Below are 68,370 nucleotides of genomic sequence, written 5' to 3' on the forward strand. Positions count from 1 at the left end.
CTGGCTTACTTGGCTTCCGCTAAAATAAAATTTAAGAAAAGCTCGAATAAAACGTAGGAAATACTGAATTATGACGTGTACCCATTGCTACTATTGAATCCAAAACGCGTTTCTTCAAGTATCTCAAAACCTCATTTCTGTAGATACTGCCATTTACCTGATCACGGTAGCATTATGTGTGGCATCGTGTTGTAACGTAGAAAAAAATAAATGAAAAAAAAAATCTTTCATTTGTATTCAATGCTTTTAATTCCATTTCAAGGTCAAATTTTAAGTATTTCTGTACAGCTACTAGATAAAACAATCTCAAAATTCGTGCAATATTTAATCAGATTTTGTTTTTATTTTAAAAACTGTCACAGAGTTAAAAATTTCGTATCTGCGGAGCGTGACGTGATCGTTGATGATATGTAATGATTTTTTGCTGAATACAGATACGCTAAACATTTTTAATAACAATTTCAGAATATTTATGGTTTTCAGAAATTTTGTGGATTGTAAGGAGACAAAAGTTAATAAAATATATTATTTCCTTTTTCTCTGCACATACGTTTTCAATTATCTGATATTTGTAAAACGAAAATAAAAAAAAATATGTGTCTATAGCTAATGAAAAAAATGCTGTTACCAGGGTCTGATTTAGGGAGGTGAATCTGGTATTTGCGTCGGAGCCCCCAATTAAAACAGGGACAACTTTTAATCAAGCAATCCAAGCATTTTAAGTTATTTTCAATGTTTTAAAATTGTGCAATCATTTCTTTGATTACGCATTTAATTTGTTCCTATAGTTTGTTTTTTAATGAATTAGATGAATTAATTAATGTTTTCTAATAAAATGAAGACAAAATCTACATTATTTTAATTTTGTCCATTATAAATTACAAAATAGACAAGTAATTTCTAAGCATTTTGTTTTTACATTAAATTTGATACTATGCAATAGTTTTTACCATGTAGTTATCGCAACGAAAACTAATATTTTTATTCATGCTGATCGAATGGTCATTTTGTACTGAAAGGAGTCATTACAGTTTGTACATTACGTATTTTATTGCTAACTGGAAAATAATAATCTAGAAGAAGTCATGCCCACTAGTAGCTAAAACAAAATGGCATGGCCTGGCCTAGTCGACCTTCAAAAATTGAATAACAACAATTTTACTTTTGATTTAAAAATTTTGATATCTTTTAGGCAGCTGCCCCAGTTGCTGTTTGTGCCAGAGCTCTCACTATTTTAAATTAGTCCCTATCTGAAAGTGAAGAATGTTTAGTTTCGTATTTTTCGGCGATTAAAGTACATTGACACCAATACTTATTCATTATATAACATTCATTATTGCACATTTTAAATAATCCTGTCTTTTTTCCCCGTCAGGGTTTTATTTTTATTTATTTATTTATTTATTTATTTTTTCAGTTTTTTCATCACTGAACAAAGGTAACATCTCTTGACAATCATGCAGATGGTATCATGTTCGTCAAAATCTATTTTTAATAGCTCTCTAAATGGAATATTCAATGTTCGCACAATCACTGTCTTTCTTAAAGCATATTTTTATTCCCGATTTACTGTTGTATCTTTCAAATCATCATCTTTCTAAAGCAAAAATGGTGCTTGAATCTGATACAAAAGCATATTTTCACGCCATTAAATTATTATTTTTTCGCTGAAATAATCTTTCCGGGGAAAACTTAGCACGAAATCTACAAGCAAGCGATTATAGCTGGAGGCTGTCCACAAATGATATGGCACTTTTTCAACACATTTGACCCCCTTCTCTCTTTATCACAAAGTATCCCACTTCATCATAACCCTCCATCATCCCCTTGTCACATTTCATGCTATGTTACGTATCCATATTGTTGTAAAAATGCTTTTGTTTCAACCAAAATGAATGTCACTTTTCTTCTTACCACCTGCCCCCTCATCCTGTTACAAACTACCATAATTTCTCGAACCACCCTTAAAGTGCAAAATCATTTGTGGAGGACCCCTGATTTCGTTTCACACAAATGCATAAGAACAGACTTGACTCAGTTATATTTTTTTCTACGGAACTTATAATAACTTTGAGACTCCTGATCGGACAGCTGATGCAAATGCGTCAGTCACCCTCATAAAAGGGCCAAGCATAGGTGCAACTAGGTATGAGTTTTTAGTAGCCTCCCTCCCCTATTTCGTATCTTGGAAATCGCTTGAAATCACAGTCCTCCTCTCCCCCTAAAAAACATGTTGACTATTTTTGTTCAGATGCGGGAAGAAAAAGCGCTTGTGTGGCTCTCCCCCGGAAATTTCTGAAAATATCAATTTCAAACTATCTTTGGTGACATTCGGAACGAGCGTAGGAGTCCGAGGTTCTCTTTTAGGGAGGAAAATCTGCCCCTTTGTAACCTCCTCTAGGCTACGCCCATGCATCAAACGCAAGCTCACAAATTTCGTTTCTGAGAAGTTTTTAACTCGAGTTTTGAATTTTAACCCTCCCATCCCCCAAATAGTGACTCGAAGGCATTGTTTCGAACTAAAGCAACTGTTAGAGTATCCAAATCAAAAGTTGTAAAAGAGATCGATGACGTTTTTACGTGGTAGCCAATCAGCAGTCCCCAAAAATGGTACAAATGTCTTTCACTTTTGCTGAACTTCTAAGTGAACGGAGGAGACCGTTTTTGTTATCAAGTAAACTAAAGACTTGATTCAAGTGGAGTAAAGTTAATAAATAGGCCTAAGTGAAGTGAGATTAGGACAAAATATATTATTTCTGACCGTGCTCCATTTTTTCGAGTTGTTAAAAACATCAGCTTAATTTAAGACGTGTACATATACGGGTTCCACATCATATTTTTCACATTTGGTTTCAGTACAGTTTAGTCATATTGGTATTTGAAAAAATATTGTAGTACGCAGAGCGTATGTAATAAATGCGCTATATGTAAAAAAAAAAATAATTGAATCGTTAATCTCAAAAATCAGTCCAAACGGCAAATTTTTTAAATTTTATAAGTGATCATATCTGTGGTTGTTTGCCAAAAGTTAATATGTCACATTTGATATGGCAAAATATGTTATGTAAAGTTATCAACTTTTGGTGAAGAATTATTTGAAAATTTTTACTGTATCATGTTTGGTAGTTCATTTTTTTCCGCTTGAATTTCTCTATAGACATATCAAACTTTGCCTTAGAAAAATGCCACTCTAAACAAATATCGTGAGAGGTAAAGTAGAAAATGCTCAAATTTGACAGATCAACTATTGGCAAATAACCAGATTTATGTCATCTCATTAAACTATTCAATCTCGATTAAAGTACTTTTTACTGAAAGAAATATGTCTAAATATGTATGCATTTCAGTTCAGAATATTGTAATCCTTATCAAAACATTAAGGGTGTAAAAGCTTTTTTAAAATTTTAAAACTTGTCGCTTGACGGGTTTTTGAAATAAACGGTTAAATTTCAAGAACTCAAAAATTCCAGCGTAAATCATCCATAATATATTAAAGAAGAAATCAAGCACAATAGAACTCATACAAATCAAATCTTGGTAGTACACGAAAAGATATTGACCATTCTTTTATTCGTTTCAATAATAATTGTTGTACTTTATTACAAGACATATCAAGTAGACGTCTCGACTTGCCTGTGGTAACATTAAAGAGTGCTATGGTTAGAAATTGGTACAGTTTCAAAATCAGTCATTTTTTACGTTTGTTAAGGAGCTGCACTGCCCTTAAGGAGGATTCGACTATTTTTTAAAAAATGTTGTTTGCAGGATTAGCAAATTTTAAGGCTGTTCTAGGCTTAAAGAGAAGAAAAAAATTATTTGTTTTCTTTTTGAATACTGATGATGATTTCATCGTTCTCAAGAAACCGCAAATTCAGAAAAGTAACATAGCCTAAAAGAAATCACTATAAAATGAGCACATGCCAAAAAAAAAAAAAAAAAAAATACAGATAGCTTTAAAAAAAATTAAAATCCTGTCTAGCGTCCAAAACAATCTAAGTCAATGTAGAAAACATCGCTTCGATTCAACACTTTGATTTTCTTCATGAAATAACAGGTGCGTGAACTTCTATTGAAATCAGGTTTTGTGTTTCCGTCTGAGTTTTTCTTTCTCCGTCTTCTTCTTTCTTTTTCATTTTGTGCTTTAGAAAAACGTGTTAAATTTTAATCATTTTTGTAGTCCAAGTCACCCGATATTTAGCCGACTGAATCATAAAGAATTGCAGTCAACGTTATAAATTTTGCCTTCTATAAAGACTGAATTAGCTTTGGAATCGAAATTTGATCAAAAGTGTTCAGTAAGGCAATTCCCCCTTTCGTTAATGTCGTTAGAAGAGAAAGGAAAACTATTGTAAGGAAGATTCAAATATTGCTGCGTTTCCCGCTATTTCCACGGGCAACGTAGGAAAAAACGTTTGCTCGTCCTGCGCTTTCCACGTGCATGGCATAATTTAAAAACCTCATTCAGCTATTTCATCGCTTAAACCTTCAGTGCAAGATTTTTCAAACACCCTTTAAAATATGTTCTATGGCTTTAAACTTCTGTTCAAATCAAATACTTTAAAAAATCATGCTTTAATTTAGGTATGGTTAATGGTTAAACAGCCACTGGATAACATCGGGCTTGAACTGAGAAACAGCAAATATTTTATCAAATGTCCCAAAACAATAATAAAAATTGCAAAAATGCCTTACTATTTAAGTAGTAGTAAAACTTTATTCGCCATAGAACTAAAAGAAGCAGGCATTTTTTGCGCAATAAACTATAAAAAAAGTCCTACATTTGTAAATGACGAAAAAAGAAATCTGTTTTTGTTTCCCAGCCAGCAGATTAGTGCATTTACAAGTTTAAAATTGATTTAGTGGCATCATCAGTGAGCATTTTCTTGTTTTTCGGCAACTACAGAGCTTCAATGCGTTCTAATAGTATTTTAGAAGATAAAATTGGGTATGTTGTCAAATGAAAACAGCATGCATTTTAGGGTTAAATGCCAGTACTGCATTTTCTGAAGCATTTTCACTTGACCTCCGTTATCCAAGCGACATACATCTTGACTTGGTTGATGCAGCATAGCCTTTTAAGGCTCTTGTGGTAAAAAACACAACAGGAACCAACCAACCAAGTCTCAACCTCCAAATTTAATACAGGAAGGGTTCGCGCGAAAAGGTATTGCTTTTGCTCGCAAAATCAGGGAAAAAATCATAATGAAATTCAAATTTGGGGCAACAAATGTGAAGTAGAACTTTTCCTTGAATCTTCTTATAATATTTATCATACTAAACGTAATTTCTTTAATTTGGGTAAACTTAGTAGGGGAGACCGGGGCAGGTTTTCGCACTTTTTTTTAATTAGCTTTTTATTTTTTATTTATTTACCTAAGTTTGAAAAAACTGTACTACACCATTCAGAGAAACCTTTGCTACAACGTGGAATTACTTACATCAATTAATTAAGCTTTGTTTTACAGAAAAATAGTTTTAAGTGTCGTTATGTCACGTGTGAAAATGTGCCCCGTGACCGGGTCAAGTTTTCGGATACCTTATTAATAGACAGGGGCAAGTTTTCGCATGCACTTATATCAATATAAATTAGGAAATCAAACAAAATATTTTCAAGGTAGGTTATTTATTGATTTTCAGTAAATATACATTTAAAAAAACTCATCACCAACTTGGCTACTTAATAATTTTAATACATGTAGTACTGTTAAAAACACTAAACGTCATCGTCACTTTCACAATTAATGCATACAAAGAACATAGGGTTTCCTTTGATGCAAGACTCGTGGGTCCATCTTTTGCAACGAGTGCACTTTCCCCATATCTCTTTAGCCTTTTACTGTAAAATTCTAAGCAGTAAATGCAAGCAGTCTTCCTCCTCTGCATCACTTGATTCTTCATTTTCTTCGGGCTTGTTAGGTTTTCCAATTTGTCTCTTAAATAAACTCTTTTTTACATTTTTCTTATTTTTCTTTTCATTCTCATTTTTCATTTGTTTTCTCTGCCTAGCTTCTTGCTGCTCTAGTATAAGTTGCTCTTTGACCGGAATGTCGGTCAAAATGGCCGACTTTCTCTTCTTTCTTCCTTTGCTGATCTGTTTTCTCGGACCCGCTTTTTCCAGAGGTCTCACTTCTTCGTACTTGATGGTCCAGGAGTCGCACTTAATGAGGCAGGAGCACAGAACTGTCTGGGAGTTTCAGTTACCTTTTCAGAGGTTAACTTTCTACAATAGTTTGCTAAAGTCCTGACGCACAATCCGAACTCTGCCGCTACACTTTTCATACTTCTTCCTTCTTCTACTTTGTTGACAGCTTCTGCCATAGTCTCTATGGTGTACTTGCCTCTCTCAGACTTTTGTAGTGTCGTACCATGACAAATCTGGAAACCCAACACACAGTTTAATATCAAGTCATAATAATCAAGTCATTCTGTGAACGTATCAGTTTAATGCTATTTTTATAAACACTTAGGCCTATTTTGTTTTAACATGCATCTCTCATGAATGATTGAAATTGCAGTTTATTTTTTGTCTGTTTTTTGTTTAAAAATATAAGTTGTCAAATAAGAAGCTTACCTTTTCATGTGTATTTAACTATTTATGCTTCATTTAAGAGTAAATAATATAATAAACATCGATAAATAATAGCGATCGAAGGGGGCGGGGCATATTTTCGATGCGACAGGGCACGTTTTCGATGCGAAAATATGCCCCGCTTGGTGTTCGAAAACATGCCCCGTCGCCATATTTTTCCTTTAACTTCACGCATACGGTCAAAAAAAGAATTTTATGGATAAACTATCACATCACTGGTAGCTCCTAAATATGCTCTTTCGAAATACTACAAGAGACAAAAACTTAACTTAAGATGTATATGTTTGTTTTTAGTTTAAATGAGGTCATAAAATTTACTTACCTGTATAAAAACAAGTGAAACTGACGTTACGCAGCGATGTGAACAGCCATCCAACTGAAACTCTCGTAGTTGTCGTCTAGTGGCGCTGCCTTTCAAATTGTCTGGTCGGTGCTTCGCTCTACCGGATCGCTACTGAGTTAAAGGCAAATCAAAAACGTGCCCCGGTCTCCCCTATATATGTTTTATGTTGATTTTTTAAACATAAAAAATCATGCAAATTTATAAGCGAATTTGTTAAGAAAATCAAGCGGTTAGGCTAAGAGACGGCTCCAAAACCAATCAGGTTTCAGCATTTCCTGAGTAGAATCGGAGAAATGTATGGGCCTCCAAGAGAGACTCGTTACAAATATTATTTAGATATTTTTGCGCTTAAAAAGAGTTCAAGAAATCCAACTCCCAAACAGTGAATGGTTTACAAATAATCATGGTTTCGAAAAATTTAAACTTTTGGTCTGTGTTGTTTGTGACTACTTTTAAATTTCTTGTTCCTTCACAGAAGAAAGTTGTGTTTCCAAACTTAGTGAGCGGAATTATATGCTCAGCATAACTGGTCCGCTTTTCCCCAAAATGCTTAGAAATATTCTTGTAATTCAGTAATATCTGACCCTTTTTTAACCGAGGGCCTTACCTCATGTTGAGATGATTCTCGAGGGTCAGAACACATACTGAAGAGTTTTAATTTAAAAAAAAATCCAGATAGCAAAGAAGAACATGGAAAATGATACACAGTAAAACACTGAAAATTCTTGTTATTACTTGATACAATGTGAAGTTTGCTATCTGTTTTCCTGGAACCAATTACTGAACCTTTGGCTCTAAATTTTAAGCATTGCAACTATTTATGGGTTTCGTATTGCAACATTGAACAAAGCAGCGTGGCATTGATCAGCATAGCAGGGCGCATGCGGCCCGTGAGTCTCAGTTCGGGCACCACTGAAGCAATATAATGAATTTTTTATCAGTTTAACAGTCATTTAATACTCTCAGGAATAGTTAGTTATTCAGAATATCTTTGAGACAATCTGGATAACTTTGCTCCACGACATAATCTTAGGTTTATTTATTTATTTATTTATTTTTTAACTTAGAAAAAATAAAACTAGAAGTCCCAGTAATGCATTCTTCTGGCGAGGTCATAAAATAAGATTTATGATCTTTGTCACTTATAAATGTGCTATACTTTTAAAAAGGAGCTGATGTAATTGACTTACGCCAATTTAATGATAATACAGTAAAACCTGTAAAGTTGACTACCCTTGTAAGTTGAACTTGTCTAAGTTGACCTCTATTTTCAGGCACTAAATTATATCTTATCATATAATTCAACCTCTATAAGTTGACCACTTGCTTAAGTTGACCATTAAAGTAGTGCACCGCAAGTGGTCAACTTACACAGGTTTCACTGTAGTGCCTTGGAGAAAACAAGGAAACACTTTATATATTTTCACCCCTAGTTTGTCGCGAACCAAAACAAAAAAGCGTTTTAGAGATTAATTTTCCCAATATCGACAATTTTAGCGTAATTCAATGATTAACTCCCTAAATATCGCCAATAACACCAAATTAAAACCAAATTAAAGAAAAATAAAACTAAATTAAAATGGCCAACATGGCGTCAAATTTGTCGCCATGTTGGTGACAAAACTTTTCCACCAAAGATGTCCGCCAAATTGTAACATCACTTGAGTTTACCTTGAAATTAACACTGATTTCCGCCAAACAGGTCTAAAAGACACCTTTTGGAACATCCAAATACAACCAAAAGAAAAGGTGCACAACTAGACTCCACTAGGAATATACATACCAAATTTCAACTTTCTACCATATACCGTTATTGAGCTATGCGAGATACATACGCACATACATACATAGTTACAGACGGACGTCACGAGAAAACTGGTTGTAATTAACTCGGGGACCGTCAAAATGAATATTTCGGGCGTCCATACGTTCTTTTTTATATATACACGTGTGTCAGGTCGAAAAAACAACTCGACATTCATTCGGGGGTAAGCAAAATAGAACTAAGGCCGATATTTGAATGAAAAAAATTCCGCGAATACAATACTTCCTTTACTTTGTGAATGGCAGTAAAACTATGAAGTGGGGCAAAGCTACTCAAACTGTCTCAAAGATACCTAGAATGACTTCACGCACTGTTGAAATTGCCGGTTGCATATGTCACTTTTTAATAGCACCAGCGTTACACCCTTTTGAGTGCCATTTAGCACCCCATGGCCTCCCGCTAGAGCACTGAAAGCTGCCAATTGGTTCCTTATGGCACCCTATGACACTGCTAAGGGTATCATTTGGCTCTCTTTGGCCACCTATGGTACCCTTAAGGTTACCAATGTGGTTAAAGGTGGCAAAATGGCACACTTAAGGTTGCCATTAAGTAACCGCTAGGTAGGTCCTAAGGGTGTCCATAAGTCCCTCTGGTGCTACAACGTTTCACCCTAAAATTAGCCCTTTGCAACCCGCAGTTTTAACAGTGTACGAAACGCAGTTCGGCTAGCATATCAATTGATAAATGTATCAAAAAGCCATTTCAGAACTTTTTTGCTGTGATTCAAAAAACTATCATTTAAAAAACGTGATTAACTTCGTTATTCGTAATAAACTGGGTGGTGTCTAGACAATTGGTTTCAAAAAAACGAACAGATAGCTTATTCTGGATCCTGTAATAAGGAAATTTCGATGGCCTGCATGATTAAACACCAAGTGGGGAATGATTACGGCCGGGCGATAGCATCTCGCTCGACCATATCTGCGCGGGCAAGTGTTTCGTGGTTGACCTTAATTGTCTTCTGAAAAGTGCAAGCTTATGCAACTGAGCGATCTACAGGAAAACAGAAACTGAGAGTGTTTCCGTTTCGATGGGTAGACGACTGTGGAAGTATTCTGATAGGCAAAGTGATCGATTGAATCACCTTTTTCCCCCCCGAGATGTAGGAACATTTGAGAAATGTATTTGAATAATTAAATAAGGAAAATTATTTGCACTTTCAGAGATAAAGGTTTTATTTTCAAAGATAGGGTGATCTATTTATGCAAGCAACTGTACTTTTTTTCTTCTATTATTTTTTTTAATTGTTTATTTATTTTTATTTTTAATTTTTTTTTTACCTATTTATTAATTTATTGTTAACTTATTTTTGTTCGTATATTTATTAAAAAGACAAAAAAAAATCTTTTAAACTCCTGTTGTTCTTGAGAGATATAAGTTATACAGGGTATTCGAAAAGGCCTTTTACACATTTTAAAAATTAATAGAAACGCAGCAAATTGTTTTATGCATATGCGGTTTGCGCCATAACACATCGCAGGCTCAAGAATTTTTTTATCACATCGTAAAAACAAAATGAAATGAAATTAAAGTCAAAGGAATAAAAGAAAAAGTTTACTACTGTGACAGTTGCATAATCACAGTAAAAAATCCAAACGTAATGTGAGAAGTTGAATCAGTTTATTAAACAGAAAGCAATACCTTTTATTACTAGAGTCAACGTCTGTTGTTCGGACAACGCCTAAACGCTACTCAGATTCATCCCATGTCCTCAAATGGTACACTTAGGGATTGCAATGTCGGACGAAAAATGAAGTACCCGGGATTCTGTGTCTTTTAAATGAGATACCGGAATACTAGTATTAACACCGGTATTAGGAATCTCTCAAAAAAATTATCAGAAACATATTGTTTCGTTGCGATGTTTCATTATTTTGTGCAAAATGTGCGGGTACTTATGAAAACTTACTTTGAACAGACTTTACTAAAAATAAAGCTGAAAGTCTGTGTCTCTGAATATCGGGATGTCTGGATGTCTGTTACGCGCGTAGCGCTTAGACCGTTCGAACGATTTTCATGAAATTTGGCGCAGAATTAGTTCGTAGCATAGGGGTGAGCATCTCAAAGCGATTTTTCGAAAATTCGATTTTGTTCTTTTTCTATTCCAATTTTAAGAACATTTTACCGAGCGAATTATCATAACGTGGACGAATAAATTACCAAATCATCATAACGTGGAACCCGTAACATAGGGAACCGGGCGAGCAGCAAATAGCAAATTGGCGAGAAATTCGACATCCATTATTTGTAAATATACGCGTGAATCAAATGACGTTTTAATTTTCTATTCCGGGCAAAGCCGTGCGGGTACTTCTAGCATAAAATAAAGGAACAAATGTCATAAAAGAAACAAAAATCAATAATAGTAAGAAACATAATACCTCGATTTCATTGTCACTAAGCCTAGAGCTATAGTGCTTAATTTCCCTTTAGTTGAAAATACTCTTTCTGAATTCCCGCAGGTCTGTGATACTGTTAATAATACGTGATACACCTCCTCTAGTTGCCTCGAAGTCCTTCATCTTTAAAATAATTCGTTTCTCTTCGAGAGACATTTCTTCCCCCTGTAATAACATCATATTCAACGATTTCCTCTTAATAAGTAAGGTATGTTGTATGTTTGCTTTTTTATTAGCGCTTAGGTTCGAAATCGATGAGCTCAACTAAATTTGATTATTATTATATTTTTTTTCCCTTTTTCTTTCCAAAATTGCTTACAATTATGTAAATATCTGAAAATATGTTCCAGTTGATTATGCCTTTCCTCTATGATAATTTTCAAGGTATATATAATTGCTTAGTTTTATCCCTTCAAGTATACAGCTATACAGCGAGACAGGAGAGCACACCAATACCGGTGACAACAAATTATTATTTGTTATACTAACAAAAAAGATTTTTCTCAAAATTAAATACAGTTAAGGCAAATATTTAAAAAAATATATGTATCAGAGAGTAATGTTGCAACTAGCTGCGTCGCTCAGCTTTGCAAGGTCTACCTCGAAAATAAAAGTTATGTCAAGTGACGCGTGTTCAACAATCACCGCTTGAACAGAAAAAAAAATCAGTAAAATTTTGTGGCAGATTCCGGAAAAATAACCAAGAAGGAAACAATTTAAAATCTCTCGATTACAGTAAAAGCCTCGAAACAAAAACTCAAAATTTTATTTGTTCATATTCGAGAAAAAAATGGCAACATATCTTTTGTTTAATGATTTTCTTCACGCTACAAATTTCAATAAAGCATTGTTACGGAAAGTTGAGATGTAGCACTGAATAATAATTTGAATAGAGAAAAGCCTTCGAAAAAATAAGGATTTTTATGTCGGAATCGAAGTGTCATCTTATCTTACTACTGTTATATATGCGAAAGTTTGTCTGTATGGATGTATGGATGTATGGATGTTTGTTACTCTTTCACGCAAAAACTACTGAACGGATTTTGATGAAACTTTACGATAATATAGCTTATGCATCAGAATAACACATAGGGTAGTTTTCGTCCCGTTATGGGGGGCAAAACCCCTTAGGGGAGCAATAAAATACAATTTTCGTATAAATTCTCTAATATAGGGATGAAAAAATACTTGCACATATTCACATTATATGTCCATCGAAAGCTCTGATTTTTTCTGCTGAAGATGGCACCCATTCGAAATTTCTAAGTAGAATAAAAAACGAGTTATGAGCTTTTTTAGTTCCATGTTCGAAGGCTCTCCTAAACTCAATACAGTATTTAGTGTATCATCTCAACTCCCTGTCGATAGCGACAATTGTTGTATTGTTGACTATCTTTGCTTTTCGTGACTGTTCAAGGCTTTTCTCAAGTCAAATCTTGAAGTAAGATTTTTGCACAAGATTGGCAAATTATACATGATTTGGCTGATCATTTTCCATTTAAACGGAACTTTAATGTAATTAATGGTTTTTTATTATAATTTATGCTGATTGAACACTTACTCATTATCCAATCAACCAGCAGATCGTCAAAATTTTTGCAGAAAAATTTCCGTAGCTGATGCATTTGGCAGTTTTTTTTCAACGTCGCTGTTTTTGAAGCTGAAGACTACGTCATAATGTTTCTCAGCTTTCACCATGTAAACAAAATATCGCCAATCAAAGAATCTTTAAAAAACTTTTTTTACTGTGTTAAATAATCCAGCAACTAAATTAGGCAAATCCATAAACAGCACAAAAACTTCCATTAATTTTCCTTTTTGCACAATTTCAAAACAATCGCCAAATTTTACTACTTATTTTGGAAACATTTCGAATGAAACTCTTTAGCGCCAATTTATGGTGATCAAAAGTATCTCAGCACCTGGCGATAACATCTTTGTATCGAAAATTAATATCATATCGTTTTACAAAGTAAGGAAAGAAGGAGGGAGCATCATCGAAGGTATCCCAAAACGATTCCCGCAAATTCGGTAAAATCGCACCAAGAGCCCACAATGATTGAAATTTCCCCAAAATAACTAAAGCAAGCATAAGGGGATTACGAGCAACTTCAATAGCAATACAGAGAAGGGTTTTAGACTCCATGTTAAAAAAAAGTATCAACAGATTAATCTTTTTAAACATGCGAAGAATAATTTCATGTTTTGGAAATTTGTATATGCTTAAATATAGTGCTTTCGTTTCAAAATCAATACTATTTTGTTCTTTATACTACTGCTATTTTACTTTTATGGGTAAGGAAGAAACTTCGATTTTTAATCACGTCAAAAAGATGTGTTTTAAATTCTTTCACTTAAACTAGAAAACAAAAGCAAGTAACGATTTTTTCTCATAATTATTACTGACCCAGGCAACACCGGGTATTTTTGCTAGTAATTAATAGTTTTGAATTGATAGCTCTGATAATTATTATCTGATTATTACGTTAAGCAGCCTAACATAAAGACGAGAAAATTACGAATCCATCGATACCTGGTTTGATGATCAGTTCATTGGCGTTCGGAAGAAGTAACTTGAACATACATACAAATATTGATAGATACATACGCTCAGTTTTTAATTTTTAAGATTGATGGTTGGAACAAATTATTCATAGCACAATTGCATTCGTAATTACACTTCAAATTAACTTTTTACAAAGGGCAAATGTGTTATCAAGGAAACAACAAAAACATGGTGCACATAAACGCACGAAAACGTGATTCATCACACCCATCTGGTGATGAAAATATCCCTTTGCAATCTTTCCGCTACCTAAATTCATTGACATTATATTAATTCGTGGTTTTATAGCCAAAGTTTTACATCAATAGATTGAGTTTGATGCTGTCTCATCGAAAAAGAAATGCACATTCAAAAAGACTGTCGGTATCTAATTAATTGGATTGAAAATTTATCAAGTACTAGTGGCACCCGCACGGCTTCGCCCGTAATAGAAAAATTAAAGGTCTTTTGGTTCGCTTGTATATTTACAAATAATGTATGGTGAATTTTCTCGCCAATTGGCTTGCACCGACGTTACAGTTCCACGTTATGATAATTTCGTATCTCGCCAACTGGCTTGTGCCCATGTTACGGTTCCACGTTACGATAATTTCGTAATTTATGATACTTTTTTTCTTAAAATTGGAATAAAAAAAGAACCACATCGAATTTTCGAAAAATCGCGTCGAGGTGCACACCCCCCATGCTACATACTAACTTTGTGCCAAATTTCTCATGAAATTCGGCCGAACGGTTTAAGCGCTATGCGCGTCACAGACATCCTACGGACATCCTACAGACATCCTACAGACATCCTCCGGACAGAGAGACTTTCTGCTTTATTATTAGTAAAGAAAAGCTATTTATTTTATTTCCGCTAATACCGAAAATACCGGTATTTTACTTCAGCAAATACCGGTATTACGAAGTTGCAAAATAGTTCGAAATACCGGTATTCGGTTTACCGGTATACCGGTATTGCAAGCACTAGGTACACACATTAACTTTTGGTAATGAAAGGTGCTGCTTTCTGTTTGATAAAATGACTGAACACCTCACATTACGTTTGGTTTCCTTCTTATGACGACACAACCACCACAGTAAGTTATTTAAAATTACACTTTTTTATCCCCCCCCCCTTTTTTCCATTTTTTCAGACACCCTGTATATTTCTAAAGAACAATGATCTTCCTATGTAAGCTACTGATTTTTTCTTTCCTTTTCTTTTTACTGATTTTTTCTTTCCTTTTCTTTTTTACTTATTTTTTTTTTTGCCTTTGAAAGTGCAAGCTTATGTAACTGTGTATCTACGGTAAAACAGAAACTGAAAGTATTTTCCGTTTCATTGGGGAGAAATGGCTATGAAAGTAATCTAATTTCAACACATTGATAGGATCACTCCTTCTTTCATGAAAATAATTATTTGCATGAATAAATAAGGACAATTACTATGCGAGATAAAAGTTTTATTTTTAAGGAAAAGTATCCATTTATGTAATCAACTGTGTTTTTGTTTACTTATTTAGCTTTTAAATACAGGGGTGCAGCCGAAACACTTTCGATTTCGATGGGGATATGCACAGTTATCAACCATGGGTGATAATTGTGCTTAGGAAATGTATACTTTTTTTTTTCTTTTATTTCTTTATTTTTTTTTATTAACCAGACCTCTTTCAATTCTCTGGGCATTCCATTATATATTCAGCAACAACTTGTAAACAGTTTCTAAAGTGGAAAACAAATCACTCGTAATGAACAACAAAAAAGTCCAATTATCCTTTTCATCTCCATCTACGGGGTTAATAAGGTCCCTGATGGTAATGAATTGGACACAATTTTTAAATCAAGAAAAATGTCTAGAAATAGTTATTTTTATTGATATGATGGCTATTGACCGAAGAGAATTGTGTTGGTAGCTTAATGAGACAAAAACTAAAAACACCATTATATACAAAACTTGTAAAAATTATCAAAAGTTTTTACTTTCTCTGATATTCAACTACTTTGAACTGTAAATAAATATAATTGGACATCTACAATCAAGAACTAAAAAATGTATTTTTTATCAAGCAGTAAGTTACCCCCCCCCCCTTACACCAGGGCTAAGGCAGAACTGCAAGCAATATACTGATAGCCTGGTTATTAACTATTCCAGACTGATGAGTCCATGACAACCCCGAAACTGCAATCTGTGGGTGTCATAACCGGGCAGTCAAAATATATTGCATGTAAACTAGTGTTTAGCTGTGCTTAACCCTCCTACTGCCGAAATTATATTTACCGCAGATTTTCTTTTTATATATATGCACAGAACATTAAGGAGTAATGTATTTAACATATCATTGCCTCAAAGTAACAGTAGGATATCTTAGTGTTGTTACTGAGATTATATATCTTACAGTTGCTCTGAGGTGACAATATACAGGGTGGACTTCTTTATCTTTACTAATAATAAAGCTGAAAGTCTCTCTGTCCGAAGGATATCTGGATGTCTGCGACGCGCATAGCGCCTAGATCGTTCGGCCGATTTTCATGAAATTCGGCACAAAGTTAGTTTGCAGCATGGGGGTGTGCACCCCGAAACGATTTTTTGAAAATCCGATGTGGTTCTTTTTCTATTCCAATTTTAAGAACAAAAATATCATAAGATGGACGAGTAAATTAAAAAACTATCATAACGTGGAACCGTAACATGGGCGCAAGCCAATTGGCGAGATACGAAATTATCATAACGTTGAACCGTAACATGGGTACAAGCTAATATGCGAGAAAATTCGCCATACATTATTTGTAAATATACAGGCAAAGCAAAAGACCTTTTAATTTTTCTATTACGGACAAAGCCGTGCGGGTACCACTAGTTAGTTTATAAAATAATTCCTGTTTTAAAAATAGGTTTGTGACTCTGAGGCAACGGCGAGCAGTTTATGTTGAAATTTGTATGACAATTATATTGAATGAATAAGATAATTTCTTTGTGCATCATTAGAATTTCACATTTATTTAAAAGAAAAAAAAACAACATGATTTTATTAAACATTTTCGGGAAAATAGTCACTTTTTTCGCTTGATAAGGCACATCAATTTTTCAGTTAATTTTTTGCTCCATGGCAATCATACTTTTGAAAGTTCAGACATTTTCAGCACATTTCTTATTTTTTCGAAATGTCTGTTTAGGAAGAACCCAACGACAATCACCAAGCACAGCTCAGAAGCATTGGATTTCTTATCAACCAATTAAGTTTTTTTGAAGAAAGAAAAATCTTAGGCCAATTTTGAGTAATGTGAAGTGATTGAATCAAATTAGAAGGGACCGGAACATTTGTGCTTTTGTGAGATAGCAAGTAATCATTCTGCAGGCACTCGCTGATAAACACATTTATTGTGCCCACATGGAAGAAAAGCTTTATTTTATCGCTAAATTGACAAATTCCTGCCAGACAAGAAATTTTGCCACAGAATGAATCAACAAGATTTTTTTTTCATAATAGTCATTCATATTCTCAGTACTGTAAACTGAAGCTCAGCAATTGTGTAAAAATCACCTATGCTATCTGTAAAAATTTTTTTGCCGAAGCGCCCTCCCACCTGTGCGCCCTCAAGCCTCAACAGCTTTTTTTATTTAAAAAAAAAAGTTATTTTAATTAATTTATTTTTTGGTGCAAATTTCTTTTTTTTTTTCAGCTCACAAACTTGTGCGACTTTACCTCGCTTTCTTTTTCTTTTCTTAAAACTCGTAACCCTGTGAACTATCGGGGGTTTTTTCCTTCTCTTTTTCTTTCCTTTTCTTTCCCTTTTTTTTCATTGCACCCTTTTTTTTCTTTTTTTCACACTTCTTTTTTTTTTTGCACCCTTTAGAGGCCAAGGTTGGCGCCCTCTTATGGGACCCAGTCCGCCCCTGCATCCATACACATACAATTTAAAATTTAATAACAAATACAACTCAACAACCTTGCAGAATGTTCTGGGAAAGCTTTATCTGTTTCATAGAAATTATTGAGCAGTTTTTTGCTAGTTTTATTTTATGGGAATGCGTTCCGATTTTTTGACGTTTACCATTTTCGGAACTCTGCTGTATTTCGCGAGGAATGTTACGAAATACCTATTGTATTGCTTTGTGAACATCAGTCAACTACCCGTGGAATTGCCCTTCACTAAAACAAATGTCGCGAGTCTACTTAGGTGGGTCGCTCTGTAGCGTCACTCTGGTCAGGCACGCGAAAAATATTCTTGGTTTCATCGTAAGTAAACCCCTTGACTGGGGTGTGATTTCGGCTCTGTAGCCGGGATCCTGCCTGCGAAACTAGAATTGGTAGAAACTAACCCTCACCAGTATATCGGACAAGCAGCTCCCATTACAGTGCCGGGTGGCGTGTTAGGAGTGTCACTAAAACAAAATTATTTCCTCAAAACTTCCAATTTTTCGAATTCAGTTTCAGTTAAATCATGTGAAACTTTAGCAAAAACATTTGTATGAAATTGAAAAACTGACACGAATTTAGTATATTTCAAATGAATCAATACAAATTATATCTCTAAGTACTATAACTATTTTCATTAGACGTTTTATGTCAGTTGTCATGAGAAAAGAGTTCAGCAAAGAGATCGCTGAATATGCAATTGATTCGTTGATAGCAAAAGGGATGTAGGTCATTTTTTTTTATAATTTGTAATAACACCAACATAAATTATACTTCATTCTACTTCCAGTGGCGCTCCGAACTTAAAGTTCTGGGAGGGCAAAAATTCTTAATTTGCCGAATGGAACTCCAAATTTCGCCAAATAATGACAATTTTGCCGAAAGGAGCTCTAAATATCGCTGAATGATGATAATTGTTTCGAATAGAACTCCGAATTTTGTTGACTGATTGCCGAATCGTCAGACAAAATTTGCTGAATAAGGAAATTTTGGGAGGCCACAGTGACCTCCCATCGGGGCGCCTCTTTCTACTTCATGCGAAAGTGTTGTACTGCCGTGCTAAGCACAAAAGTAGTGTCTGCACTTTTGTCAAAATTGAGTTATCGTCACCAGGTGGTTCATTGTCACATATTTTACCCAAATACAATGTTTCATGGTCATTTGTCGATGGGGAATATCTTTTAAAAAATTCTGAAAAAGTTTCATCTGAATCAAATGCACGGGGCTACACATCTTTAAACGGGAATGTATTTTTTTGAACGCAGATGCAGATACCACTTTTACGCTTAGCACGTCAGTGTATATCTAGGTTTCACCATTTGCGATAGACAGTAATCGTGAAACAGAAAAGCTTGGTGAGAAAAAGTGGTGAAAATCTTGTTTTATTGACTTACTCCACTTTTACTCTTAACAACTCAGTTGTAATTTTTTTTCCATTCACTCATATGAGTCAAAGGCTCAATTCTAAACATGTTACTTCACAAGTTTTAGGATTTAAAAGACGAAACAATTCACACCAGACCAGTTAAACCGACCTGTTTTCCAAAAGCGTAGAAACAATCTTTCAGACCATTTTTTTCTCAAAAGAACGGATGAGCTGTTGGGGATAAGTTCGTTGGGGTCATGACGATGACTTTGTGTCACAATGCGTTTCCACGGCCTTTTGTGCGGTATGACGGATATCGCCGACAAGTTACGCCAACGCTTCAGCAAGAAAAGCTGTGATGGCGGTCGTATTGATGCGTATGATTAAAAAGGATAAATATACATTTCAGCAGCTTTTGCTTTCTATCCATTGTCTGTGAAATTAAATTCAGGATTGCATGCAAGTGATTGGGAAAACCTTTCCGTACTACGCAAAGAAAAAAGAAAAACAAGGCATTTAATTACCAAGTTCATTACATTTTCAATAACTGGACGATTTCTGTAGGCGTTTTAATTCACATTTTTCAATACTTATTCAAATAATGTTGTTCAAAATGTTTATAATATTATTTTTCAGAAACGTTCGATGCGAGAACTTTTTTTTTTCATAGAAAGATATCATGGTTAACTGATTCCCAGTTCTTGAATATATTTTTGCATGAACATTTTTCCGTTTTTTGGAACAGTTCTAAGTATTAATAGTAATAATAATAATAATAATTACCAGTTTTATTAGAGCTTAGATTAATTTTTAAGATAAAATTTTTGTTTGAGATAAGATTTTGTTTGTAATTTAAATACATTATATGTTATTTAAAGTGATTTTATGTTGCTTTTTGGATGAGTAAAATATTTAAAAAAAAAAGATAACAGGACAAACTAATTCGCAATTTTTGAATACATTTTTATGCGAACAAAGTTACGTAAACTTCGAACACAGTTCGTAATAATAATAATAATAATAATATATGTCTGAAATAAATTTAAAAAACTCAATGAATTTCTCAAAAAACGTAGTAAATTCAATAGAGTACATGGTAATAATAATAGTATAGTAACTGTGATGCAATCCTATATAGACTACACGTATTCCCTAATGAAGGAAAAATACTCGGAGCCACGCTGGACTAGAATATACGCGCACGGCTCCCAAAAGAATGACTGGTGTAGGTGTCGAATAGTAAATTGTTTTCTTTGCAGGCACCTGTAGGACATTTTATGACCAATTTCGATGTTTTCTTTGCAGGCACCTGTAGGACATTTTATGACCAATTTCGATGCTGAAATATACGCCATACACTTGGCATAGAAAACCTTATATTAAAAATAAATAGTCACTATGTTTCAAGGGTGGTTAAATTTGTTGATTCTATTGTAGCTATCCAAGCCATCTCCAACTGCCACCACACTGAACCACAAATAATAGCACAAATAAAGAGGAATATAAACATATTAGGAGATAAAAATGTTTTAATTGTATTTCAATGGATATCTCTCATGTGGACGAGAAAGTGGACCTACTAGCAACAAGTGTCCGCCAATTTATAACACCTCTTGAGTTTGCATCGAAACTAACAATGATTCCCCCTCCCAAAGGGGCAAAAGCCCCCTTTAGAAACACCCGATTGCAACCAAAAAGGAGAGTGCACGACTAGACCCCGCTAGGAGTCTACGTACCAAATTTCAACTTTCTAGGACATGCCGTTCTTGAGTTATGATACATACATACGCACACACGCACATACATACATACGTACATACGGACGTCACGAGAAAATTCGTTGCAATTAATTCGGGGATCGTCAATATGGATATTTCGAGAGTCTATACATTCTTAGGCACTTATCCGCGCGTGGTGGAGTTGAAAAAAAAACTCGACATTCATTCTGGGGTGAGCAAAATGGAAATTAAGGCCAATTTTTGAGTGGAATTTTTTTCGCAAATAAAATACTTCCTTTTTTTGTAAAAGGAAGTAAAAAGGGGAAACGAAGAAACAAGCTACCAAAATTTAATTTCTCCCGGTTCGTTTAAAAAAGTATGTAAATACAAAAATTGAAAAAAGCTGCAGAAACAACTAAATTTCGATGTTTTGCAATTTTTTACACTAAACAAGTGTAAAAAATGGCAAAACATCGAAAACACTTGGAAAGCTAACGAAAATCACGGAAAGAAGCAGTTGCCCATTTTAGACTGACAACAGGGCTTGATTGCCGTGCGGAGCACTTGAACAAGATACTCGTTCTAAACAGCAATTTATGTTCAATCTGCTATTTTGGAACTATGAGCTCTAACCATATCCTGATATGTGTTGGACTAGATAGGAAGGACAAGGAGAAAGAAACTTTCCCAAACTATATTTGGATGCAAGAGACCATATGATTGAATGACACCTACTTTTTTCCTTGCCACTTGATCCTTCGGACTACCCCACTGTTTGTTGTCATTCTTCTATTGTTGACTTCCGTTTTGTCTTTTTTTTCTTCCCTTTAAATGTATTGTTCCTCTATTGGCTCTTTTTCTCTCTGTGCGGATTAATATTCCAATAAAAAGCTTATTTAAAAAAAAAAGCAATAATTACCAGCTTTATTAAAGCTTAAATGGGGTGGTTTCCTTCAGTCAAAAGTACTACTTTTAGTCATTGAAATAGATAGAATGAGCAAAAAAAATTTCATGGACCCAGAAAATACTTTCATTTTCCCAGCAGTTTTTTTTTTAATTCATTTTTTTAAATGTCCGATTTTTACAACAAGGCGTGGTCTTTATGACGACACAAATGATGAAATTTGGTGCATCTTTCTACCACGTTTCCACGTTATGATAATCAAGCAGCGAATTAAAATTGCGCTCTACGCTTGCTATCATCCATATCGTTGCCAGTACACGTGAGTAAAGATGCGAATTAAATATTTTGTTCTGTGGATGGCAACATTGAATGGCATTTCATCATTTGTGATGTCACACGGTAGAAGTGTAAATAATGAAAGCGCAACGATTTGAGTAAATTTTTAAAAATATTAAACTGAAATAAATTATTTAAAAAATTGTCAGATCCTATGTTTTTAAGCATGTTCTTTCAGAAAAAAATACTTCTAAAATTTTGAAAAGGACCCCAATATACAAGATTTTTGTTTGCGTTTAAGTAGTTAAAGATTTTCCCCCCTATACATACATATTCGCCATACGTTATTTAGAGCGTTTTTGTGTTGTTTTTAGCAAAAGTTCGATACGAGTAAAAACATTTTGAATAAAGAACGATATCCTGTAAACTAATTCCCATTTCTTGAATATATTTTTGTGTGACCGATTTTCCGTATAATTGGAACAGTTCAATAATAGTAATAATTTACAGCTTTATGAAAGTTAAAATTGCTGTATAATATAATGTCTTTGTTTGCGTTTTAATTTAATTTTCTCTATACTCTTACTCTCTATACTCTTATTTATCATACGTTATTTTAAGTGTCTTTATGTTGCTTTTAGAAAATGTTTGATCCGAGCAGAACATTTTTTTTAAAAGAAACAATCAGGTTAAACTAAGTCCCAATGCTTGAATATATCTTTTATGAGATACATTTACCGTTCAATAATTTGAACAGTTAAAAAAAAAAGACATTTAATTTCTAGGTTCATTATGACTTACATTGTTGATTAATACCAGATTTTTGTTTGTGATTTTATTTAAATTTCTAAATACTTATTTAAAACATGTTGTTTAAAGTGTTTATAATATGTTTTAGAGAAGAAATTTGATACGAACAAAACATTTTTTAGAATTATCAAGATAATCTAATTCCAAATTCCAGAATACCTTTTTTTGTTTAACTATTTTCTTGTTTAATATTATATAGTTCGAAAAGTAAATAAATTAATTAAATAATTTAATGTTTAAAAACTTCCAGTTGTAAATTTTATTCCTTGTAGCCGCATATATTTGATGTCACGCATTGAGGGCGTGAAATTTCGAAAAATTGTGACAAGAGAGAAGGAGGGAAGAACAAGAAGTGTGACATCACATTTCAGTTGAAGTAAAAACATTTTTATAATAACCTGTTTGCGTTATGAACGTGACATGTTACAAGGGGAGAGGAGGGAGTAGCGTGAAATGTGACACATTGTGACAAGTAGAGAGAGGTCAAATGTGCTGAAAAAGTGTGACATTATTTAAGGGCAACCCTTTTCCTGATCTCACAAGAGGATTTGCTAAGAACAAACTTTATCGGGAAAATTAATGGCATGACACATATTGAATAAAGCGTGCTCAAGCAAACGCTTTATCCCCATATGAATAATAGTTGATGATCGAATAACCCGCGTGTTTCAACAGTGAAACTCGCGCCACGGCATGATAATGATAATGTGTGTTGGTAACGTTTAAGATGCAGGGAAAGCCTTTATTGTGACAAGGCTGAACTCGATCCTGTAACTTAACTGTTTTACTGGTAAAACAGTCATTTCAGGAGAATGATTGAACGAAAAAAATGGTCAACAATGAACGCTATCTCCTGGAGTTTAGGGTTAATCCATTGGAGTTAGGGCTACAATTTCAAATGTCAAAATATCATCAAACAGGCAATGACTTCGTTCAAATGTAGAAGCAATTTTCACCCGTCGTACCTTGACGGGCGATTTTCTAGCTATAAATAGTTTAGTTGGGCTGTCTTAGAGCTGACGCACCCAAATACACCATGATGTTTATTAGATTATCATAACTAAATGCAGATTCTACACAGGAACTGTATGTTCAGTCAAAAAGGAAATATTTGTCAGACTTAAACTTACACCCATGTTATCAAAACTTCAAATTACTATTTAGTTGAACATAAAATTTTAACAGAAATCTACAAATTTTATAACCATCAACGAGGGCTGAAAAAACGAGGTACTACTTTACTGCCGTGCGCAGGTAAAGGGCAGTAGCTGCAAATTTTTCAATTTTCATTTTTTTTTCTTTTTTTTTTTTTTTTTTGCATTTTTGTCATTTATTTTATGTTATCTTTATTGTACAAGCTCGCTTATTTGGTTTCCGCTGAAAAAATACGCAAAAAAGGCGTCTAACTCCAACATTTCCCTATTGTTTTAGCATTGAATCCAAAACGCGTTTCTTGAAATACCTCGAAAACTCATTTCTGTATATACTGCCGTTTACATGAACACGGCAGTTTAGTACGTTGAGGTTTAATTGCAATATCTTATGTTGCTTATGCTTTTAAAAGTATTTGGAAATTCCTGAGAGTTCCGTTTTGCAACAAAAACGAGTTTGGAGTCAACTCCAGAACTGTTTTATAGCGAGTAAAATGATAGCAACTAATAGAAAAAGCTTTGTCTATTCCTTTCCGATCTTCGAAAGAAACCCTGTGATCTTTCCGCTACTTATTAGTTCCGCCTGCCACCCGTAATGGTCCGAAAGATAATTTGCCTATCACAATAGGGACGCAACCAATAATGGTGAACCCTGATCTACAGACAACTACTGTTTTTCAATCTTTAGAAAATTACCCCCCGCGAACTGGTTTCACTACTCGGAAATGGATGCTTTCACGTTTCGCACCTTGTTTGAAGTTTTAATGGATTTTCTTTTTTTTTTTTTCCAGCGTCTGACTTGTTCGCTCTTTTCAAAGACGTTTAGCATACATCAATGGATCCCAAAAGGTCTTATCATTAAAATAGCTTTGGAAAAGAGGCGCAACTATACGGAAGATCACAAATGATGGTAGTGAGAAGCAAAGGATGCTTGTGGCAAAATTAAAAATTTGGAGATAATCACTACAAATGGTAGGTGAACTTTCCTCTGTCTTGGGGTAAGATATGGTACTAGTAGACCTAGTAGGTGCTGCTGTAGATCATGATTTAGAAAAAAATTTCAATGAAAGCCTACATAGAATCTGATCTTTAAATCCGTTTTCCTCGAAACTTAAAGTAGTCCACTTGCATCCCTTGGCTTCTCACTGCCTAAAATGAGGTAGTGAGAAGCAAAGGGATGCAAGTGGCAAAATTAAAAATTTGGAGATAACCAGTACAACAAATGGTAGGCGAACCTTTTCTCTGTCTTGAGATCGTCTTAGTAGCCCTGGTAGGAGCTGCTGTACAGCATGATTTAGAAAAAAAATCAATGAAAGCCTACCTAGGATCTGATCTTTAAACTCGTTTTACTCGAAACTTAAAGTAGTCCACTTGCATCCCTTGGCTTCTCACTGCCTAAAATGAGGTAGTGAGAAGCATAGGGATGCAAGTGGCGAAATTAAAAATTTGGAGATAACTAGTACAAATGGTAGGGGAACTTTCCTCTGTCTTGGGGCAAGAGATGGTACTAGTAGCCTTGGTAGGTGCTGCTGTAGAGCATGATTTAGAAAAAAAATTCAATGAAAGCCTACCTAGGATCTGATCTTTAAATGCGTTTTACTCGAAACTTAAAATAGTCCACTTGCATCCCTTTGCTTCTCACTGCCTCAAATGATCATTTCACAAAAACACGATATTAAAGAAAGCTTTTTGCTAGAATAAATTTTAAAAAGGAAGCTAAACTATTATATCACATTTGAAAGGAACACTAAAAAGTTTTAACGATCTTACTCCATAAAATTGGTAGCTGCTCAGGTGCTCCACTGCTCTGTAGTAACTTAACTGATATAACTCGTGTTAAGTTTCACATCGCTTGTAGAAGGTTACACCATGGTAATGTAACTATAGCGTAACGTCTCACTTATTTTTGCGTAAGGTTACAGCAGACTTTTCTGTATTCTCACAGAAAAATGGCTTGAAAGGTTACACATTACCAAAACTTAAGCTTTCATCTCACTTTCTTGAACGATTTATCAAGTTCAAACTTTTTAAGAACCAATATACACCAATTATTTTACATTCAATATTATTTATTTTAATATACAAACAGGACATTTTTATTGCACTAAAAGAGGAAATGACCTGAGTGGTGTCCGAACACAAAACGTGGATCTCACAAACTCACAAAGCAAGATGATCTTTTCCGCTCGTCTACCTAGGTCGCTTTATGTTTCGCTAATAATAAGAGTTAACCTGGTTTGCGCCGATTTTGATCTTGACGAGAGCGCTTTGAATTGTACTGAAATTATAGTACAAGGTTCCTCCAATTATTTGAGTTTTTAAAACAATGATGCTACACGCTTCAGAGTTCGTGTAACGTTACACCTATTAATACTAGTAACCTTACACATTTTTTTTTTTTTTTACAATGAATATGCTTGAAGAAAGGAGAAACCATGGCAGCATGGTAAGCAAACATATCCTTCCTGTAACGTAGTGGCTACATCTCCTACTGACGTAGAAGCAACTGATTTCCCCCCACTTTCAAATTTCATTTTCAAAGTCACTTTCTCTATGAATTTCTTCAAACCCTTGGCAGCTTTTCCCCCCTCTTTAATGAGCAGAATTTCGTTAAAGTTGCTAACGCACATTCACCGTTCTTCTATAAGTTTTACAAGCAGTGCGTTATACTTTATTAAAATACCAATAAATTTTTTTTTCCTAGCTCCATACCATTCATATTTCTTTAAGCAATTTGAATTCCTTCTGACCTATGGTTCCTTTCTCCCAGCATTATAAAAAATAGAACTTCAGTTCAAAGCACCCTGTAGTGGTTATCGTTCCTGCTGTTAGAAATTGCTGCTATGGCTTTACACCAAAGACCTTCGCTGTCTCCTTTCACGTCACAGCACAACCAACCAATCGTGGTCCTTAAGATGAAAGTAATTTTTAATGATGGAATAAATGACAACCTATGAGTAAGCTCGAGGGCCTGTCTACGCAGATTCAATGATGTGTGCGTAAGGTAAGCTGCTGAGATGTAATAGCGGCCGTATTTGTGTGAAATCTGCACAAATCTTAAGATAAATAAAAAATAGCGATTCGAAGAACCCCATGAGACATCTTTTATTAATGAGTTTTAAATTTATCCATCAATGATCTTTTCATGCTGTTCAATGCTGCTCAAATTTTATTAGTATTTTAGAGATAATTATCTCCACGTCAAGATTTGAAGTTGTTTCCATTGACATAAAGCTGCAACATATTGCAGAAATTTTGAATAAGACTGCTATTTTATCTCTATGCAGGATTCAAAATGCTTTGGATATTGCGATTAACATTTTTAGCGGATAAATTGGCGCATTTTGCATCATTTCGACCCCATAGGAAATCTCAGTTTACACTTAACCCAACTAAAAATAGGCATAGTAAAGGTTTCCTTTTTTCCTTTTTATGTTAATAATAATACTCTTTTCATCAGTATTTTTCAATTTAAACAAGAAGTTTCACCAGGAACTAAACGAAACTACTTTAAAGTGTACGAAAATCGAATTTTCATTTTCTAACATGATTGAAAAATCTTTCTCCTTTAGATTACAGTGCAAATTATTCCAATCGTATATTCCTTAGATTTGGCGACAATTTTCTAAAAAAGATATAGCATGTCTCTTTTATTTTAAAAGGAAAAGTTACTTCAAACTGTTGGACTAAAAGTGTCAATTTTACTGTAAACATTAATGTTAATTTTTCTAAGCTGTTCGAAACCAAATAAGAAATCTCTGAACTTGAAACATCATCCACCGAATCCATCTTTTTGAAGCATCGTTTGAACCGACTTGACTCGTAGAGAACACTTGTGCAATATTTTATCTCGAAATCAGTTTCTTTTTTCAAAAGCTGGTGAGCAAAAACAGGCAGGCTAGCAAAAAGACATACAAACACGCAGGCCAACACACAAACATACAAACACTTCCTCTTGATATGCTTTTTTCCTCTTTAAAGTCATATAAAACATTAGAGTGGGAAACCAGAAAAAATCCGACCAATAAGAACACATACAAGATTCCTGAAATTTCTTTAAATTGGTGCCACATTTTGTCACAATGGAAATTAATTAATTCCTTAACATTATCATTTTATCTTTCCAAATTTAGAAAATGAAAAAGGCATAAGGTATTTGATTTGCCGTGATAGTAAATTAAACTATTCTGACACTTTCCGTATTAATTACGCGCAATCTGCATTGATTGGCGTCGTTGGAAAAGACACAACGAGTCTAGTAATCTAGTTAAAAAGAAATCGAAACAGTAAACTACAATTTAATGCGTCAAATACAACATTACTACTAGCCGGAAACACCTGCAAGTAAGGATACTTAAGTGGAAAAATAACCATGGAAAGCATCGCAGGTCATCTAATATATTTAGAATTCATTCATACATAACAACAATCAAATTCATTCACCCAGTTCAACAAATGAGAGATTTATACAGATCGTTTACATTGTACTTATATATATATATATTAAGGTATTCATTTGTGTATAATATTTTAAATTTAGCGTGCTTAAAATTATTTCTTTGTTCTTCTGAATTCGCTGCTCTTTAATTCCAAGCACGTAATATTTAGAATGCCATCAATTGCCATCTCTGCATAATTTTATTTATTTATGTCTGTGGAACTACTCCAAATAAATAACGGTCGTTGTATTTTTTATTATTGGAAAGATAAATAGGCATTATTTATGCACTTTAAAGAATAAATGTTTGTTGAGTTTATGTTATTTTGTACGTGTAGTGGTAAGAGTAGAATAGGGATGCATTGCAATGTACCAAATCAATTCAGTGAAACTGTCAAAATCCGTTACCTATCAAGTTAGTTACTACAGCACTGGTAACGGATTTGACAGCTTTCCGAATTTAGTTGTTTTTATTCGAATTGATACTACCACCAAGTACAGTACAGCTTTGCATCTCCGGACTAACTGGAACCGAATGTAATCCGGATACCCGGAAATCGGGATAATCCAAGTAGTATGGGCAATAAGCAAAGCATATCCTAAAAAAAAGAAAGACTTGGACAAAATGAACTGATTTGTAGAAAAATTGCACAGAACTGCTTAAAAGACGTAAAAAATATGTATGAAATTTTTTTTAACGAAATTTCTCAACAAAGAGCTGGTCCACTGTCTAGTGGTCCAAACACGTGTGTCTTTTGAAAAAAAAAGCACGCTCAATCAAAAGCTGTATATTTCACTTTTAGTTACGTTCCTGCTTAATTATAATTATCTGTGTAAACATTTTTTTTTAATCCTAAAATTTGATCTGGATAATCCGGAGGTCCGATTATACGAAGCCCTAGAAAATGAGGTTCTACTGTATTAAAGGTTTACGCTTCTAACTATACAGACGTAAAAGTTTAGAGAAGAAAACTAAGTTTAAGAACATTTACTTATTTGAGTATCTAAAATCAATTGAATATGTTTTGTTACGGACTTGACAAATCGACAAACAATTTACCGAAAAACAATTTCCAAAACGTATACCAAATGAAAGAAAAAAACACCTTAATTTGTTACATTTTCAGATACATCTAACTTATGCATGCGCAACTATTTTACTTTTAATGTAAAATTTAAAAGAAAAAAATGTGACTTTCTTGAACTATGAATTTGTTGAAAGTGGTAGAATTCACCTTAACAGATGTATACTTTGATCTTAAAAACTTACTTTCTTTAAATAAATCTGTTTCTAGTTCCGCATTTTTTTTTAATTTTAACTTTTTGTTTGGTATTCTTGTATTTTTACCTAAATTTCGCATAACAAGCAAACTTTTAAAGTAGAAAAATCCTTTTTCTAATCACTTTCATAATTCTAAACTAAAAGTCATTTCACTTAGCCCCCATTCAAGTAAAAGCTCGAAAAATGCAATTGGTTAAAATGCGTATACTTTTGAAGACAATAGGACTGACGGTATTAAAAAACAAAGCTTTAGTACATCGCTTTTTTTTTACTTTTGCTTTCTTTTTTAATATTTTGTACTCAGACGTAAAACTTTCTATTGATAAACAGGATTTATACATCAGAAGTTTTTTTACCATCAAATAGGTGTTAAAAAGTTTTTATGACTTGCAATTCTAGAGTCATTAAAAGTTCAGACCAGTTCCCTTCAATGCCAAATCATAATCAATGCGTTTTCACTCGAATAGAAAAGCAACAATGTCAACCGCATTTTTCTTCTGTTGTTTGGATCAAAAGTTTCTAGTTGATTGATTTTCATTTCTTTAATGTTAAAATACCTAACGCTTTTATAAATTGTCTTGTCATTGATGCGTTAAGTAAAATATTTTTTATTCTTATCAAGAGATTGTGGACACGATTGCAGTGAGGTACATGAAAAAAAAAAAATCCCGCAATATGTAAAAGCCTTCGGTTTTTTTAATCAAAATGTTCTGAACGAGGCACATTATAAATAAAGAACCACATAATTATAGGGACACTGTTTATATTGACGCAGGAGAATAAATAATAATGCCCTTTTATGCGTAAAATGTGTGTATTCCACTTCTTAAGCTTAGGAAAATGAAACATTACGCTCCCACATAAACCTAACATTCAAAATGATTATGGTTACTGTACTTAAAAACTCTGTTTAAGTATTATAATAACTCTCATGAAAAACTTTCAATATTTAAAAAAACGAAAACAGCAAATTTATTAGAACGATACACAATATAAAATTCAGCGCAATAATTCAATTTATCACCTCAAAAAGGAAGGAAATCCATCAAGTGTGTTCTTTCTCTCTCTCTCTAGCTATTTTAAAAAATATTAGCAGCTTCATTCGCTACTCCAAAGAACTATAGGCGGCACTGCAGTCACTGTCTAGTGGCGGATAAAAAAGGTAAAACAAACGCATGCCGTAGCGTAGAAAATGATAATAAGCCTATTAATTTTTGTTTGTATGAATGATTGTTTTTTATTCGTTTGAAATTAATATTTTAAGACTTGTGAATAGTCTGGCCCACATAGAAAGAAATGAGAAATCAAGAAACATTACTAAACGAGAGAAATTTTTACAAAACATGTAGTTGTTCTAAAGCAGTCATTTCCACCATGTTGATTTCTATATTTATCAATTCTTGATAGAACTACATTTTAATAACATTTAATGCTAGATAATTTATTTATAGGATAATACTATTGTTTATCAAAAGAAGACGATGATACTTCTTTGACTAGCACTAATTGTTTTACATTTGTAGTAGTGTTATTTCTCAAATTGCCGAATCGGTTAGTTTTTTTTTCCGTTTCCTATCCTTCTAATTTCGGAATTAAATGATTTAATTCTGTCATGATGTGCAAATCATCAATAAAATTCTCACGGAAAAATGGTGGAAGTTTTCGTTTTGATTGATCTTCCATTATTTCTTTAAACTTATCGAATTCTATAACCTTTCTACCTTTTTATTCAACTCGTCATAAAAATGGTTAACTGATAAGCAAAATCTCGCCTAAACACATGTTTGGCGAAACTCTTCAGCCGATAATGTAAGCAATGAAATAAAGTTGACGCACTATTTTAGCGATTAAAATTCTCAGCTTCTGTTTTTTGCTAGCTCAAATTCTAAACATTCTTTCTAGGTGAAAATTTATCATTCTGTTCTGCGACAGTACTCTCAAGAATATATTTTGCATACTGTCCATTCCAATTTAATGCTGCAGTAAAATAAGGTCAGTTAAATGAATTATTTTCAAAATAGATAGAGATGAGAGCACTAATTCTTCAGCTAATGTTATCAAATCCTCCTTTCGAGCTTTAGATAAAATAAAACCTCATACTTATACGAATTCGCACAAAACAATAAAAACAATTTACCTAGTATAACACGTTATCCTCTTTCAAATGGTATACGCCCAAAATGTCGCGGGACAAAATGTCGCGACCAAAATGTCACCGGTCCAAAATGTCGCCGTCCCAAAATGTCGCCGGTCCAAAATGTCGCCGATCCAAAATGTCGCCAGTCCAAAATGTCGCCGGTCAAAAATGTCGCCGGTCCAAAATGTCGCCGGCCCAAAATTCGCTAGTTCAATTTGTACGAAAAATTTAAATGTACGTCGATGCTTTTCAGCATAAAAGTTGCGAAAGATTAATTGCCTTTCAAAGTAAGTTCCTTCAAAAATTCCAAACGTTTTCTCCTGTCTTAATTCGTACACATCAGATTAATTCCAGAAAATTAATAGTTTTCAGAAAAACATACGTTTTTATGTATACTATTACAAATGTAAACATGTTAAAGGCTGCTGCAACGGAATTCTCTTTCTCATTTAATCTGATTAATAATAATACTCAAGATGTAACGTAAAGAATCAAGATGTAACGCAAGGATTCAGACAAAAAAATGGTATGGAAGTAAAACTAAACTGTTCTAAACGCGAATGAAAGAATAGTGAGGCGCAATGTGAATATGGCAAGAGAATAGGCGGATTGTATTTTTTGGCGTAATGAAGTAAAAACAAATAACTCCTTTACTCTAGCATATTATTACGGTAGCGACAGGTCAGTCATTTAGGGGATCAGGCGGAATGGCCCCCGACTTTGAATTTTTTTTTTTTTATATGCAAGTGGAAGTGTTTTTTATAGCAATCCTATGAAATTTGCATTGGTTATACGCCCGTTATCCTCCCTCTCCCCTTTCACTGGAAAAATTCGAAATCTCGGTCCAGAGTGGAAATAAAGTAGAGAAGTATCTTAATGAAATTTAATTTTCTCATAGATTTATTAACATCACCCTAAGAATTGTAAAAAAAAAAATGGTTGAAGTAAGATCAAAACTGTTCTGAGACTTTTTCTGGAAATGAAACTGAAGAAGTTTAACAAGACTGCTCGAGACCTTCCTCTGAGAGGACATTTGTATGTCCTTTGCGACCGGGATTTTGGGACAGCAAAACAAATGTTTAACAGAGATAACAGACTATTGCCGGGGGAACTCCCATCTCTTATGAGTAAAATTCTGAAGTTACGTCGAAATGTTCACCGTAAAATCTTTTGAAATCAATGAAACCCGTAACTGCTAAAACAGGTGTCTTTCACTCAGATTTTTGAAAAACGACTCTACGCGATGACAAATATTTTCAATTTTCAACATTCATGAAATTTATATATTCGATAGAACATCAAGGGACAATTTCAGAACAGCTATTTTATTGAAGGTTTTCAAGAGGATACTTTCATGCTTGCGAAGTAGCGCTTGTCAGCTAATCACATTTTCCAATTTTAAATAGAAAAGAAAAAATTTCATAATGTAGGGTGAAATAACTGATATCAATGAGATTATTCAGATCAATTTTGACCTAGACTTATTTTTAAAATGAGTTTCAAAAAGTAATAGTTCCAGCTCAATTTAGCTTGGTAATTCAGAAAAAAAAGAATATTGATAATAATAATAATAAACAAATAAGTTTTTCTCTCTCAGAAAAAATTGCTGTTTTAATTAGTGAATTTTTACTACGCAAATTATATAAGAATGCAAACTCAGTTTTTATTTAACACCCACTCTAGTTAAAGTGCTACAAAAATGAGAGGAATACACGGCTAATTTAGATTTTATTGATATCATGCTCAACCTCTCATATTTAAATTCAGTATATTTTTCATTGTTTATTTAATTACACTGATTCAGGTAAACGATTACGAAACTCAACTTAGAACGAAAATAAGGCTTGTTTTCGTTTAATTTCACTTGTATACTACTTTTTTGTATGAATCCTCGCATTACTTCTTGAGATATAGCAGTCACATAAAACGATAAAAATTATTCGGTGATCCATCCTTTTGGGATGACTGAAGCCAAAAATAAATGAGCAACTCGCCCTTTAAGATATACTTGTAGACCAAAATTTGTCTTAACCCTTGTACAGCAGACCCTCGTTTTACGCGGGGGTTATGCTCCACGGAAATGCTGCGTAAATCGAAACCGCGTAAATTGAGATCTAATATTAGTGTCAAAATAGGGATTAGGTTCCGTAGATAAAAAAATACTTCATTCTAGTGATGACTAATTGTATAATAAGTTTAATGTGTACTTATATCGATTTTTATGCATAATATGCATAAAGAAAACAAACTAATTTCGTGTTTTGTTTATGAAGAAGAGCTGGCTATGATAGTCTTTTTGTAGTCATTAAGAATTTTTCCTCTAATTCTTTGCGGAGCAATAACGCATCCGTGATCATTTCCTTGATAGAATGTTCCTTCACTAACAAATCAGAAAGATCATTTCTATTGTCTACGAATGTTTCAAAATTTTCAATGTGAGCGCTTTTGGTTGTGTGTCACCGGAGTCGGTATCCTCGTTGGTTCTCTGGAACCAATCGCATAAAATGTCTCCAAGGACCCAATTTCGATTATTAGCACGCCAAAATGCAGTTAGTTATGTGTAATCTGCAATCTTTAGGAGCATGGGTTTTGAAAGAGAGGAAAATGTTACCTGTTTGCATTGCCGCATCTGCGTAAAACCGAAACTCATCTGCGTAAATAAAATAAAGGTGTCAAATCTTCAACCGCGTATAATTGAAACCGCGTAAAATAAACCCGCTGAAAAGGAGGGTCTACTGTATTACTTTTTGAGTTATATCAGTCACAGATAATAAAAAAGAAAGGAAAAAAAAACATTCGATTGCTCCACCCTCTGGTGTTATTGGCCCCGAAATCTGTCCCCCTGCTGCTTTCTAACATTTTATTTGATTCCGTTCATCATTTTTTGAGCAATGACAGTCACGCATATCGATGAAAACGTTCAGTTACTCCACTATCTTGAACGAATTCACGCAAAAAACCACGCAGCCCTAAATCATATATGGGTACTTGCGGGTATCGTTCGAATTCTTACTACAGGTTTTGACGTAGAATGGCCCCAAAAAATCGGTCACATACAAACGCACATTATTCTTCAAGAAAAGTTTAAAATAATTTAGCGAACGTCAGAGCTGAACGCTGTCAGAGAGTTTTACAGTTGGTAGATAGCGAGTCACAAGAAATAAGATAACGTAACGCTTGTATTCTATTTGTTTGCTGAAAAACAGCCGAGAGTTGCGAATCAAAACGGAATAATCTTTTTAGAATTTATCAAGAAACAGTTAGTCCAGTCCCTTTTAAACGGAGACATTCATTAAAGGCAGTAATCATTTATTCTGCAAAGTTGGTGTTAAACAGCATTTTTGTATATTTGCATTTTTCTTACCAACTGAATGAGCGAATTTTGGATCTACGACACTTTGGACAGGCGACATTTTGGCCCGGCGACATTTTGGATCGGCGACATTTTGAACAGGCGACATTTTGGTCCGGCGACATTTTGGCCCGGCGACATTTCTTCCCGCGACATTTCGGTGGCGACATTTTGACCCCAAAAAATATCGCCACCCCCCCCCCCCCTTTCAAATAAGCTGCTTCAAACTTACGAGCATATTCGCAGTTAATTTCATGCCGATGCAAAGTTTGTTAATCCATAGTTTTCTTCTCTTCACACTTTCGCTATTTATGACAATTAACTCACTTTTTAGGGGGAAATAATGGAAACTGACATTATTTTAAGCTCGAAAATGCCATTCAGACACAACAATTTCTATTGCTGAAAGCAAATTTAAATACATCGGATGATGAATTAAGTGAAGGAATTGCACATAACACTCTTCCGATGTTTACCTCAACAGAAACACGTGCAACGCGATGTTTTACCGCGAGATAGCGTATTCGAGCGCTGGAGTTGCGAATTTACCAAATTTTTAAAAAACTAAAAAAAAGCAAACAATATTTTTTTAAAAAATATGAGAGTTGAATAATTTAATTTCATTTTCATACTATTTTTCCATTTTTCTTTTTAAATCCTATAAAATAACACACAATAGTTTTCACAATAACTGTCACGAGCACTCATTCGTTTCAATTGTTTTTTTTTTTTTTTTTTTTGGCAACTGTGGTTTCTACAGAAAGGGCGTCGCCGTGTTGAAGTGAATGTGTTCGAATGTTTTTTTCACCATCGGTGTTGCATTCTGAACTGTGCTTTCCTTTGCCTAATTTTCAGGCACATACAAACGTTTCATCAAAAATATGACTAGGATCAAGCGTTTCGATTAAAAATATAACTTCGTTTTTACAATTTGTATTCAAATTGCTTTCCCAATTACACTAACTATTCGATACGGAATTGATCAAGAACCATTATACGCATGGAATTCGTTTGCTTTGCTCAAAATGGCTAGTTATACGAAGTTTCTTTTCGTCAACAGACTAAATTTGTTTCCTGTTTTTAGCCTACTTTCTCATAAAAGTCAAAGAAAGTTTTTTTAAAAAAAAAAGGCATGATAGAAGGCTTAATGCATTCAAAAAATTTTGCTAAAAAGTCCAAAATAAATAAATAGTCAAACAATGTATGAAATTAGAGTTTGGAAAGTAGAGTTTTGAGACTTGGAAAATGTGTGTTTGTTGGTCGAGTCGGTCTGTGTGACACATCCCTTATAACTTTTAACTGAATAGTCGATTTGAACAAACTTTTATGCTCGGAAGATCTCTGCGAGGACACCTCATTCCCATATTTCACTTTTTGATTTGAACAATTTTTTGTTCAATTTTGAACAAAACGTTAGCGTCTACGGGGAAATTTAATGCAAACATAGATCCCAAACTTAAGGACAAATTTACTTCAAACAAACTTTGTTCGAAAAAGCTTTTGATGAAAAAGATGTACTGATTTTTTTTCTTTTCGTTGTAGGTAATGTATGGTATTATTATCATTTTTTTTACAATTGAGATTTTTTTAACATTGACTCCTACAGGTGAAAACTACAAAATAATGAAAAATTGCGCAGATTCTGAATATGTTCCTAGTTTTAAGAAATAGAAAGAAAGTTGTTAATAAAAATCGAAATATCATCTTTTGAAGACTTAACATTGACAGAACTAAGAGACAAATATGACTGAATCAAAATCAAATAAATTCAAATAGCAAATACTTTTATCACCGCTGCGGAGTCATGAACTTGCACTCGAGAATTTTAGAGTCTTCGACTCCTCTACCTCAAAATCAGTCCAACTCCGATTTTGATTTCGCAGCCTTATCAGAAAAAGACTCGGAGGGAAAACGACCGACTGCAACTCTTGGAATTAGAAAGCAATCGACTCCAACTCCAACTGCGTAGCCCTGGGTTTTACAGTGAAATAATGATTGTTGAGACGACTTGCTTTTGTTTTCATCCTATAGTTTCAATTAATTTATTTTGTTTTGTATCGGAAGATAAAAGAAAATTCGGAGTGCTTTTCTTTAATAGAAAGAAGGAGCTGTGAAGATGCTTTCATTTTCAGAGAAGATTATTTAGTTAAGAGCCCAGTTTATTATTTAGTTATTTATTTTCGTTTCTTTTTTTTTTAATTTTTGGCAACGGGGAAAAATGAAACTAAGAGCGCTTCATTTTTATCCAAAAGTAAGAGCAACAAACGATTTTTTCTCGTCAAATTGTATTTATTTTGATGTACTTTTGATTTTTACTTCATCTTTTTCCTTTTGAAAACAATTAAATAAGTTTCTATTTCAAAAAAATACGCCAGCTGCGATGTTCTAAAAGGTGCAACTACTTTGTTTGTTAGTTTATTTTTTATAATTGAAGTTTAGCTAATTTTTATGTTTATGATAACATAACTAATTATATGACTGTATATAATTAGTTATGTTACCTATAATAACTGTTTAAAGGGAATTAAAATAGAAAATTTGGTTTGATAATAATACGCGTAATATTGATAAGAAAATATATTTTTATCTGCTTAAAAGAAGAATATGAAAAAAAAGTTTGAATTTCGAGATCTTGAATACAAATTTCGCAATCACGAATTGCAATAGGACCCTACTCGTTGGGTTCCTTGTTTATACTAATGACTTTAACCGCAACAATAATTTGAATTTAAGACGTCAAAAATCAAACAGATGCCAGAGGCTGGATCCTGGATTTTATGTGCTGGATGTTGTGTGGTGGATACTGTTGTGTAAAGTCGAGTAGGGTGGTTTATTAATAATTTGATTCTGAGACACATTTGGACGCATCAAGAAATAAAATCAAAAGACACGTACACAGACGTCCTTCAACGATCAAGTGAAAAAAATAAGCAATTCGTGATTGCTCAAAAGGTAAGCATTTCTGTATTAAAATATTCCTATCAGTCCAGATAAATGACAAAATATTTTTTTCATAACGTTTTCTGTAAAAAACAGATCGCCAATATTGTTTCCAAAAATTATGAAAAGTTTTAGCAAAAAATCAGGAAAAAGGTTCCGTCTTGAATACCTTCACAAAAAAATTAACTAAATCAACAAAAACAGAAAACGATTTGTTCGTGAAAAAAAAACCAGATGGGTAATATTGTTTCTAAAAAGTATGAAAAATTTTCTGAAATAGTCAAGAAAACGGCTCCCTCTTGAATATCGTGACTAAAACTTGAACTAAATCAACATTTAACGGAAAACTTCTCACACGTGACTTACTTATTACTTTGTGTAATGTAAAAAATATCAAGTTTCAGCTACCATGTAATCATTCGCCTCTCATTCTGTTATGGAAATTTCAATCATTTAGTTCTCAAATCCGTTCAATACCATCACGTGCGAAATATAAATCACTGCTAACAATTTTGCAACACAATGAACTAGAAAATGAGCAATGTTTTTTAAAATCCACCATCAGGGTTCAACTCCTTAAGAAGAAAAATAATTTCGTCCCTAGCAAATTACTATCAGTTTATAACGTAAAATTGATGACTGGAAAATCGCGCAAAACAAAAATGTTACAATTAACCTGAATTCGAGAACTTTTACTATTGTTAACTAAAACTAATATCTTTTATGTGAAATTGACCTGAAATTATGTTTCACCTTAGTGTTGGATTTTTTTTTCGTTTGTTTGTTTCATTTTTTTAGTTTGAAAGAAATGAAAGTTGCGTTTCGCAAGTCTTACGTTTTAACGTTTAAGGCGTGGCGTCATTCATATCGCGCTTGTCTAACATTGTAGCGATGTGGTTCCCATTTGGATAGCATGTTTGAGCGGCGCTCATTTTACTGGACAATGGGATTTCTTCGGCTTGCTTTTGTATGGACATTTGTTTCACTCACAATGAGTGCGTAATCTCGGTTTGAAATCACTTTGACCTAGAATTCCCATCTCGAAGAGTATCGCTTCCTATCTAGCATGTTGCCATCCGGCGAAGTATAAATACCAAACGCAGTTAGTAATGGGGGACGAAACTGAAAGTGGAATTTTTGGTGAAACGTTGTAACTGTGAGTTGCGCTGAAGCAGAGATTAATTTCCCTTGGAGAAAATGATGTTGAAGGTAATCATTTGATTGGTGTTTTTGCGTAATGATATTTTCGAATTTAGAAAAAAAAAATGTTGTGGCATGTTTAAAAATAATTGTAAGCTAGAAATCAAATTATTTATATTTTAATTTAAAATACTGTACATCTTCATGTAATGGGATATCAATTAAAAAAAATCTCTATTCAACAAATTCAAACTATAGAGAAGGGCTGTGTTTCTCGAAATATTTCATAGCAAAGGAGAGTCAAGAGACATGGGACGGCGGGAGGAATGGGACAGCGCTTCATTTACAACGAAATAAAATGTGAAAAAAAATAGCTTGCAAAATAAGACCTGAACTTTAGAATTAAGCTAGATTATAAAGCTGCTACATTAGATGGAGAAGTTAGAAATATATTTTTTTTTGCATTTTATTTTGGCATAAATGTAGCTTTGTCCCATTTTTCCTAACTCTCCATTGTGTAGTTAAGTGGTAATTGATATGATCTTCACAAATTTTTCAATTTTCCCAATCAATGTAATTCTTTCATTTAATTTTTCAAGGAGCAAATTAGGTAATAGTTTTGCTTTAAAAAAGAAATTTATTTTAAGATATTGTGTTTTAATCACGACTGTAGTTTAGTTTTGCACTTAAAGCAATAAATAAAAACAGTTATATAATAGAACAGAAGTCATTAACACAGCAACAAATGCATTTTGTTCTGTTGTTTTTTGAAATAGTTTTAATTTTTAAAAAGTATCTAACTATGTTTTTTTTTAAGTTAAAAAAATCGTGTCAAGACAATAGTAATATTTGCATTACTGTTATTTTTTGTCTGCATATATTATGTAGCCAAAATTTGAAGAAAAAAATCTTGAGATTTTCTGGTTTTAAAATTAAAAAAAAAAATTGTATATGTGTATTTATGAATATACGTTTGACATGAGAAATTAGAAATTCTCTTTTGAGATGAACATGCACTGATGGTTATGGCTATGGTGTGTGGCTATACGTATTAATTATTTTAAAAATGCAATGTAAACTAAACAAAAATATTCAAACATTTTTGTTAACCGCTTATTTCTGAGCTTTTCAATGTGCTATAACTGCAGTGAATTCGGTTCTGAGCATTTAGGTTAAAATAATTATAATAGTGATAAAAAATGTTTCGTAAAATTCCAGTTCTGTTGAATAGTTCGGATAAAATAAATTTTGTTCCGTTTTTCAGCTTATGTCATGTAAATTCTCAAGAACTCTTTTACATATTCGATAATGAGTTTTCTTATCTTTTTAGTTTCATTAACTGTAACAGTTACAGGAATTAGCGTGTAGTTTTTTTAATTTATGTTGCACAGAAATCAATGAATATGCAGTAAAAAGAAAAAAAAATGTTTATAGAAAAATCATCAGAGAAAAATAACAGTGTTTGAAAACTCGTCTTATACTTTTAATGGCAAAAACAGAAGAACGTTTCTTTTTATCAACAAAAATGAGATGGAAATGTCTGTGATTAAAGTTTTTTAGGTGGTGCCCTATTTTACTTGTTTATTTTTGAATTTTACTTCGATTGACGTAAAACTAATGATATTGTGTCGCATTTTGTAAAAGATAACATTTAAACATACGTTGGATGTAACTGACGTTCCATTATATAATGTAAAAAATGCTTTAAAATTTTGAGAAAACAAGACTTTAGTTAGAAATTCACATTAAATATACCGAATTTGTATCTATTGATTGCTTCTTCTTCTGTTTTTCTGTTTGTAAAAGACGATTTTTTTTTTATTTCTACTCTCGCATTCTAAATTCCGCAAAAGGAATCATTTTGTTCCAATAAAGTTTAAGTGAATAGTTTCAAAAATAAATGATTAAAGCAAAAGTTTTCTCCAACTAATTTCGTTTTGAAACTGAATAACTCAACTTCTCTAAGCATCATTATTTCAAGACTCAATCATTTTCATAGAAATTGTTTTCAGTATGCATGCTTTTTTGAACGCGTAAATGCATGACTATTATTTTTATTGAGCTTGAGATTATTATTTTTAATTTTTTTTATTTATTATTTTTATTTGTTATTTTTTACTTATGTGTTTATTTTACTTTATTATTATTATTATCATTATTATAATTATTATTATTATTATTAGTATTATTGATATAATTATTATTTGGCTAATATAAGTGCTATTACATATTACTTTTAGATGGAAAAACCCTACATTTAATAAATTCTTATTAAAAGGCTTAAACCACTGCACTATATGTAATTTTGTATGCATATCATAGGTCTAAAAATACTTTTTTAGCATATATATTCTATGAAAACATAATTGAATTTTTTTTCTCTAGATTTCAGTCCTAGTTGCAATGGCAACTATTGCCGCTGCACAATACGGACATCATTACCCCGCACACGGCTACGGTCACGAATATGCTGGTCACCACGATTACGTAAGTAACCATCCACCATTTATTTCAAATCTTTCTCAATCGTACTCCATCCCTTTCGCTCGCATATAGACCGAGAAAAAGTAAACAATACCCCTCTGAAAGCAAAGGAAAGTGTAAAGACTTTCACCCTTAATTTGGTCTTCCTGTTGGATGGTCAGGAAGTAGGGATATTTTGAAAGGAAGACGCTGAGATAGAGTTAAGCGTCCGTGAAGAGATAATCATGATAGATGTTCATGAAAATTTAATAGTTAATATCAGTTTTATTTAGCTGCTATGCAAAGATTTTCGATTTTAATGTATTTCAAATTGGTTTTCATTTTAAACAAAAGTTTTAAATTGAAGTAACTTTCTTTTAGCATGTATTATTAATTTAGAGAAAGAAATGTATAAATACAAAAGTTAAAACGTATGTGTATTCACGATGATTATTATTTTAATAAAACTAAGGTAACAGTTTTTGAAAACAGCTTATACTCTCATTGAAAAACTAATAATTAAATTATTTGTTCTCAAGAAAGCTTCTAAAAACAGATCCTGATAAAATTCGTTGCTTCTCCTGAACATTACTATCATCATACTCATAAAAAACCAATTATATTATTTATGAGAAGTTATTAAGAAACAACATTACTAAACATATATTTATAAAGTGATATTTTAGTATAATTTTATCATTGCTTAGAGATAACGCAGCTTGTTCCATTTACCTTGCATATCAGTAAAAAATACTTATTTGTCATTGATTACCATTTTCTTATTTATTATTGAATAATAATAAAAAAAAATTATTAATTTGAATTATGGCATTTTGAATTCAAATTATGTTTTTCGCAATCACGAGTGTGTGTTGCATATAGGCGTGTGTGTTTGTGTCGAGGCATGAGTGTGTGGATATGTGTGTATATGTAAGTGTGTGTATGTATGCATGAATGTTTGTGTCTGTGTGCAGGCATGAATGTTTGTGTGTGCGTGTGTATTTGTGTCTGTGTGTAGGAATGAGTGTGTGTGTGTATGTGTGTGTATGTATGCGTGTGTATGTTGGATATGGACGTAACCTGGAGACGATTTTCACTAGAGGAGCAGCATCGTGAGGCTGGCCGACGGTGGTGCTGCAGAGCAAGTCGGCGAGAAAATAAAATCATAGGAATATCAAAACAGTCAAATGAGAACAATAAGCAATCGTAATTTCTCAAAAAATAAATAGTAAAATTAATTATTTTTATAAAATTAAATATTAATTTTTTAATTATTCAAAAATTCACTTTCGTAATTGAAACTAAACATTTCTTTGCTTAAATGTTTACATTTTTCATTAAAATAGACATACTTACTATTTCTTTTTTTTTATTAATAAAATATTTAAGCGAATTAGTTTTTTTTTAATTTTATCGATTTAAAGAGCATATACCTATTTAGAATTTTTTTTTTTCAAGAGAAAAATATAATCACTTCATACCTAAAACTATTTAATATTTTGCCTTTTTTTTCATTATTTAATTTTAATTTATAACTATTAGTTTATTCATTTCTTTATTTATTGTAGGAAACTGGTTGTTACATAACAAAAAACACTTTTTCGGTTTTAAGAAATGGTACAATATATACTCCTTTTTTTATTTAATTTCTTCTTGTGCCAAACTACTAAATTCAACATGAGAAAGATAATGGGATTAAGACTGGTTTTATTTTTCACCGTTTTTAGTTCACTTCAAAGCTGACTTTGACATATGACACGATGAAGATTTTATCAAATTTTATTTTGCTCACTTAATTTTAGAAGTTACAAAGCCTCTTCACTATAATTTCACTTTTTCGCAATAACACTAAATTTAAATTTTTCAGCACTCACCTCAACCATATGACTATGGCTACGACGTGAAAGACGACTATGGCAACAAGCAGTTCCGTAAAGAAACAGGAGATGGCAAAGGAGGCGTGAAAGGTAGCTATGGTTACGTCGACGCCCATGGCATCCATAGGACTGTGGATTACGTGGCTGACCACCATGGATTCAGGGCCAGTGTGAAGACGAACGAGCCTGGAACAGCCAATCAGAATCCAGCAGCAGTGGGAGTCCACTCTGCAGCTCCAGTCCATGTTCATGCTCCAGCTTATGCAGCTCCTGCTCATTATGCTGCTCCTGTGCATTATGCTCCAGCACATCATGGTCCACATTATGCTCCTTCTCATGCTGTGCATTACAGAGTGCCTAAATATCCTAAATACAGCTACTATTAAAATGTGAATTGAAACTAATGGTATGTAGTAGGGGAGACTGGGGACAGTTGAATCTTTTTTTTTCTTGGAGCTTATGGATTTTACTTGAGTCAATTAACCAAACAACTTCACGTTACACATTTAAAAGGGTAAAAATAGTTCATAAAAATCTAGTCAAACTGTTAATAGAGCAGATCAAACTGCTCTGCCGTTTTTTAAATTTACAAAATATCTTTACTAATAATAAAGCTGAAAGTCTCTCTGTCCGGATTTCTCTCTCTCTCTCTCTCTCTCTCTCTCTCTGTGTGTGTCAGGATCTCTGTGACGTGCATAGCGCCTAGATCGTTCGGCCGATTTTCAGGAAATTTGGCACAAAGTTAGTTTGTAGCACGGAGGTGTGCACCTCGAAGCGAAAAATCGATTTTTCGAAAATTCTATGTGGTTCTTTTTCTATTCCAATTTTAAGAGCAAAAATATCATAAGATGGACAAGTAAATTACGAAATTTTCATAACGTGGAACCGTAACATGGGCGCAAGCCAATTGGCGAGATACGAAATTATCATAACGTGGAACCGTAACGTGGGCACAAGCCAATTGGCTGGAAAATTCACCACACATTATTTGCAGATATACAGGCGAACCAAAAGATCTTTTAATTTTTTTATTACGGGCAAAGCCGTGCGGGTACCACTAGTAATAAAATATTTTAAAGAAAAACTAACGAAAAGGAAAACTATCAAGCATCTCCTTCTTTCAGGTAAACTTGATCCTTGCTATACGAGTGTCTTGATAAGTGTTTTAAATATCAGTGAAACGATTGTTTTTGCTACTTTTAAATTTTTATTAATGATGAAATCAAAATTTTTCATATCAGATTAAAAAATAACCAAAATATAAACAGCAGTTTTTAGACTAATATTTAACAAAATAAATAAATAAATAAATAAACTTTGTAATAGTAAAACGCTAAAATTTCAAAGGAACTCATGCATTTTCAATAGTTTTAATCAAATTCTCAGTGAAAACCGTGGAGTAAATATTAAAACATAATTAAACTTTAATGTAAAAACGTAAACGACATAAACTATAAAATTATTCCGAAATTTCCAGGAAAAAAAACACACCTGAAATGAGCGGTTTTGCATGAAAAAGAAAAAAAAACATTGATTTTCGAATTTCAACAATGATTTAGAAAAAGTAAAGCATCGAACAAGCTTCATAATGGATTTGAAGGTAAATGTGGGTATTTTTCATTGCGTATTATTTGCAACAAAAAACTTTATTTTCATCTTAATATGATTTATCTTGCAAATTATCATTTTCAACAAATATCCACAAAAATACGGCGCAGTTTATTTAAGAACATTTATATGCAAAAAATGCTTTTGTTAAGGATAAAGACAGCATAATTCTTACATTACTCTCCTGTGTTATAACTAAAAAGGGTTAAAGAAATTTGTCCCATAAGAAAATTAGTACAATTTTATTCAAAAATGCTTCTCAACTTTAAAACATTTCTAATATAGTTTGAAATATTTTCTTTCCTTTACTAGTCGCTCATCAGCAATATATGTTTGAAAAAAATATCGTTTGATCTTCTCGTGTATTCACCATCATTTTGTTTTTACGTTGAATGAATAAGCGATTGTCATGACCTCGGTTATATCGTGGTTTTGGATGCATCGCGCTTTTTTGTTTGTCTCTTAAAAAACTCAATGTAACGAAGGGTTACTCTACCATAGGTTTTTCTTAAAATATTGCGTTTTTTTTCATTGTCAAAAATAGCACTTTTTTTTTTGTCACTTTTTGAAAGTGAACTTTAAATTATGTTGGTGCTGCAATATGTGAAAAATATTAAAGGTATTATAGAAAGTTTCCATGGAGTTTAGGGGAAAACATTATAGCCGGCTATACAATGGTTAAAAAATAAAAAAATAATAAATAAATAAAAAGAACAGATAATTAAAGTCATAAAATGTCTACTTTCGGCAGAAAAGTTAAATGGTAGAAATAAATTAGGTTAACAGACACAGAGATTTTACAAACACTTCTTAAACTGTTAAACATAGATATATCTTTTATAATGCGAGTGGTTCCCAACCTTTCTTAGCCTGAGGACTGCATCGCATATTAAGATGAATTTCGCGGACCAAAAAATTTAAATATATTTACATACCTTTTTTGACTAAGTAACGTCGTTAAATCTGAAAAGAAAAAAAAATACATACTAAAAATGGCTTTATTCTTATTCTTAATGCAAAGTTTATAACTGTTTTGCACGAGACCAATTTGTGATCACTTGTAACCATGTTGCTATTTGCCAGCATCCAGGGAACTAAAACAGACGAAAGAAAAAAAAAAAACGAAGGTTCCGAAACGTTGTTTGCAATTCGAAAAATTCATGACGGGCGCTCCGCGGGTCACACGTGATCCGCGGATCGTAGGTTGGGCTCCTCTGATAATGTCAATAATGTTTTATGAACAGTGAACGTATCATCTCCAAGTAGGCATCTCATACTTTTGGCAGGTTTCTGTTTTGACATGCGTTCCTGAAAATAACTGTTTAAGGATGTTGGTTTTGCCTTTTTTTTTTGAACTAATTTGCTTATAAGCGAATAAAAGGATTAGTCACTGCAGTTATTAGCTGACAACACATAAACATTGCGTAAAAACATTGTGAGAAGTAGATATCTGCATATCATAAATGCATTTTATATAAATGTATATATACTCTATAAGATAAACAGGTAAGTATAATTGCATATTTTATAAGCATTATGTGTCAATCACGTCTTTAACCAAGAATGAAACAATTTATAAAGTTGGTGAAGCATAAATAAACTTAACACAAAACAAGCACTAGTAAATTAACATGAAATATCTATGGGATGAAAATACGGATTTTACTCGACAAACCAATTTTGTATAGATCCTGAATGAATTTGTGAAAGTCTCCCCCCCCCCCGTTCCCCCTAGGTCGCTTGAAAGTTTAGAAGCCGATCATAAGGAATTCTATGACCATATTTTTCATGATATTAATAAATTTAGCTCAAACTTCAACTTCTCCCCACAGTGATTAAGGTATCTGCGGGGCCATTCCACGGAAAACGGTAATTTTGTCCCGCACGTGGCGCTTCATATATTTCATAAAAAATAATAATTTAAAGGAATGATGAACAAAATTTATATTGCTTAAGAAATCACAAACGCATGTGTGACTTCTTAAGCAAAAACTTTCTTCAAAAACTTTTTTTTTAATGAAATCTAGAAACCGTCACGTGAGGGACAAAATGACCATTTTCAATGGAACGGGCGTATACATATTTTTTTTCGATGGTTTTAATAATTATTTCCAAACTAATGAGATGTGTTTCCTTTACGTTGGAGCCATAGCTTTCAAAATCTGCTCTTTGCTTCGTCATTGCTGTGTTAATAGAGCAAAAATATTAGCTTATTCATAAGCAAGTTACCAGAGGTAGACTTTGGATGTCCCACCGTGACGCATGTAAAAAAAAATTATTTTAAATAACAAAATGAATTAATAAATATATAATTTTGTCAGAAGTATCTTTGTATCTAATGTAAAGATTAAAAAAAATTGCTTATTACTGTTTCATAAAAATATTAAGAGATATGACGAAATGTTAATGAAATTTAAGAGTATTTTGGTCCCGCACGTGACGGTGGAACGGCCTTGCAGTTCTTCATACAAACTTCTAACCGTTCTAATGTTCAGATTTGCACTTACTAGAATTTCAAATTTTGATTATTTTCTTCTAGCCAAAATATGATTGAAGTTTGGATGAATAAAAGCATCTGTTTTTCGGTGATTAGCATCTTTCTCTAAGCCATTTTACCTAAGGTTGGAAGAAGGTTCCGAATGTAATATTTACATCTATCTTCTCTGCACAACGACACGTATGATGACGCAGCCACTTGCGTCACCATAAGATGTCTAACTTTAACGCCAAGCTTGCTGTAGAGCATAATCTTTGTCGTTTTCCTGTGGTGTATTTTGTTGTACAGTTTGTACTCTTCATGTGGTGCTATGTACCATGCATATGTAAATGGCTACGTTCATATTTTGAAGAAAGTAGCTGGTTGTAAATAAAAAAATATCACTAATGATTTGTTTTTGTTTTCCTTCTAACATTATACAGTTTCTTTCAACAAATTTTTTATCCGAAAAATTTCGTAAATTTTTGACTCCTTCATTAGAAAAACTTTGCATCTTCAGTTCAAGAAGGACCCAACTCAAAATCGACTAATTTCTCAAGAGAAGCAATGCAAATTTAAAAACAAAATTTTAAAATATAGTTTTTAAGGTTAAATAACGTTTCGAATTGTTTTAGTCTAGTATGGACAATATTCTGATAAAATCTGTGAAAAATTGTGTGCAATGATTGATAAAATATCTGACAATTAAATCATTAGAATTATCTGTAACATTTACTAATAATATTAAAGCTGAAAGTATCTCTGTCTGGATCTCTGTGACGCGCATGCACCTAGACCGTTCGGCCGATTTTCTCGAAATTTGACATAAAATTAGTTTATAGCATGGAGGGTGAGCAAATTCGATTAAAAAAACATTCGTAAGAAACCTAAATATGTGAGTTCGACCATCAGTTAAAACATAATCATTTTCTATCGCATAAAATAAATGTTGCTCAAAGCTAATATATAAAGTATTTTCTCTTCCATTATCGTGTTTTCCATTTTAAACTTAATTTTAATAGTTCAAAAAAATAAGATCATTTTATTTTTATAAGTTTACATTTTTATATGCTAGATAGTTTTCGATAAATAGAAAGTTTCTTTTCTTTTTTTGATAAAAATCCTTGGTCGACAAAAAACTTGATTCGAAACATACATACATTTAGTGTAAAACACTGTCACATGGAATCAATCAACTTTAAATGGCGATAATAATATGTCACAGCAACAATCCTTGTAGACAAAACGCTTCAGTTATTTCTGTCTATTTTTATTTCACTCCATTCACACAAACAGGAAAAACTAAAAAATAATTATATTGTCAGCTAAAATAACCAGATTCCAAAGGCAGTTTTCAAATATTCTTACGTACTATTTAGAAAAAACCCCCCCAGAAATATCGTCCTTATATTATTGTTATTTCTTTGATTTTCTTTTTCGTGAAAGCGTTTAGGTATCGAAACTTAGATTACAACCCTGAAATGCCTGACCTTAACTTTTTTTTGCAGTTTAGAATAATTCGCATTCTATGGAGAATTGGGCAGAACCATTTTATATATAAAGAAGTTGTTGTTACCGATGTTTACCACAATCTGCAAGTTCAATTAGCAAAATGTTTTTATAAGGTAAGCCTATTAGGTTTTTTAGTTTGGTATTGTTGCTTCCTGTGAAAAACATGATCATCATTGACCCCCCCCCCCCCCCCTCCATTACACAAAGTAAAGCTTCTACAAAACATAATTCAGCGGAAGGGAGGAGAAAACATTTCAATGGAAACTAATTTTGCTTTTTTTATAACAAACAGCCAGTACAGAATTGAAAGTTTTTTTGCTACTATAACGAAAGATCTAACATAATAATATATTTAGTTATACTACGTAATTAATATATTTGTGATAAGATCAAAGCTCATGAAATCATATTAAACTTTTTGAATTAATAATGCTGCATTTGTTTACCAAAACTTAGTTATGACAGATTTGTGTTTTGGCAAAATATAAACAACAATTTTTTTTTTATACCTATATAACTTTTCCATCTGCAAAGTCTTCATTAAATCACCTTTCAAAAGTAATCCGAACATCAATGAATGCACAGTAAAGTAATATGTATTATTGTTGCTGTTATCGTGTCGTTAATAATCAGTGTGAAGATATGGGGGTGCTCTTGCCTCGAGAAGTTGCGCTTTTTTACTTTTATATAAGGAAACATAAGAAAGATTAACAGCATTAAGAGAAGAAATAACATCCAGGGCTTTGGTGGGAATCGAACAAACGACTTCCGGCATTCGAAGCGAAGCTACTATCCCAGAGCCGTGGTTGCCCTACTGTAAATTAGTTGACAAACAAGATGGTAGGGCGTAGATTTTTAACAAAGGTAATTCTACGTAGACCAAAAAGGCCAACAACCGATTTTTCCTGTATTGAATAGCAAAAACTCGCTGGATCGTGATTTTATATTCATCAGAAAACCTATATGATGATAATAAGTAGTTTGTTATCAACAGACAAGACGTGGCAACCGTTGTTACAAAGAAGTCTTGCCAAAACAGCTAATCTTATATTGCTGTGTCTTTTGCTTCTTCCTGGTTCACTGCAATTTACTAGAATTAAAATAAATAAATAAAAACGTAAATTGTTCTAGGTAGCTTAATTTACGTTAATTTATGCAGTTAATGAATTTAAAAAATAAAATGTTTCTGTGTGCCATCATTTTTACTGTGATTTTATAAACCTAGAAAAGTAGATTGGTCAAATAAGAGCTTGATTTGAACTATTTGGACACCGGTCCCGACGTTTCGAGTGGAGGGTTCGATTCTGTGCTGCATATGCTGCACATTTGTGCACGAACTATGCGCAGGAGTAACCGAAAAGCAGAAAATGACGAAATATCAGTTCCTCAAGAGTAATGGTTGATCTTTTTTTAAATTGAAGTGAATACGGAATTTTAGATAATGATTTTAATTTTATCAAATGAGGCAGTGAGAAGCAAAGGGATGTTAGTGGCAAAATTAAAAAATTGGAGATAACCAGTACAAATAGTAGGGGAACCTTTCCTCTGTCGTGGGGCAAGAGATAGTACTAGTAGCCCTAGTAGGTACTGCTGTACAGCATGATTTGGAAAAAAATATCAAGGAAAGCTTACCTAGGACGTTATCTTTACAAGCGTTTTACTTAAAGCTTGAAAATGTCCATTTTCAACCCTTTGAAACTCACTGCTTTAAATATGGTTTAATCGTTTTATTGACATGATAGAATTTTTCAATTTTTTTATAGTTCAATTGTCATTTATTCGAAGTTTTTCCATTGCTTTATTGGGGACCCGTGTCTCCAAAAAGCCAATCACAATTTAAACTTAAATTTTCACTTGGAAGAATTTTTTCGTTATTTTTTATGAGTCGTTTGTTGAATACGCAAAAACTGGAGCCAACTAAATCATCAATAAGCGAGATATATAATGCCCTGAACCTTAGATTGGCCTTATTTGGCGCACTTACCTTATGATAAAATTACGTAAATAGGTAAAGTGTGCGGAAGAAGTAGTTCTGTATTACTTTTTAAAAGCTGTGGTGAATTATTACTTCGCGTCATTACATTTCTGATTTCTCATTAAAAAAAGTTTCTTGAAACTGTTTTGTTGCTTTATTTTTATAGTTCACAAAACCTTTATTTTACACATGGTTCATATTACAATTGATTTTTCTTTTGACTTTTAATGAAATTGAAACCAATCATTTTGAAGAATTATTGATTTTTACTTTTTTTTTTAGGGCATCATCTTAGTTGTGTTCATTGCTGCCATTAAAGTCACTTCAGGTCATGTAAGTTTTAATTTATTTTGGAAAATACCAAGACATACTTTAATGCTGTGGGAAATAATGTTAATTGATTTATTTCTCATAAAAACAGCACTTCCTTTGTTACATAAGTAATTTTATGCTTAATAAATGAAATATTATACGCGGAAATAAGTAAAGTAAGAGGTAAAGAATTTAAAACCCCTCCCAGCTATGAGCCAATGCTCTCATTTATTATTTTTTCAGTGTAAATTACTTTGGTTTTTTTTTTCAACTCATTTAATATATATATTTTTTCTTAGGTGATTTTGCTACCTATTTTTTAAACTTTAGACGTTTAACAGTTTTAACTTATTTATTGATTTTTCATTTAATGAGGACACTTAAAATTCTATGTCGCAGGATTGTTTTTTATTTCTGCTTTTACTTTTGACATTAAAATTTTATTACTACCGGACACTGCAAGATTGTAATATATTTTTTTATCGTTCCAAAAACAATTTACATGTGAAACGTCTGATACAAATTAACTTATTGATTATCATCAGCTCATACACATGAAACTGTTTCTATAACATGCATATGACTCCCATTTATGTACAGTATCTTTTAATGTTCATTGCAAACACAAAATGAAATCGAAAACAATAAGGAAGGTAAATATCATTTATCATACGAAGTAAAACTTCGAATTAACGATACTTAATTTAGCATTTTCCTCATTGTAATGATACATTTCACAGCGGTCCTAATTTAACTGCATTGAATGTCTATGCTCCTATGCATACATTTTTTAAGCATACATTAATGGTGAAAGCTTGGGCGCCTTTTCATTACTTTTTTTTAAATGTAGCTGATAGATTATTTAGAACTTGACATTTAATTTCTTCCCCACCATAACGCATGATCTTCGATCCTTCAAAATTTTCAGGAAAAAATTTAGCCGCATTTGAAATTACTGAAGAAATAGTTTTTGAAGGTATTTTGTTATGAGAATTTCTCTACTAACTTTCTCTAATGACTTATATCGCTTTTGAGCCAGAAAGAACTAAGCTAATTCATGAAAACGAAATGATGATCTTCACATGATTTCCTTTTACTCCAATTTAATGTCATTTTCTCATTATTGGCAGTTTTAATTTGATTCAATAGTTTACTCTCTAAATATCAACAACAGTGGCCAAATTAAAATCAGATTTTTTAAAAAAAAATCGCCAAAAACAAATATTTATTTGGACAAATGTAAAATTGCAAAAATGAAATATATACTTCCTGTAAAGTGGTTCTGATTCATGAATTGTCTCCAAAGAGTCATAACTGATTCAACTTTTTAAGCCTTACTTCATCATTCACCATATTTGTGTTCACCATTTATTTACACTTGAAGCTGGTGAATATACAGGCAATTTACACTCTTTTTATGTGATACAAAGAGCAAATTGCAGAGTTTTAGTTTTGTTTTCTATTTATTAGTTTATTTTTTTAATTATATGCGTTGAATTGTAATAACGGATTGCATTCCATATGAGGCAGTGAGAAGCAAAGGGATGTAATTGGCAAAAATTAAAAATTTGGAGATAACCAGTACACATGGTAGGTGAACCTCTCCTGTCTTGGGGAAATAGAGAGTACAAGTAGCCCTCGTAGGTGCTGCTGTACAGAATGATTTAGGAAAAAAAATCAATGAAAGCCTACCTAGGATGTTATCTTTAAACGCGTTTTACTCAAATGTCCACTTACTGTCCAACCATGGATTGCATGGAATTTTCAAATGTTCAATTAAGACGAATCTATACGAATAAGGGGGAAAAGTAAAATTTGATGCGCGTATTCCGCTCATTTTAATGAGACTCTGCTTCTGTAAAAGCTGACATCGATAAAAAATAATAGATTCGTTCATTTCCGGCTGTAAAATGGATGTTTGTCTTTCCATACAATCCGTGGTCAGACAGTACATTCCTTTGCTTCTCACTGCCTCATATGGCATACAGATGCCGACGTGGCAGGTGAGCGACGCATGTTCGTGGCTGGGTTTGATCCACGGATCTTTGTGTACTAACCCGGTGTTTTAACCGCTGAGCCAGAAGTACCTCAAAGCTCGCGGCCAATTTGGTTATGTGCTCTATGACGTACGCCACAAGCATATTCATCCTCACCTGACACTTGCGCTCGAGCGCCTTTACTTACCTCATATTAATTATATTAATTTATAGTAATTATTGAAACTCTGAGCAATTAAATGACGCTGGTAAGTGACACATCTCCGATGTGAATAGTAGAGTAATAATTGCTTTTTATTTACCTATGCATTTATTTAAATTATCGGCGTTCAACTGTAAATAAAATCGTCTTGAGTTGCATGAAAAGTTGTCTTTACAATTTTTTTTAAAGGTGACATGATTTTACTGTTTCAGTTTCCCGAGCCTTACCTACACGATCCCCTTCCTTACTCATTTGGATATGACATAAAAGACCACCATGGGGAGCAGTTCCGTGAAGAAAGTGGTCACGGCCACGAAGGAGTCAAGGGCAGCTATGGTTTTACTGACGATAGAGGAATCCACCGATTAGTCCACTACGTAGCTGACCATGAAGGATTTAGGGCTCATGTTAAGACGAATGAACCTGGCACTGCGAATGAAGACCCAGCCGCTGTTCACATTACTTCCTTAGCTCACCCATACCATGAACACCACGAGTTACCATTGAAATATCACGAAGAATACCACCATGGTTATGGTTCAGATGGATATCGGCCTCATGATGGACTTAATGAATATGGCCGTGAATATGAAGGATACGGGTATTAATGCGTTAAAAGACTTTGGTAAGGATTTCGATAATTACAGTGTTCCTCTTTATACTATTATTTAATTAATTTTTTTCTTCATGCTCGAGGTCCTGTATAAATGGAGGCAATGAGAAACAAAGGAATTTATATATATATATATATATATATATATATATATATATATATATATATATATATATATATATATATATATATATATATATATATATATATATAAGAACACTTTTTTAAGTTCTTGAAAAGTTCAAATCCTATGTTGCCTTCATTGAAAAAAGTTTCTAAATCATTAGCAGCACAGCACCGGTTAGGGGGTACTAGTACCTGTAATATATTTTGTTCTAAAACAGAAGGTAATTTTTTCTGTCATTTGTAATGGTTATCTCCATTTTTTTTTAAATTTTGGCATTTACATCCCTTTGCTATACTCGCTGCCTTAATTTATCGCATTCATCTCGAGTCAATTTAACATCCTTTAATTCACTGCATGTCTAAATTTTCGGCAGTCAATTCAGTGTGTGAGTTCGTTTTGCGTGAGTTCAATGTAGTAGAATATTCTCAACACTATACAAAATATGGGGTCATCATCAAGTAATTTTACATTTTATGCGATATTTAATTTGTTTATTGATTCATTCACTTTTATACTATTTTAGTTTTTTTGTGAAAATTATTGAACATTTAATAATTTTCTTTTATTTTTAAACGTTACATAACTAAATTCATCCCAAACAACTCGCAAACAACTCAAAAATCTCAAACAAAATGCAACTATACTTACAGAATATAAACGTTACAGTTTTATAATATTTGCTGCAAACCATATTTTACTTAAAAATTGGATTCATTTTAGTCATTTAAAACCAAGTTTGCGGTTTTGTTCTTTTCAAAAAAAAAAAAAAAAAAAAGACCGGAAAAGTCAAAGAGGAGCGCATTTATTGCGAAAATATGACTGCAATATTTACATTATTTTAAAGCTCAGCTCATACGCGTAAAAGGTACAATTTGGTTAAAATAACTTAACAGTCAGTCTTTTAATTGTTTTCTTGAATTCTAATAAATCATTAAAAATCGATGCAATTTTGATAAAAATACTTAAAAAAGTTTCATTACTCTCAAGTCATTTATAAATAATTACGAGAATTTTCTCTTTTTTAGACTTGAACAGAAGAAAATTTGTGCTGGAGTATAATCCACTTACGTCTTATATTTTTGTTTTAAATTTCTTATGCATTGACTTATTGTAAAATAAAATTATTTTCAATAAAACTGATTTTACTAAGAGTTAAGTTCACATTGATTTTACTTAGTTTATAAATAACATACACATATCAGAACTTATTGAAGTGTTTTGTTTGCTTTTGTTACTGACCAAGTTTTTAGTTTTATTGTAATTTATTCATTTTGCTAATAATCTCACGCATTTGATAAACTGGGTTTATCTTATGTACATTCCGTATCAAATTCCTTCAAAAATAGATTTCTTTATTTATTTATTTAGTTAATTATTTTTTTTAATATACTGATTTACTTTTTTTTTTTTTTTTGAGCATTCACGAATTACGTACTTTTTTTCACCTGACCGTTGAATGACGTCCACGTATTTTGATTTTATTTTTCCATGCTTATAATGCAGGCATCCATGTGACTTGAAATCGAATCATTTATAATCGACATTCTCGACTTTACACAATTCTTTTTACGTGAAAATAGTATTCAGCACACCACATTCAGCATCCAGGCCCTGGCATTCATTTTAAATTTGACGACTTGAATTCAAATTCTGGTTGCGAAAAACGTCATTAGTAGAAACAAGACACCCAACAAGTAAGGTTTTACCGCAATTCGTGATTGCGAAAAACATAATTTGAATTCAAGGTCTCAAAATTCAAACTTTTTTTTTCGCTTCGGTTTGATTTAAGTTTGTTAGCATGATTAGCTTAACAATATTTTTACACTATATAAGAAATTTAAACATGTTACTTTAATACAGTTAAGCAAAACCTACAGTTACGTTTGAAATTATAAAAAAATAAACATTTACATTCTTTAAAATATATGACTTTATGAATATAGTTAACGTAGCAACTACAATATATATAGGCGTCTTTTCTCATTTAATTTCTAGGTTCAGTTGCATGGGAAGAAACATTTCGCACACCAGGACTGCCGATGCTTGAGCTTGACTTAGCCCCCCCCCCTCCCAAAGCTTTGGTAGCCTTGATTAATCCTGTTGAAAATAATATGAACACAATAACATAAAGAGAAACCATGGTTGAAAACTCATTTTTTTTTCAAACAAAGGTTTTCAACACAGTTACAGTTTTTTACCACCATAGAAACAATGGCACAGAAAATCAAATATCATCTGTTGTTTGCAGTTAAATTTTTCAATAAATGTGAAGTTCATTATTCCGAAAACAAAGCATTTATATGTAACTAAAAAAAGGTTTCCGAGCGAAGGGATGAATTACATTATTCTGAGTTTAAGGCAAATAAATTAAGTTTATTGGAAGGGAAGACAATTTCAGTGTTAACTTCCTTTTCAAATGAGTCTTATTGGGTTACATTTTAAAATAAATTAGCTCTAACAAAAATTCATTGAAGGATTGACATGTGCAGGAAGGCTTTCTGTGACACGAAGCAATATTTATTTAACAGAAAATGTCGTGCTTTATTTCTTCAGAAGAAAGGAATTCGAATTGTTTACAATTAACTTTATAAAAAAAATGGTTTTTGCTGGATTTAAAAAATAAGTTTAGTTTATAACCTAACTGAAACTAGAGTCCAACATTTATTTTTAATCTTATCTCGTGAAAAACTGAATTTTATCAATTTATTTCAAATCAGTGCTGTGAGACACATTCATAATGACGTGTCATTATTAAGAAAATAATGATGAAAGATGAATACTCATTACAGTGAAAATCCAATTTTAAGTTTCACAAGGGACTGGGTTAAAAAAAAAAACGAAAAATCCGGGAAATACATAGAAAGCAAATATCAAATAGAAAAAAACCTCAGAGTAATAAAAATGCCTCTTTTAAGAGGTATATTATCTATTTTGTTAAGAGAACATTATTATATATAGGGTAAAAGAGGGCTCATGCGAACATGGTGTGTTATACTAAGATCGCTTTAAGCAAAAAATCTGGAAAAAATCTCAAATAAGGACCGTACTAATTGTACCTCTTGGACAAACATTTGGAGCAGTGAGCCATTTTATGTTTCAGCGGTGGCAACTTCTTTGTTTTAACAGGTGTTGAAAAACATTTTTCACTGTTTTCTACACGTGAAAACAGTTTCAAAATTAACTGTTAACCTTAGTATTACGAACCATTGTATGAACATTCAAGTACATTTATGACAATGTTTAAATTTTTTTATTAAATTAAAAATTCTTTATTTTTGCGAGTTAGCTCTAAAGTAGAAGAGTGGCTTTTGTGAACACAACATCTAGGGGCACAAGTGAACAATTCTCATAGCCGCTAAATATAAAAAACGAAGCATGCCATACATAGTGATACTCTTTTATTAGATTTTACACCATTCATTCTTTGTAAAAGAAGTAACAATTACGAATTTCACAAAATGAAATTGTGCTTAAGTGTTCCTACGGATGGAGCTGTAGTACTTCTGTTTTCATAGATTTATTTTCAACAGCGAGGATTAGCTTTGAAAAAGCACAAAACGAAACATATTACTGATTTTAGAAAAAAAAAAAAACTTCCCAGGGAAAATGTAAAACACGGGATATTCATAAATAACAAACTTTCCATCCAGGATAAATGAATATTAATAGTTTTCTGAAAACTGGGGCCTAATGGAAAAAACGGTAAATATGGGAAAAACGTAGATTCAACGGACGTAAAAACGGGGTTTCATTTTATATGTGGCTTCTCTCAAAAAAGAACAAATCCTAAAGGTTTTTCACTAATGCCTTTTCATTCACATAAATGAATCAAATTATTTTTTTCTTTAAATGCGTTGGGAAATATCTTCAAATTCAACCATTTCCTTGTAGAACTTTTTTAACCGAAATCTATTTTAAAGACACACGCAACTGAGTCAGTGGGCATGGCTGAGTGCCTACGAAATCGAATTCTATGACAACGAAAGAGATTGAAATTGATAAAGGCGGGAAAATGGCAGTCTTTTATTCTATCTGAAGATTTATTAAGCATTTAAGAACTGAAATTATTTTTTGAAGTGGGAAATATAGGATTTTTTAAGACACAGAAGTTCACAGCAGTCTTGTCATAATATTCCATTTTGTATGTTTTGAGGTAACAGATCAGTTTTAAGACAATTCCGTTTCAATGATGTGCATTGCTTACTTATAATTAAGAATATATTTTAAAGGTATTTTTATTGTATACTAACACGTTTTGCGAATTTTACAGATAGAAATACATGATAAGGTAAAAACGACGAACTATTTTTGAAAATAATTAAATTCTAACCACGGATTGCATTGAATTTTCAAACGTCCAGATAAGACGAATCTATGTGAATAAGGGGGAAAAGTAAAAATTTGATGTGTGTATTCCGCTTATTTGAATGAGACTCTGCTTCTGCAAAAGCTGACATCGTTAAAAAATAATAGATTCGTCCATTTCCGGCTGTAAAACGGATGTTTGTCTTTCCATACAACCCGTGGTCAGACAGTAAAATACTCATAATTTCAATTTTCAAGCAGGTTTAAAGTTTGCTCGGAATTATCAATTAAGGAATCTACACAAATACAATATAATATTTTTTTTCTGCTTTTTTTTACGAAAATTAAGATTAGTTGACAAATTATGTTTTTTTAATAACAAGAACAGCACGTAATAGCAAGACACGACGAATCTCAATCACATTGGCGAAAAGTAAAAACATCGAAATTGTAGTTTAAATCCAAATCTTGACAACTCTGAAATTTGCATTAATAATGATAACCATTTTAATTTTAGATTGTATGGAAAATATTTAGTTTTTCTTTCAATTTTAATTGTTTTCTCCTGAAAATGAAGCGCGATTTCCTAAAAGCCTTGCGTATTGTGGATGGGACAAAAAATTCACACCCGTAACATAAACAATTGCTATTACACGCACATTTTGTATAAGATTTTGTATACGAAATATCCGTTTCTACGAAATACAGTTTCAGTCCCGAATTAATTGCCATTACATTACTGGAACTAAATTGAAGCGAAATCATCCCTGTTGCAACGAACAAAAATTTCAGGTCCCTTGAAGTTCGTTGTAACTCGATTTCGTTGTACTTAAAATTTATTCAGCTTCACTAGGCAAAAGAGATTACACACTAGAAGCATACGAGATTCATGGCATGGAACATGAATAACGGATTCAGAAAAGGTTGAATACTGGCTGATCCTCTAAAGAAGAATGATTTCTAGTCTTTTGTTTGCATTAGAGAATTCCGTGAAAATTGTCAGAAAGTGATACCTATGAAATAAAAATACATTTAGTGCTCAAGTGCTTGTAAAAATATAAGTTTATGTGAAAACTAAATAAGACAGTACATGAAATACACCGCCAGCTCAGTCATTTCCATCCGAGGACTGCAGTTTCGTGCTAATTAGCACTCATCAGCCCGGCATAGGAAAGTGACTGAGCTGGAGATGGAAAACCTCTTAAGGAAGCCAAGAGTGCCAAACAAACTGGTAGCTAATATAATTAGCACGATCAGACGAGTGACCGAAACAATGGTTCGGTTCAACTCGAAGATTGAAGACAATGTATGGTATATTCAGTAAATTACCGCCCATTAGCCAGGGCTAAAGCAGAAATACATGAAACTTTCCTATGCCGGGCTGATGAGTGCCAATAAGCACGAAACTGCAGTCCTCGGCTGGAAATGACTGAGCTGGCGGTGTACTTCATGTATTTCTGCTTTAGCCCTGGCTAATGGGCGGTAATTTACTGAATAAATAAGACAGTATTTTACAGGGGTACCCTGTCCACCAGAAGGAGTAATGGCATTAAACTTTATGAGATATTTTAGCCAAAATTTTCCCTTTTCGCGGAGACTCATTCTTGGGCCGTTTTCTGGTATTGAAGGGGCGGGGGGCATACCATTGCTCTTGAGAGGCATGAACAATCCTTTATTTTAGGTGAAAAAAATGTACCTTCCCGGCACGAATTTCCGATGTATTTCGACACTAATGCTCCATGTTCTCAACAGAATTCATCTTGTTTCGGTCAAAATTTCAAAATTTAAATAATGTAAACATACTAAAAAGTCAGTAATCCAACGTTATTAAGCACAAAACTTGCAAATGATTGCAGACACGTGTTTCGGTGTTACAAGGAACACCTTTTTCAATGCGAAGAAGTGTGAGCTTTTGAATGAAAAGTCATCCGAGAAAAGCCTCGGATGACTTTTCATTCAAAAGCTCACACTTCTTCGCATTGAAAAAGGTGTTCCTTGTAACACCGAAACACGTGTCTGCAATCATTTGCAAGTTTTGTGCTTAATAACGTTGGATTACTGACTTTTTAATTTTTCAGCACAAAGGTATTTATTCTTTATAATGTAAACATACTTCTGGTCTTCAAAAATATTTGCTTAAGCGTTTCCCAATTTGCAATTTTTATCGTATCTTCTCCGCTATGATTGATTACAGTCGAGCTCGTTGGACAATTTTTGCTTTTGATGATACCTCAGACTTCCTCATAAAATCTTCTCACGCAGTCGAGGTCAAGTGATTTATGATTTTTATTTTACTTTTGAATGGTTCCCTCATAGGGAAAAAAACCTTTTCTACTTATTTCATGGCTGGCTAGTGCCATCTGTTTATCCAAAAGAGTCCATTTATCCGCTTGGCGTGTCAGTCTTTTACATATTTACGACCAACATGGTGAGTTGGAGCTTGACGAGCTACGCAATCCTTTGTCATTTTGTAAAAGTAAAAAAAAAAAGTCACTTTCAAGGGGGTGGACATTAGCATGGTGTGCTTCCAAAAGGAGCAGGAAATATACATCGTCCTACCATGCGTCACACCCGAAATTGTCCGCGACATGGTCTTTTGCTTTATAGGGTAAGGGAAAACATTAAATCGAAATTTAGCACTGGAGAATTAAAAAAAGGTACGCGAAAAGTGGCCACCGTTTAAAATTTTTGTGTATGCATTACTCTCTTGTTTGGTGTTTGAAATAGTGTGCTTGTCACCTTTTCGTGGCAGACGACACTTTGGGTTGCGTTCGGAGAACATGCATCGGAAATTGTGAATAAAGCCCCTACGCATGAAGAATAACAGTTCTTGCTCATGAGGATAAAAAATGCAATTCACGTGCCAGGTAAAATGTTTTCAGTTATTGATTAAATTGATTTCAATGTTGGAAGTGTTTACACTTTTTCAATGTTCTGAAAAATCTGATTTTGTATACCAAGTCAGTTTTATAATTTATATGAGTTTTAACAACTTTGGATATCAATAGAAATACGGATTTTATTTAAAAGGCTCTTCAAGAAGCTCACTTTTAGGAACACATTCTTAACTTCTGGTTCAGATAAAAATAGAACGGTATTAAAAAAATAAATAAATCAATGTAGTAACAGACAAAAAGCGAAACAGCAAATAAAAATTTTATTAAAAGGCTCGTGAAGTAGCTCACTTTTAAGAACACATTCTTAACTTCTGGTTAAGATAAAAATAGAATAGTATTAAAAAAAATTAAATAAATCAATGTAGTAACAGATAAAAAGCGAAACAGCAAATAAAAACTTTATTAAAAGGCTCGTCAAATAGCTCACTTTTAAAAACACATTCTTAGCTTCTGAATAAGATAAAAATAAAACAGCATTAAAAAAAATCAATATAGTAACAAAGAAAAAAGCAAAACAGTAAATAAAAAATGAGTGAAAGAATGATAGTTAATTTAAGCATGACAATATTGCTATGAACAAAAAAAAATAAATAAATAAATAAATAAATCGTTATTGTTTCAATGAACAGAACACTTATCAGATATGCAAATGTGACTATACATTTGTCAATCTGCGTACTTCTTCCCTTTTTGTAGCAACTATCAGCTAAAAAAAAACTAAGAAAAATCCTTAAAAGATGTTTGTAATGGGCATCACAGTTTCATGTTTGCTGTTATGACTTTAGAAATATTTTAATCATTGGCTTTTGTCAGATGTGTCTTTCCATCCATAAGCTCATTTCTTTTTGCATTGAAAAAGGCGTTTTTTGTAACACCGAAACACGTTGTCTGCTGTAATCTGTAATTTATGCTTTTTGACTTTGTATTTCTTAATTTACTTTTCAACAGTTTAGGAAAATTTATCGTCTATGGAAAATATATAACTTTTTAACTATAGCAGAGCTGTCAATAAGAAAGAAAATATGATATTCAATACAATATCACTAGAAACATACAAAAGCACACAAATCATATTCGTACAATAAATATTTTCCTCTGTTTCTTCCTTTTACGTTTTTGAACCCAAATTTCGATTCCAACAAAACTTTTCTTCGTGCAGTATACCAGGCAGCCCGGTTATCACGTCCTGACACTGCAGTTTTGATCATATTGGAACTCCTCAGTCAGGAATAGTGTATAACCGAACCGGAGGCAGATTGCCTCTCATTGAAACTGAGAGTGCCAACAGCTTGTCTAAGTTGATTAAGGGGTTGATTAAATACCTCAAAAATGATGACACGATCAAAAAAAAATTTATTGCTTATTTCAAAATTAAAATCTATTCTGAACACAGGGAGAAAGTTTCATTGCTTTAGTTCAAATATTTAAAAAGTTGCTAGTGGTTTTTGGCCATGCTCGCTATGTGTTCTTGTGTAAAAGAAAAACTTTAAACTGCTTTTTCTCGATGATGGTATTTTTGTGTTTTCATGTCATTAGAATCCCTAAGGATTTTTTTCTATTAAAGATACAGCTTTAAAGTAATACTTTTTGCAATTGGGATAACGTATTTGACAAAACTGTGCATTGTATAAGTGTTTTATCAATTGCTCCCATGTTTAGAGCATGTCAAACCTTTAAAAACCATTTTTAAAAAAATGATTTTTTACATAATTAATCACAGAAAATTTTCTAATAAATTCATAAGGAAATGAATGCACAGATTTTTAGAGATGATTATAGTGATCGTTTAACAAAAAAAAAAAAAACATTTTTTTAATTAGTTCAAAAATAAAAAAGCCTTAAGGATTAGAAAAAATTGAAATTTTCTTCAATTTTTTTGAATTTTTAAAAAAAGTAGGCAATATTTTTAAAATTTGAAAATAAATTAATGATTAAGAAATAAGTATGCATGTTATGGTTTCAAAAAAATATAAAATTTACTTAAATTTAAAAAAAATGTTTGAAAAGTACTGTGACCCCTTAAACTCCTAATGGGAGCGAAATGCTAGTCTCTGGAATGTGCGTGAATTGTAGGCAAGTAGGATGTTGGGTATTTTCTTTCAAATCTGTCTTAGATTCGGCATCTCGTCTAAGTTGATTGAACTCCTAATGAGGAGCGAAATGCTATTCTCTGGAATGTGCGTGAATTGTAGGCAAGTAGGATGTTTGGTATTTTCTTTCAAATCTGTCTTAGATTCGGCAGCTTGTCTAAGTTGATTAAACTCCTAATGGGAGTGAAATGCTAGTCTCTGGAATGTGCGTGAATTGTAGGCAAGTAGGATGTTGGGTATTTTCTTTCAAATCTGTCTTAGATTCGGCATCTCGTCTAAGTTGATTGAACTCCTAATGAGGAGCGAAATGCTATTCTCTGGAATGTGCGTGAATTGTAGGCAAGTAGGATGTTTGGTATTTTCTTTCAAATCTGTCTTAGATTCGGCAGCTTGTCTAAGTTGATTAAACTCCTAATGGGAGTGAAATGCTAGTCTCTGGAATGTGCGTGAATTGTAGGCAAGTAGGATGTTGGGTATTTTCTTTCAAATCTGTCTTAGATTCGGCATCTCGTCTAAGTTGATTGAACTCCTAATGAGGAGCGAAATGCTATTCTCTGGAATGTGCGTGAATTGTAGGCAAGTAGGATGTTTGGTATTTTCTTTCAAATCTGTCTTAGATTCGGCAGCTTGTCTAAGTTGATTAAACTCCTAATGGGAGTGAAATGCTAGTCTCTGGAATGTGCGTGAATTGTAGGCAAGTAGGATGTTGGGTATTTTCTTTCAAATCTGTCTTAGATTCGGCATCTCGTCTAAGTTGATTGAACTCCTAATGAGGAGCGAAATGCTATTCTCTGGAATGTGCGTGAATTGTAGGCAAGTAGGATGTTTGGTATTTTCTTTCAAATCTGTCTTAGATTCGGCAGCTTGTCTAAGTTGATTAAACTCCTAATGGGAGTGAAATGCTAGTCTCTGGAATGTGCGTGAATTGTAGGCATGTTGGGTATTTTCTTTCAAATCTGTCTTAGATTCGGCATCTCGTCTAAGTTGATTGAACTCCTAATGAGGAGCGAAATGCTATTCTCTGGAATGTGCGTGAATTGTAGGCAAGTAGGATGTTTGGTATTTTCTTTCAAATCTGTCTTAGATTCGGCAGCTTGTCTAAGTTGATTAAACTCCTAATGGGAGTGAAATGCTAGTCTCTGGAATGTGCGTGAATTGTAGGCAAGTAGGATGTTGGGTATTTTCTTTCAAATCTGTCTTAGATTCGGCATCTCGTCTAAGTTGATTGAACTCCTAATGAGGAGCGAAATGCTATTCTCTGGAATGTGCGTGAATTGTAGGCAAGTAGGATGTTTGGTATTTTCTTTCAAATCTGTCTTAGATTCGGCAGCTTGTCTAAGTTGATTAAACTCCTAATGGGAGTGAAATGCTAGTCTCTGGAATGTGCGTGAATTGTAGGCAAGTAGGATGTTGGGTATTTTCTTTCAAATCTGTCTTAGATTCGGCATCTCGTCTAAGTTGATTGAACTCCTAATGAGGAGCGAAATGCTATTCTCTGGAATGTGCGTGAATTGTAGGCAAGTAGGATGTTTGGTATTTTCTTTCAAATCTGTCTTAGATTCGGCAGCTTGTCTAAGTTGATTAAACTCCTAATGGGAGTGAAATGCTAGTCTCTGGAATGTGCGTGAATTGTAGGCAAGTAGGATGTTGGGTATTTTCTTTCAAATCTGTCTTAGATTCGGCATCTCGTCTAAGTTGATTGAACTCCTAATGAGGAGCGAAATGCTATTCTCTGGAATGTGCGTGAATTGTAGGCAAGTAGGATGTTTGGTATTTTCTTTCAAATCTGTCTTAGATTCGGCAGCTTGTCTAAGTTGATTAAACTCCTAATGGGAGTGAAATGCTAGTCTCTGGAATGTGCGTGAATTGTAGGCAAGTAGGATGTTGGGTATTTTCTTTCAAATCTGTCTTAGATTCGGCATCTCGTCTAAGTTGATTGAACTCCTAATGAGGAGCGAAATGCTATTCTCTGGAATGTGCGTGAATTGTAGGCAAGTAGGATGTTTGGTATTTTCTTTCAAATCTGTCTTAGATTCGGCAGCTTGTCTAAGTTGATTAAACTCCTAATGGGAGTGAAATGCTAGTCTCTGGAATGTGCGTGAATTGTAGGCAAGTAGGATGTTGGGTATTTTCTTTCAAATCTGTCTTAGATTCGGCATCTCGTCTAAGTTCATTGAACTCCTAATGAGGAGCGAAATGCTATTCTCTGGAATGTGCGTGAATTGTAGGCAAGTAGGATGTTTGGTATTTTCTTTCAAATCTGTCTTAGATTCGGCAGCTTGTCTAAGTTGATTAAACTCCTAATGGGAGTGAAATGCTAGTCTCTGGAATGTGCGTGAATTGTAGGCAAGTAGGATGTTGGGTATTTTCTTTCAAATCTGTCTTAGATTCGGCATCTCGTCTAAGTTGATTGAACTCCTAATGAGGAGCGAAATGCTATTCTCTGGAATGTGCGTGAATTGTAGGCAAGTAGGATGTTTGGTATTTTCTTTCAAATCTGTCTTAGATTCGGCAGCTTGTCTAAGTTGATTAAACTCCTAATGGGAGTGAAATGCTAGTCTCTGGAATGTGCGTGAATTGTAGGCAAGTAGGATGTTGGGTATTTTCTTTCAAATCTGTCTTAGATTCGGCATCTCGTCTAAGTTGATTGAACTCCTAATGAGGAGCGAAATGCTATTCTCTGGAATGTGCGTGAATTGTAGGCAAGTAGGATGTTTGGTATTTTCTTTCAAATCTGTCTTAGATTCGGCAGCTTGTCTAAGTTGATTAAACTCCTAATGGGAGTGAAATGCTAGTCTCTGGAATGTGCGTGAATTGTAGGCAAGTAGGATGTTGGGTATTTTCTTTCAAATCTGTCTTAGATTCGGCATCTCGTCTAAGTTGATTGAACTCCTAATGAGTTGCGAAATGCTATTCTCTGGAATGTGCGTGAATTGTAGGCAAGTAGGATGTTTGGTATTTTCTTTCAAATCTGTCTTAGATTCGGCAGCTTGTCTAAGTTGATTAAACTCCTAATGGGAGTGAAATGCTAGTCTCTGGAATGTGCGTGAATTGTAGGCAAGTAGGATGTTGGGTATTTTCTTTCAAATCTGTCTTAGATTCGGCATCTCGTCTAAGTTGATTGAACTCCTAATGAGGAGCGAAATGCTATTCTCTGGAATGTGCGTGAATTGTAGGCAAGTAGGATGTTTGGTATTTTCTTTCAAATCTGTCTTAGATTCGGCAGCTTGTCTAAGTTGATTAAACTCCTAATGGGAGTGAAATGCTAGTCTCTGGAATGTGCGTGAATTGTAGGCAAGTAGGATGTTGGGTATTTTCTTTCAAATCTGTCTTAGATTCGGCAGCTTGTCTAAGTTGATTGAACTCCTAATGAGGAGCGAAATGCTATTCTCTGGAATGTGCGTGAATTGTAGGCAAGTAGGATGTTTGGTATTTTCTTTCAAATCTGTCTTAGATTCGGCAGCTTGTCTAAGTTGATTAAACTCCTAATGGGAGTGAAATGCTAGTCTCTGGAATGTGCGTGAATTGTAGGCAAGTAGGATGTTGGGTATTTTCTTTCAAATCTGTCTTAGATTCGGCAGCTTGTCTAAGTTGATTGAACTCCTAATGAGGAGCGAAATGCTATTCTCTGGAATGTGCGTGAATTGTAGGCAAGTAGGATGTTTGGTATTTTCTTTCAAATCTGTCTTAGATTCGGCAGCTTGTCTAAGTTGATTAAACTCCTAATGGGAGTGAAATGCTAGTCTCTGGAATGTGCGTGAATTGTAGGCAAGTAGGATGTTTGGTATTTTCTTTCAAATCTGTCTTAGATTCGGCAGCTTGTCTAAGTTGATTAAACTCCTAATGGGAGTGAAATGCTAGTCTCTGGAATGTGCGTGAATTGTAGGCAAGTAGGATGTTGGGTATTTTCTTTCAAATCTGTCTTAGATTCGGCAGCTTGTCTAAGTTGATTAAACTCCTAATGGGAGTGAAATGCTAGTCTCTGGAATGTGCGTGAATTGTAGGCAAGTAGGATGTTGGGTATTTTCTTTCAAATCTGTCTTAGATTCGGCATCTCGTCTAAGTTGATTGAACTCCTAATGAGGAGCGAAATGCTATTCTCTGGAATGTGCGTGAATTGTAGGCAAGTAGGATGTTTGGTATTTTCTTTCAAATCTGTCTTAGATTCGGCAGCTTGTCTAAGTTGATTAAACTCCTAATGGGAGTGAAATGCTAGTCTCTGGAATGTGCGTGAATTGTAGGCAAGTAGGATGTTGGGTATTTTCTTTCAAATCTGTCTTAGATTCGGCATCTCGTCTAAGTTGATTGAACTCCTAATGAGGAGCGAAATGCTATTCTCTGGAATGTGCGTGAATTGTAGGCAAGTAGGATGTTTGGTATTTTCTTTCAAATCTGTCTTAGATTCGGCAGCTTGTCTAAGTTGATTAAACTCCTAATGGGAGTGAAATGCTAGTCTCTGGAATGTGCGTGAATTGTAGGCAAGTAGGATGTTGGGTATTTTCTTTCAAATCTGTCTTAGATTCGGCATCTCGTCTAAGTTGATTGAACTCCTAATGAGGAGCGAAATGCTATTCTCTGGAATGTGCGTGAATTGTAGGCAAGTAGGATGTTTGGTATTTTCTTTCAAATCTGTCTTAGATTCGGCAGCTTGTCTAAGTTGATTAAACTCCTAATGGGAGTGAAATGCTAGTCTCTGGAATGTGCGTGAATTGTAGGCAAGTAGGATGTTGGGTATTTTCTTTCAAATCTGTCTTAGATTCGGCATCTCGTCTAAGTTGATT

General features: G+C 33.2%; 2 protein-coding genes across 2 annotated transcripts; both read left to right on the plus strand.

Moving 5' to 3' along the window:
- Positions 1-26,259: 26,259 nt before the first annotated feature.
- On the plus strand, positions 26,260-47,868 carry LOC129219967 (cuticle protein 16.8-like). The gene is made up of 4 exons (XM_054854289.1): positions 26,260-26,292; positions 41,521-41,622; positions 43,466-43,881; positions 47,623-47,868. Exons 1-3 carry the CDS (start codon positions 26,260-26,262, stop codon positions 43,859-43,861), a joined length of 531 nt encoding a protein of 176 aa, XP_054710264.1. The 3' UTR covers positions 43,862-43,881; positions 47,623-47,868.
- On the plus strand, positions 45,064-54,165 carry LOC129219976 (cuticle protein 16.8-like). The gene is made up of 3 exons (XM_054854300.1): positions 45,064-45,075; positions 51,329-51,379; positions 53,770-54,165. Exons 1-3 carry the CDS (start codon positions 45,064-45,066, stop codon positions 54,163-54,165), a joined length of 459 nt encoding a protein of 152 aa, XP_054710275.1.
- The last annotated feature ends 14,205 nt before the right edge of the window (positions 54,166-68,370 follow it).

The sequence above is a fragment of the Uloborus diversus genome, chromosome 1 (assembly GCF_026930045.1).
Source record: "Uloborus diversus isolate 005 chromosome 1, Udiv.v.3.1, whole genome shotgun sequence".
NCBI classification, from domain to species: Eukaryota; Metazoa; Arthropoda; class Arachnida; order Araneae; family Uloboridae; genus Uloborus; species Uloborus diversus.

Bases quoted from the DNA above. Each gene is read 5' to 3' on its own strand.
- LOC129219967 (XM_054854289.1), top strand. From the start codon at position 26,260: ATGCTTGAAGAAAGGAGAAACCATGGCAGCATG. The intron at 26,293-41,520 runs GTAAGCAAACAT...TTTTTTCTCTAG, and splicing joins GGAGAAACCATGGCAGCATG to ATTTCAGTCCTAGTTGCAAT. The intron at 41,623-43,465 runs GTAAGTAACCAT...TAAATTTTTCAG, and splicing joins ATGCTGGTCACCACGATTAC to CACTCACCTCAACCATATGA.
- LOC129219976 (XM_054854300.1), top strand. The intron at 51,380-53,769 runs GTAAGTTTTAAT...TTACTGTTTCAG, and splicing joins TTAAAGTCACTTCAGGTCAT to TTTCCCGAGCCTTACCTACA.